At 46.6% G+C, this 70695-nt stretch overlaps 1 protein-coding gene across 1 annotated transcript; it reads left to right on the top strand.

Annotated features, from left to right (window-relative positions):
• Positions 1 to 13971: 13971 nt before the first annotated feature.
• P3H2 (prolyl 3-hydroxylase 2) lies at positions 13972 to 68643 on the top strand. Its single transcript, XM_042878493.1, has 15 exons — positions 13972 to 14415; positions 55474 to 55620; positions 56454 to 56643; positions 59058 to 59189; positions 60066 to 60208; positions 61400 to 61489; positions 61710 to 61750; positions 62143 to 62237; positions 64449 to 64576; positions 64893 to 64988; positions 65066 to 65216; positions 65692 to 65809; positions 66268 to 66343; positions 66535 to 66675; positions 67386 to 68643. The coding sequence occupies exons 1-15, from the start codon at positions 13972 to 13974 to the stop codon at positions 67476 to 67478; spliced, it is 2085 nt and encodes a 694-aa protein (XP_042734427.1). The 3' UTR covers positions 67479 to 68643.
• The last annotated feature ends 2052 nt before the right edge of the window (positions 68644 to 70695 follow it).

Genomic DNA, 70695 nt, shown 5'->3' with positions numbered 1-70695 from the left:
TTCTCTTGCCCTAGGCTCTGTTTGAAGGAAGGGAGGGAAGACACTGTTGCTTCCTGTGGGATAGGGATAGCTGCTAGAGGTGTTGGGGGTGCAGTTCTGCAAGGAGCACCTGTGTCTCCATTTGGAAGATGCTTTTCATACATGGACCACACAAAACCAGCATCTCCCAAAGGGCCTGATCCAGAAATCTTGTGCTCTGCCTGTGGGGGAAAAAAAAACACAACACAAAACACTCAGTTAAACTACAAGCTGAAGCTGAGACTCCCAGGAGAGCCAGGAAAAATAGGCAGAAATAATGAGACTAATTCATTTATCATCTTGCACTGGGAACCATCCATATGGCAGTAAACCAGCTAAGAGCTTTTCCTCTTTTTTTGCTCCAGTGCATGCTGCTCCTTCAGCTCCACAGCTGCCACCGTTTGCAGCACCAAGCTCTAGAAGAGTAAGATGCTCATAAATTACAAATACTTCCTCTGAAGGTGCACTTTGCAGCTGCAGTTTGCAAAGTGCCATGACTTTTTTTTTTTCCCTGCACCCATTGTAGCCACGAGGCTGAGAACAAGGTGAGTGGGAAGCATTCAAACTCTGGGTGGTTGTAGAAATAAGAGTAATAGGAGTGTATTATTCAATGCTCCAAGCTGAGCTTTGCTCCATGTGCATGCAGCAAGCAAAAGTTGGCCTTAGCTTTCATCACACTTGAGGCCAAATCCTGATTTACTTATGGCAGTTCTCCAATCAACTGGAGTAGACCAGGACAGACACACAATCTCACTAATGTTTCACATAGCCATACTTATTATTGCAACATGATGGTCTTATTAGCGGTTGGAAGGCTTCAGAAACATGCAGAACGCATGCAGGTAATTTGGGGTTTCCAGTCTTGGGAATATTTGCACCCATTGATGTCAGTGGGATAGCTACCACTGCTTCCAGCGGGTGCTGGAATGCCTCTGCATCTTTTGGCTGAACAAATCCAACTGACTTAAGTAGAAGGAGGTATAGGTTTTCTGTTGGGGAAAATAATAAGCAGCAGTGAGTTCTGAAACTGGTTGTATTTATCACCTAGGTGTCTTTTATGCAAAAAAAAAAAAAAAAAAAAAAAAAAAAAAAAAAATCTTGCATAGGAGGAAAAAACATTTTTTTTTAATTGTTAAAGTTCTGGGCATTTGCGGAGCTATGGGTCACCTTGAAGTGGTGATTTGTTGGGAATCAGGGTGCTGCTTTACTCCATCCTGGATCAGACAAGCTGGTACTTCTATTCTGAGCCAAGACTTGAAATCAAAGAATTGATAATGTTGGAAAGGACCTCTAAGATCATCAAGTCTGACTGTCAACCCATCACCACCACTGTATTCCTAATTATTCAGCAAAGGAGCCAAAAGCTCCATTCTCTTCTGGGTCAGAGGTGAGTTTCTGTTTGCAATGTCATCTTCTCAGTCCCAGCTTAGTGAAGTAAGTACAATTTTGAGAGGTGCCTGGCTTCCTTTTTTCCCTTTTTTTTAACCAAGGAAAGTTGCTCTTGCAAGGTATGAGGCTGATTCGCTGCCTCTTGTGACATTGAGAGGCAAGTCATTACAAGGGGGTCGTCTGTGTGGTGGGGTGAGATGTTTCCAGGAGAGCTTGGGAATCTTAGACAAGATACAAAATATCTTGATAAGGAAATGTTTATTTATTAGATATAAGCAGTTCTTTAAAGTCATGAAAGAAACTGCCTTTCGAGATTTTTTTTCTCAGGGAACTTCACATTTTTCTAGTAGGTGATAGAGAGAACCCTTTCCATTATCAAATCCTTGCAGCTGCCCCCAGACAGAGGATTGTTTTCCCTATAGCGTGTTTTCCTTTTTTTATTATTATTTCATCACTTTAATATTCCTTGCTTGTATTTCTTCAGCTCATAGCTACAGAAAGTAGCTTCAGCTGTTGCTGTCCTGCAGCCAAACTGATGTGTTCTGTGTAGGAGGCAGTATCCCGTGAGTGACCTTACAGTGACTTCACTTGGTGCCTCACAGTAACCTAGAGATACCGATGCTGTAAAAAGTAGGTTTAGTGAGAGGTGTAAATACAAATGTCATGAGATCACATATTCCAAACGATAACTGCTGCAAACTCTTGGCAGAAAATCTACTCAAAGTCCTCCTGGAAAAAGCTGTCAAGCACTTCATAAATTTTTCCACAACCCCAAATATGCCATGCATCAAACAGGCTTCTTTTAGAAAGTGGTGCTGTGACCCCATGAGGTCTGGACATCAGATTGCTTGTAATCCTTCCAGGATGGAGAATGGGAAGGGCTATCTTGAGTCTATGAATAAAGCTAAGGATACCATGATCTCATGGTATTCTTAGATGCCTGTCCTCAGGATCCATCAGGGATGTCATGCAAGACCATCAGGAAGAAGACATCTAAGTTATCGCTCCACAATGTGAGCCTGTTGTGCCACGCAGCAACTTCCTTTGCCTAGGGAACGGTACCCAACCTGGCTACTTGCCTGCAGTCCCAGCAGAAATGCTGGGTCTTGGGGTGGATCATGAAATTGTGCCATTCAGCCCAGCACAGGTCCTGGGTAATGAAGAGGCATACTGGCAAGAGAAGTCTTTGCTGGAAACTGCGTTGAACTTCTGCCTTTCTGGGCTCAGGTGCCATCAGTGGATCTGGGGCTCATATGCATACATACCCGCTTGTTTAATCTTGCTTTCTTTCCCTTATAGACTTGTAGACTCATTAAGGTTGGAAAAGTCCTCTGTAGTGGGAATATTAAGTCATGGCTTGAAATAGTGGTTGAGTATCTGGTGGAAGGCAGGGCCAACCTGGGGGAGCTCAGGTGCATCCAATGTACCTAAGTGATCGGAAGGGGTGAAGCCAGGATCCACCCCTTCCCAGTCCTCATTTAAGTGTTGGCAGGGGGAACAAGGGTATCTCACCTGGAGATCCTTGCCTGCTTGAAGTCTTCCAAATGTAAGCAAATTTTCTTCCTTCGTTTCTGCATCCCTGGCTGCTGCATTTGGGTTTGTCCTCGTTTGCTGCAGCCAAAGACTTTGTCACCTCACTATTATTGCTGTACTTTCCATCACATTAGTGTTACAACCTCTAAGATCATAAAATTCAACTATAAAACCATCACCACTGTGCTCACTAAATAATCATTGCATCCACTAAACCATCAGCATTGGGATGGAGCCTGGTCTGGAAATGCTTGGCCCTGTTAGGATGGCATCAATGCGGTCCCACGTTCACCCAGCTGAGCCCTTTTGTTAGAAGAAATCAAACCAGAGGGAGGATAGTTAAAGCAGGACTCCCAGCACCTCAGTGCCCTTGTTCTGAAGCTATCATCCTTCAATGGAGATAAACCACCCTGGCAGATGCACCTGCTTGCATTCAGAATAGCCAACATCTGCTGTGCAAATGCTTTAGTGGCAGTTAACCCAGCTGTAAAAGGGACGCATGCGATGACAATTGCAGGATGGCCATAGGAGGGTCAGTGCACTTTACAGCCTACCTCACCCCCCCGGGATCTCTTAGGGTTTTGTTAATGTCTGGTGATGTTGCAGGCAATCAAAAAGAATTATGAGTTTAATTAAAAACCACCATCATCATTTAACTGGGCATAATGATGCTACCCAACCTGGAATTTGCACAGCATTTAAACAGTCACTGTTTCAAATGAGAAGAATGGTTGGGAACTGTTTTACAATTTAGGGGAAAGCAGCATGTCCACTCCTCCAGCTCTTCTCCTTCCAGCATGAAGGATGGACATCTCCTGCATGAATGGGCAGCACCTCCCAGCAGAAGATCTCTCTGTATCTCTGTTGAGCACTTTGAGCTAAAGGTTTCCGTGTTGGCTGTCTGCCTCAGGCATTTCTGCGTTTTAGGAAAGTTTCAGCTGTAATCATCCTATTTTCTGTGGCTAAGATTTGGGATAGATATCTGGTTTTGAGCATTCTTCTCTCTGATCTGTTGAGGAAACAAAATGCTGCCTAAGCCTGGAGGTTTGGCAGGATGTGATCACCTTGAGAATGAAATTTGCTGCTTTCTCCAGCTTTGGCTGAGTTATAGATGCTTGAAAACTTTTTGGTAGCACTTGCTCAGGAGGTCAGCATTGCCTGTGGATGCTGAGGACTCACTGATGCAGCTGACATTAATAGAATTTGTCTTAGATCTGTTCAGTACATTTTCATTTTTTATGTAGTGATCTTATTTATTTTCTTTTATTTAGCAGCCATCCATACACCATCTTGTCTCAGTCACCTCTGGTAGTCTGGAATGGGGCTTTCTCACACAGCAACCACCTTTGCACAACATTAAGCTTATTTTCAAAGTATATGATTCTGAGGCTTCTCAGGCATGACTCACAAATTCCTGGTGACAAATGTGCTGAGGTTTGTCTGAGATGAGGTCAGCTTTCATAAAGGACAAATGCCACAGAGGGGGTTAGCTGTTAACTGGGTTGCCATTCCTTGTGTGTAGGAAGAGGCACGCCAGGTCCAGCACAGGCATGGTGGCAAGGGCAAACACAAGAAACTGCCACCTTCTCCTTTCACCACCTATCCCTACTGAGTTTATATCTGGAAGCAAAAATATCAGCAGTTCCTTGGAATTTGGTCAGTGCTGACAACCAACTATGTGGCACACTAATAGGGATGGAAGCAGACAGAAAAACAGGGAAACGCTGCAGGCAGCACTAATGTCAGACCTGCTTTTGTTTTAGCTTTCAAGGTGTTTTTTTCAAATTTTGTTATGTTCAGCAGTTAAAAACCGCATTCATTTATTCATAACAGCGTATTGGACGTCCCTGTTCTTGTTTTGATTTCTAGGCATTTGTGAGTTTTAATAAGATTTTGTGTTTGTTTAGGCAATTATTGCCCACCCAATTGAAAGATAATGGGACGCTGTAGCCTTGCCAAGAGTTTTTATACTTCGATAAAACAACGAGCAATTTACACAAGGCAGTAAAACAGTACCCCGCATCCCCAGTGAAGGAAAACAAAGCAGTGTTTGAAACGTCTAGCTTGGAAAATAATCCACCCTTACTCAATGCACTCCATAAAAAAGGGGCACAAAATCCCCCTTGCGCTTCCCTTTTCCCAGAAGCTTGGAGAATTAGCACAAGTTGCTCCTGAAGGTCCTGTAACACGTTGCTGTCTGCAGAACAGCAGACTGACTGCTTGTTCAGACTGCCAAAGGAGCGTAAGTATGATCACACACTGTGTTATCACTGATTTCTCCTCTCTCTGGGTCAGAGTAGCACTCTCATAGTCTGCTGGCGGTGCTCCTTTCAAACACCATCAAACCCAGCATTTCCAAGCATGAATTATTTCAAAAGCTACTAGCTGTGTTCACATGAGGTACCCAAAGATCAGTATCCAGCTGTGGTTTGGGGCTTTTTTTATTTTTTTATTTTTTAAGGGCTTCATCTCCTCCCAGCTGTTAACCCTTTGGGAATGCCACACGCTCTGTTTGGAATTGCTGTGCTGACCTTTCTTTTGGAGCACCCTCTGGTCTTAAGCAGCTGCAGCTCAGTTATCCTTCTGGCTGGTCACAACTGGGGCTGTTCAAAGAAATAAATACACAGTTCAGCCAGCTGCAGAGCTGGGTTCACAGCCATCTTTCTTGACAAAGGATAAGGTCAGAACCTTCTTAAACAGAAACACGCCCTGGCACAAGGATTAAAGCTTTCACGTATCTCTTTTGCCGTTAAAATCCCACTTCTCATGAGAAACCTCCCTCCTCCTTCCATAAAGCTTCCAGCCCTCTTGAGCCACCCGATTGTCAGTGGATGATGGATTAATGCAGCAAAAGCTGCTGAAGCTTTTAGCTCTCCTTCTCTGGGCATCTACTTCAAACGGCACCCTTGGCCTGGCACACTGAGGAAACTTCACTCCTAATCCTGAAGGCTTGGCTCGGGGGGGATGCCTGTGAGACCAGATCACTGTTCTCTACAGAAATTAGAGGGGTCAAAGAAGTAAGCACGGTCTAATTTCTAACAGCTGAAACATTTGATTCAGGGAGCTGATACAAAAGCAGCACTGTCTATAACTTACTTTTCCTTCCCTATATTACAGCAACTGGAAAATGAAGGAAAACAGAGCCCTTGCTACTGTATTCAGAGGTCTTCTACCCCCAGCTGCCATACTGAATCTCTTTTTGGACACGTCCCAGAAGTAATGCAGTCTAGGAGAGAGGGAGAAAATACACTCTGAGCTCTATTTTTAGTGGCTGCATAAGCCTGAGATGTGCTCCACCCTTGCCACCCAACCATCCTCAGCCAAATAAGGTCCTGGAAGAACTCCTGAAGTTGTAGTGAATACCCTGTGCCACGCAGCCCTGAGAGCACCTGGGGTGCTCTCCTTTGGTGTCTGGCTCTGTAAGGGATTTCAGCACGTGAGGTCTCAGGGAAGAGAAGCAGGACAACTAGTCCTGCTGCACAACACCCTGAGTGTTGGGAATCTGTTCCCTTGGAGAAATAGTTGTTAATCCAGTGACATTGCAGCTGGGAACAGAGGTGAATTTTCTTCCTGTTCTTCAGCACTGTTTCTCTTCTGTAATTTCTCTAATTATCGGAAACATTTCAGTGAGACGGGATATTTCATCCTCTTGCTTCATTATCACCATCTGGACTTGCTGCTAATTCCATACACTCCCCAGCTGATGTTAGCCACCCAATGAAGTGTCGCTACCAGTGTGCAGCTGGCATTCCTGGCACTACCAAGGGAAGGAGAAGGTGGACCAGGAAAGATAAAGGCAAGTTCTAATCTCTCAGATCAGAAGAAAACTGGCGTCATTATGCATCCTTACACCATTGCTCCATCATGCATCAGTCCCATGTTTCAATACTCAGCTTTTCTCTAATTGTCCCCAGACCACATAGTTGGCTTTGGTACCTCATCTCCAGAATTACACCCATGTGAGGAGAGACCAGGACCCTGGGAGGTCTGTGGGGTACACCAAATGTTAGCAATTCAACTTCTGCTTCCTTTCCCAGGGGTAATTTCCTTTAAGATGTTTTTTTTTTCTGGGGATGTCCTGGGTTGGTTATTCCCCCCTCACATCTGGATGGGAAGCAGTGGGCCAGCAACTTGTCTGCTGAGCAGCTGCAATGAAGTGAGTTTTATGTCTATAGCATTAGCAGAGCATTTTAGGATTCTCTAGAATGAAAACTACTGCCATATAAATCTAGCACCTTGCAGTAAAAATGATTCTGCCAAATGCACTATGCGCTATTTAGTTTTAACCAGATCTGGGCCTATATCTCTCCTTAGTCTGGAGAAGCGGAGGCTCAGGGGAGACCTTATCGCTCTTTACAGATCCCTGAAAGGAAGTTGTAGTGAAGTGGGGGGTCGGCCTCTTCTCTCAGATAACTGTAATAGGACAAGAGGTAATGGCTGTAAGTTGTGCCAGGGGAGGTTCAGGTTGGATGTTAGGAATCATTTCTTCTCAGAAAGAGTGGTGGTGCACTGGCACAGGGCTGCCCAGGGAGGTGGTGGAGTCACCATCCTTAGAGGAGTTCAAGAGCCTTGCAGACGTGGCACTGTGGGATGTGGTTAGTGGGCATGGTGGGGATGGATTAATGGTTGGACTAGAAGATCTTGAACAAGTGGTCTTTTTCAACCTTTCATGTCAGTGATCTGCCCCAAATCACCCTCATTAAGATTTTTCTACTCCTTTTTTGAGGAGATCAGGGAGCAGGCACAGAGCTAACCAGGCTTGTACACAAGCACATGCCATTTCTCCCAGTTTCTCCTGCATTGTGGAGAATTGGCCAGCGGATGTTGAGTTACGCTTCTTGGTTGGATTAGTCAGAGCTGCATCAGTGCACAAGAAAGATGGACTGTAAAAGGGAAGCCACAGGAAACTCGATCCTAGTGAAATAAATGAGCTCAATGTTGTTTATAGCCTCTCACAACACCCCCACATCCCCTTGCCTACTCGCAGAATCATAAAGATGAAAACAGGGAAGGCCTGGCTGCACGAGAGCTGCACGCGGGCTTCCCGCTCTGCCTGCGCCAAGGGCCGCTTGCTGGGCCTGGCAGTGCTCCTGGATGGGCTTCTTCCAGCAAGTTCCTCTGCAGCACCCGCTGCCACGGCCAAATTCAGGCTTAGTTTCCTTCGTGGATTTTTGCTACTTCTTGAGCTTCCCTCAGAGCTCTCTTCTTTCCTTTGATGTTGTGTCTAGGATGTTGGGTTCCTGCTGCTACGCTTCTCTGCTCACTTGTGTAGAGATGTCATCCTCAGATGCCTCTTCTTCAAGCCTGGCATTTCCTTCATTCTTCCCACACTATACTGGGGTCTGGAGTGTGTGGAGAAAGGAAATATTTACCCCTGGAGACCCAGTTGTTGCTAGACAGCACAGGGGAAATGTCTGTGGATGAAAATCTGTTGCCAGCAATTGCAGTTTGGAGCAGGTTGCAGCATCTGCTGAGCTAGCTTGGCAGCCCAGAGATTTTACATGATTGTTTTTTAGGACATTTTAAAGTGTGGAATGACATTTTGAGGCTGGACCAGAAGCGATAAAGGCAATGACAAAAATAATAAGTGCATTAAGGTGACCAGATTATTCAGTAGTGTGTAGGAAAAATAAGCATAAGGTCATGCAAAAATGTGATTCTCCTGTGTTGCTCAGCAGCTCAGTCCTTACTGCCAGCAGAAGCTGCCCCACTGCAAGCAACACAGCTGCCAGCACAAGGAGACCTGGGAAGCAAAGCCAACAGGTGCTCACTTCAAAGACATTCATGTTCATGAATTGTAATGTGCTGATAAAAAACCTCAAAGCAGGTTTGTTGGGTGTTATGTGTCTCTTCTGTCTCCTTTCACACTGTGGGCACAGTGCACTTGCTGGATGGAAATGCCACCTGTGGCTCTGTCTCTCCTGGATGAAACCTTCACCTGGATGAAACCTTCCTCAAACAGGCCAATAGTCAGTCCACCTGCATCCAGTCCTTTGCATGGGTCCTCCTAAAGCTATGACTGGGCTCCATCTGTGTGCACACGTGCAGCACTTAACCCGTCCTTTGGCAATGTCACTGACATCAGCCCAATTACACCAGTCATGAATTGGACCCTGTTTACACTCTGAAACTGCCATAGCTTACAGCCAAAGTTCAGACTGTTATACAATGAAACCATTCACACGTCTCATTAACTCTGCACTATGCACTGAAAATAACCACGCCACATGATTCTGTGATTTTCTCCATTTATATCATTTACAATGCTTTTTCCTCTTCAGAACAGCGACTCTCAATATTGGAAACATTTTAGGCTGTCAGTGTAGCAGAAGTGCTACGTAGAGCAGAAAATAGTAACTCCTTGGTGTTGTATTAATTGTCTTCGTCTTAAATAATACAGTCCATGAAGGTATTTTAAACCCAAGCTCAAAGACGTAGGCTTGTGGCCAACTTCTCTGAGACACCAGTGCGCCTGTGGTTGTATATTTTATACTTTTTGAACTTTATTTTTATTGGTTTTTAATTTATAATGGCAGTAAAGTACAGTCCAAGTTTCTGAGTAAGCAAAGTGTACAAGCACTTGGAATTTAATAAGGTTATACTGTTGCCTACACATGGGAAGACACAAGAGTCTTCTGCTCATACGATTTATATTATTGTATTTCTCTGCTGAGTGCCAGCAACGAGCCTTGTGTTGTACATGACTGTGCTCTTGTATAAAGGTTTGTATAACAGATCCAGCACGTGAATATCTGGAAATCACAAAGTGCTTGCAAAGTAAAGCACATGTTCCCAGCCTTGAGAGGCACAATAGAGGGTTTGCTGCAGAGATGGCTCTGGGGGTTTGGTTTGTGCGCCAGGAAAGAAGAAATGGTGGATTCTAGAGCTAAAAACCTATTCCAAAAGAGGCAGATGTACAGTAAGTCCCACAAAACAAAGCAGAGAGATGGGCTGGGCCAGGACAAAGAAACAAATGAGCTGCCAAGGCTGGTATTAACAATGGAGTGTAGCACAGAGTGGAAAAGCAAACCTTTCACTGGGTGCTGAAAGGAAGGATATGAGATGGCTATGAGTTTGTGTGAGAAAAGATACACAGGTGGATGATGCATTTAGAGCAATGTAAGTGTAAGCAAAGCTTTGTTGGCAATCATTTCATCCGTATGCAAAAGTAATGTGGGAAGTCATGAAAAAGAGACTGTTGGCAGCTCAATATGAGAGGACATACACTGAAGTAATGTCAGGTCAGAGGCATGTTAGGGCAGAGGGTCTCAGGTGCTTGTGATTTTTGGTAGGTTATGGAAGCAGAGCATATCTTTGATCACAGGTTAGATATGTTTGGGAGAAGAAAAACAAAGAGAGCTGTTCACAGATCCTGAGCCTGGATCAAATAGAAAAATTGCTAGAAATAAGTAAAAGGAGTCTATTTCATATTGCTAGAAGGAAGTAAAAGTGAAAAGGGTTTTGGAGGAAAAATTAAAGACCTCCTGTTCACCCGTGCTGAACTCAAGTCACTGGTGAGCCATCCTGAACAACATGTCAGAGACAGACCAAAAGAAAGAATGGAACAAGAGGCAGGTGGGGAAGCAGATTTGTAAGCTGTCATCAATGAAACAACAGATACAATTCAGAGGAGATGGGGTGGCCATGCACCTTCTATTTTCTCCATCCTTACATTGTTCTGTTGCAATGAGCATTCATCTTGCAATAAATAAGAATAATAACTTAAAGAAAATGTTCTTCCTTTGGTTTCTCATTATTTCACCCCTCCTGAAGCTAAAATATTTTTATTACTGATGATTGATTTTTTTTCCTAGAAAAATGGTCCCAAAATGTAATGCACAACTATTACTACATAAAATCTTCTGATGTTCATTTCCTGTCATCCATTGACATCCACAATCACTCCCACTCCTTGAATAAAGAGAGGAGATGGGCAGATGGAGACATTCGACAGAATTCAGGTCTGTTTTTAGGTCTAAATCATGAAGTACTTCAGTAATGGTTTTGATATATTCAATAAAACCTGTACCTATATATATTATGCAAGGATCAAAGCCCTTCAATGAGGCTACGTTGTACTTTTCCATCTGTTTCAAAATTCCCTCACTAAAGTACATGGCTGAAGAGGTCACCTGTGTTTGATTTGGGAATTATAAAGTTTGTTCATGAATTAACTAGGAAGGCAAGCCTACAAATGAAACAGAGAGGGCTTGAAACATAGGTCTGCTTGTAAAATGCATGTTGAAAAGCCATTTTGAAAGACATCCTAAAATCTGCTCTTATCTTGTTGCCAAGTCATCAGTGGTTTGACCCACATATCAGAACTTTCCTTAAAAAATAATAATTAAAAAAAGCTTCAGATGAATCTATTTACGCAGGAAAAAGTCTTTCAAAACAACTGCACAGGGGCCAGGATCAACATCTGAACACGGGGTGAGTTGTAACATATTTAGAATTATTCCTTTCATTAGAGGCATGAGGGCTATCTCAGGCATCCTCTGGACTGATTTGGAGTTGAAATGTCCTAAAGCAGTGACTGCCTTGTTGGGTCAAATCCTGCCCTTGTACATGCAAAGCTCCTAATTCCAACTCATTTCCACGCTGTTGCTGCCACACAGGACTATACTAAGGTGAACCCACCATTTCCAGTGCCACTCTGGCATGGCTGTAGCAGCTGCATTGCTGAATTGGTATGATTCCGATCTTCTGCAAGGAGATGAAACCCACTCCGAGGACCACCAAACTTTTTTTCCATCTAATGTTTGCCTTTCCATTTGCGCAGTGAATAGACACATGGAAAAAACAGTGATTGCTCCAACAACTGCATTTGAGACGCCTGGGGTTCGGTTCCTTCTGTGTGCCAACTCTTGCTGAGCTCTGAGCAATTAGGTAGCAATGAAGCATCAAGGTGAGGAAAAGCACAAACTATTGTGAACAAAGAAAACATGACCTTAAGCAGAAGGATTGCAGAGCAAGGTTGGGGGAGACTGGTGCCAGAGTGAATGGGAGTCTGCAGAGAAACGCTTTTGAGAGTGTGCAGTGGAATTGCACTACAGGATGTCAGAACTAAGAATTTTTCTTTACTGTTCTGAAAAGGATTTTTTTTTTTTTTTTAATGACAAAAACATCTGGATCAGAAAATGTAGCAGACTGAAATAAAGCGTTTTGTTTTGTTTTGTTCTCTCTCCACTCATTTATGCACTTTCTGCATTCCTTCCTGCGCAGGGCCTCAGTGTTATCACTGCGCACATAGAGATGCTGCTGATGTGGAAACAGCATGGAATTACATACAGTACTTTTGCAGATAGATCATTTCGGCTGCATCTTTCACAAAGCCCAGCCAAGGAGACAGGTGTTTTATCACTGTGTTTTGGAGACAGATGACCCCAATCTAAACTTGCATGCTCACCAATGGTGCGTCTGTCTTGTATCTAGGCAGCAAATCCTCACAGAGACCTTTGAAAAGGTTGAAATAGCCTTCCTATAACCTCATATCCATGCCCCAGGAGTGCTGATTACACTTTCCTTGGGAAGGGCTTTATCTGGACATAAGAACTCATACTAAATGGGCAAGTGCTTGCAGCACATACCTTTCTCAAGGGGACCTCCTTCACTGTGTTTGGTTCCAGAAGGAAGGACACCCAAAACTTTGTGCCAAGGTGCAAGGAAGCAACAAGGAAGAGCACTGTGAAAGCTTTGCTGGATGGGAAAACTCTTCACCAAGAACTTACGTAAATTTTCAGCTGTGTGGGAAGAAAACTTTCCTGATGTGAAGCTATTGTGAACAAGGCTCCATAATGTGCTGCATTGCCCAAAATAAAGAATGCTGAATCCTGCTTCTGATCCTGGACGTAGCAGCAGAGAATGGGAACAATGTGACTGAAGCCACAAGAACAGCAGGGGGAGAAGCTCAGCAGGACCATCAGGAACACCTGGTACTATGCACTAATGAAAACTGGACCAAATGGGTTTGAGACATCTCCCATTTGCTGCTATTTCAGTCTGTGAAGGGATAGCCAGCTGCTATAGAGATGTTCCTGAAATGTCTGCAGCAACTATAGCCACAGTCCCTGGTGAGACACCCTATGGAGCACAGTGCACAGGTCTGCACAGGTTTTAGAGCATTCAAGCACAGAACAGCTTCTAATGAGATGAAGGATTTGCCCATTCAATCTCACTTAGGAAAAGCTGATTTCAGCCAAATTAACCTTGTTAATATTAAAGACATCTTGCTGACAGGTGTTCAACACTGAGCTTATTGAAAATGCCAAGTAAGATGTGTGTGTGTGTCACAGGGCCATGTTGCCAAATGTCTCGTCACAAGAATGCCTTAAAATTCATACAAACATGAGTAACATTTTGGCATGGCAGGGTTTTCCAGCACTGGAAGAGAGAAACCCTGGAGGAAGCGAGACGTACACGCAGCTGGGAGCTGAAAGAGCTGCAGCAGCCATTCGCTGTGACCATCCCCGATGATTTATCTGCAGAATTCCCAGCAGCAGGAGGCTGTCGGGGCAAGAGGGCACAGTGAGAAACGGCTCTAAGCAGAAGCCTTGCAGAAGGGCATCCTGCAAGCAGTGATGCTGGGACGTAGGAGGGGGGCAAGAACGGTAGAGGAGTGAAGAATCATAGAATCATAGAATCGAATCATAGAATCATAGCACTAAGAAGTGCTGCACTGTGGGGGGGAAAGGGAGGGGTTATCAATTTAACGAAGAAGGAAAGGAAAGGAAAAAGGGATTGAAAAAAGAAAAGGGAAAAAGGAAATAAGAAAAAGGGAAAAGGAAAAAAGAAAGGGGAAAGGAAAAAAGGAAGGGAAAAAGGAAAGGAAAACATCAGGGCGATTTGCAGAGCGTGGAGTAGGGATGCTCTGCGCCGCGGTTGCTCCCTCTGCGGGGGGGCCGGGGCGGGGCGGGCCGGCGGCGCGGGGCCCTTTAAGAGGTGCGGGCCGGGGGAGGGCGCGCAGGGAGCCGGGCTGGGATACCGCCGCGTCGCTCCTATCGCCACCGAGCCGGTGCTCGTGCGGCGGGCATGGCGCCGAGGTGCCGGCCTTGGGGGGCTATGCTGCTGCTCGCGGCGGCGCTGCCCGCGGCGTGCGGGAACTGCGGAGAGGAGGGCGGCCCGCTGGAGCCCTTCGACGCGCTGTACGCCAGCGGCGTGGAAGCGTACTACGGCGGCGACTTCGCGGGCGCGGCGCGGTGCCTGGAACGAGCGCTGCGCAGCCGGCGGGAGCTGCGGGCGGAGCGGCTGCGGTGCCGGCGGCGCTGCCGGGGGCAGGTGCGGCTGGCGGCGCTGGGCGCGGGGTCCGCCGGGGAGCTGCCCTTCTTCGAGGCGCTGCTGCGGCGCGCCGGCTGCCTGCGGAGCTGCGAGGAACCGCGCCTGGGAGCCGCTTCCCGGCACCGCGCCGCCGAGGAGGTGCGCGCTGACTTCCAGCGCAGGGTGCCCTACAGCTACCTGCAGCGCGCCTACATCCAGGTAGGCACCCGCTGCCCGCCCCGGGGGATGGCCTCGCCTCCGTCCTCCTGCGTCTCACGTGCTGTCCTCGCCTTCAGCTCCGTCGAGCCCAGGTGTTGTCCCTGTCCCTTCTCACTGTCGTGCACAGGCTGGGGCTTGCAGCTCAGACTCAGTCCTGGTGCTTCTTTTGGTTGGATGTGCTTCGTTTCTCCATCTGAGAGTGCTTTTGTTTGGCTTTAGTGTTGTGTAGTATAATTCTGAAAAGGCTGCCTTTGGCTGCTTGGCAGAGAGAAGCCCCACAGAGCTCCACTCCAACACCCCGATGCCCCGTGCAGGGGAGCTTTGCCTCTGATACAAAGTGAGCTGATGCCGTGCTTGCTCCAAGAGTGAGGAGTGTGCATGGCTGGGCGGTATACAGGCTCTGCTATCCAATGGTCTTCATCCCGCTGTGTGATGCAGAATCCTTTGTGTGATGCCGTGCAGTCAGTATTTAGCAGCCTCTGTCATCTGAAGTATCCTTCCCTAATACTGATCACTTCTGCCTTATAGATGTTGCCTTCTGTCATAAAAATGACATTCTTCATCTACTTTTTTTCCCTTTCTTTTGACGAAGAAACCTCACAGCTGGGTAGTTAAAGGGACTTTTCTAGTTCAGAACCTGTGCTCCATAAGGCAAGTACCTGCAGTAAGTCTTCCTGTCCACGTGGGAATTTTATTTCATGCCAAGCCAAATGTATAAAACATCTCTGGAATATTTCCTCCTCGATTTCTGCTTCATCTAAGCACAGTCATAACCTTTTTGTTGCTAAAGGCAACTTGAGAGGTGAAGACCTGCACAGCTGAGCAAGGGGGGGAGAGGAGGGGTCTGCTGAAATCTGCTTCCACTTGGAGAAGTAAACCTCTGTCTTAGGCAGTGCTAGTGCTGTGACTGACAGCAGTAGAACAAGGAGATGAATCGGCTCCTGCTTTTTAAAACCTTCTGAAATACAACAGCTGTGTTGCTTTAGCTATAGTTCCTTTTTGTCATTGCCTTAATGTCATTTTTGCAAGTCAGAGGATGGAAATGCCTTGGCTTTAACTCTGGTGTGCATGTGCAGAGCTCCTGAAAGAAATCCTGGGAGAGAACTGAAGCTGTAATTTGGCATGCGCTGAGGCCAAGTGAAGCTAGTGGAATTTTCCTGAGGTCCTTACCCTGAAAGATGCTCTGGCTGTGCAGTGTCACTGTGTGTGGGAAGTGACACTAAATTTGTCATGATAAAAATGATTTATTTTTATGAACTCAAAACCTTTCCCAGAGTCACGAAGGTTGGCTCATGCTAAGCTCATCAAACAACTTTCTTTTGATCTAGGGAATGAGATTTCTGAAATAGGAAACAAAATAAGCTAAAATTGGTATACAGAATTCCACACGATTTTGAGTCATGGTCTGTCTTCTACTTCTGGATCTGATGTTTTTATTCTCTCATTTGAAAATGTATTGTAAACTTATCAAAGCAACGTGTTGAGAAGAGCCTTTTTTTCTTGTGTATAAGTCAACTTAATTTGCTTTTGCAGTGTCTGGAGATTTATGTTAATTCTAACACTTGGACCTTCCCCCTCTCTGATGGTGAAAGGGCTGTTATTGCTACCTGCATGGGTGCCCAGGTGTCTGTCAGGTACTGTTTGAATGGAGCCGTTCTGTTTTAGTACCTCTTTTTTAACTCTTTCTGCACACCATCTGCTGTTGGGGTCCTGGCTGGCTTTGTAAGCAGTGCTGGGACCAGCTCTGTCCTTCTGAGGAAGCTGTAACACTTTGTCACACATCACCTGGATTGCTCTTTCCACCTGCCTCAGCAGCTCTGCCTGCAGGAGAAAATGTCCCACGCTGGGTTTGTCTGCGCTTGCACATACATGAGGTCTCACATCCAGCACCAGCGCGTGCTCTGATGCAAACCATCCTCCTGTGCCAAGGCTGAGTGAACACTTTGGCATGTCCCCTGAGGGCTGGGAAGCACCTACAGGGAGACCTTGCTGCAGCATCCACTTGGCTTTCTGGCTGCAAGGGTGTGCTGCAAGAAAGGGCTCGCATAGAGTATGACTGCTGGTGGTGCCTCTCCCTGGCTGTTTGACCCCTATTTTCCTCCTTGAAACCAAAAAGAAAATGAGAGAAGGTTGAACATCCTGCTCTGTGTCCTGTTTGGTCCCTCTACAGGGTGTATGAGAAGCCCTGGCCAGTGGGCATGCACATGAGGTCTGGCTGATGGTGGTATCGATGATGGTATCGGTGTGTTTGAGGAGGAGCAGCCTGCAGTGTGCTTTCCATCTCCCTCTGCCAATGGCTCTGTGTTTGTTTGGTTCTCAGGAGGAGAGAGATGTGTTCCTTTGGGAGGGAATGACACAGCAAGGAATGGATTTAAAAATAAAAAAGGGGAAAAAAGAGTGGAAGGGGAGAGGAAAAAAGGAAAAAGAAAAAAAGGAAGGGTTTGACACTCATGCAGTGCTTTGAAAAATGGTGCTGAATAAATATGAGCTAATCCTTGCAGCACTCCTGTGGGGTATGAAAAGCAAAGGCTTTGATTCCTGCTGGACAGATGCACTGGTCAAGGTCTGGCTTGCAGTGTGTGAGTCTGGGTGCTTTGGGGGTAGCAGAACCATGGCTCTACCAATGCCTCAGCTCCATCACTGCTCTGGACTGGTGAATTGGTGGAGAACTGATGTTAGGATTTTAGATTTGGGGCTTTGCTGCATCCAGGACCAGTGGCAGCCCCGAGCTGTGCTGCTCCTGCTGCTGAGTAGTGCTAGAGATGCTGCTACATGGAGCGCTGCGGAGAAGCAGGGGTGGTATGGTTAGATCAAATGCTTATATTCTTATCTCTATGGATATGACCTATTAGTCATTAAATCTGTGCCATCCTATCAATTCCCTAAAGTATTTCCTGCAGTGAGCTTCTGTCATGTCCAAAAGGCAGAAGGATAGTTTGCCTGATGTGGATGGCTTTCTTTGGTAGTATTCAATGAAATACCCTCTAGACTTGGCAGATGGGTGTGAGGGGGTGTCTCTGCTCTCTGAAATATTTTTATTAATCACATCCTCCTCACTTTGCTGCCTGAGTCATCTTGTTTCTGTTAAAACCTAGCCTGCAGGCTGTGATGTTTCTAGCCACCCCCTTTCTTGAGCTTTTTAGCTTTGAGAGCAAGCAGAAGAGGAAGCCACACACCATGAGAGTGGGGCTGCTGACTCAGCATCCTGTTGCTCTTCTCTGAGTGATGCCAGGTCACTGATGGAGCAAAAGGTGCAAGACTCTGACCCTGTCTTGCTTATTCTTTGTGCCGAGTTCCTCCTTGCCATGTCTGTCTTGTTACTTCAGTTCCTAGACAGTGTTATCATCAGAATTTCACACATTGCAAACATTAAACATTAGCGGTTATATTTTTTTTTGTGTTGGAGAAGAGACTGTTTATTTGTTCTTTAAAGTTGCTTATTTTTTCTGAAAATCTTTCACTGTTCGTATGGATTTCATACAAACAGCTTAATCTTTCTAGTAGCTGTGGGTGGGGAGAACTGCAGTCTTCTCTGCTGGGCTTCCAGTTCATCAGTTCAGCAGTGCTGAAGGCACTGCCCGGTGTGTGTCCTTGGGTTGTACCGTATTTTCTTGCCTGCTTGTACTGCTGTAAGATTTCCAAAATGCAACACAGACACAACAATGACTTGATGAGATCACGGGGGGGGGGGCAAGGTGATAAACGGGAAGAAAGGAGCAGAGTGGGAGTTTGAACTCCTGGAAAGATTTGTAGTACAGGTTATAGCCCTTCTCCAGTTCTGCCTTTTTAAAACTCCGTTTGTGGACATTCAAACTCAAGGCATGGACCTGTACGCATAAAATTAGGCCTCTGACCTCTCCATGCTGACCTCTCAGTCTTTTGCCAGTGCTTATGTGAGATTTGCTATCAGCCACACTTGGGCGGCTGTGTCCAGGCACTTGCAGTGAGCTTGAGGCTCTTTTCAAGACATCTCTACCAAATTCTTTCCATCTCAAGTAGCTCCTTGCTGCCTGCCTCTGAGGTGTTGTGCTGTGCCAGAGTCTTTTGTCTCATTGACAGAAATCTGGAGTATTCACCTAGAAATTGTGGAGTAATCTGGATCAGCACCAGTGTGGTTACTTGCTAATTTGGCTTGTTTCACTCAAGCACCGATGAAACTTTCCATGAAAGTTTGTTCAGTTTTCTGTGTGCTGCAATTCCACGTGGACTTCAAGGGTACTGTCTTGGGATGTGCTGCAGCCTGTGGAAGAAGGGTGGTAATCTCACTTGTGGCGTCTCATGGGTAGTGATGTGGAATAAGGTACAAAATCCCACTGTGTACAGGTCTCTGTATGTAATAAGCTAATTCTCATTCCAGCCACCACCTATGTGCAGTGTCCTCGTTTGGTCAGCCTTGTTTTCACTGGGTTTACATGGCACATCCCAGACAAAGACCTATCATAGAGCTGTCAGATAATCATTATTATTAGGATTATTACTGCTGAAGGTATTTATTTATCTTTAATCTTGAAAGTTGGTGTTACTCAGATACAGGATATATAATAGATCCCAGGAGTAATCTTTCAAAGTTCCCTTTATTTAGTTTCTCTGAAAGAGCATTCCTGGCTCTCACTAGAGGGTAAATGTTAGTGCTCAGGCATTTAAAATTATGTGGACAAAAATAAACTCGGTTTATAGGATGGAAAATTCTTAATGGTGGGGTCAGTGTTCTGGGCTCAGGGCAGGTCTGAATATGCTTGTTCTTGCTGACCTACACCAACCTGCTGTGAAGGGAGCTGCTGACTCCAGTGGGGTTGCCTGTGGTGTGACATACCACATTGCTTTGAGTTTGTGGGAGCTGTAAATAAATTCCCTCTTACTATGAGTTTCGTGGTGAAACTAATAAACCTTAGATGCTCAGAAGGGGATTTCGGCATTCTTCACTTTGATGAAATGGTGGAACCAATTGGAAATTACTTGAGGCTGCCTCATTGTCTTCACAGGAAAGTCAGTCTTCCTTTTTCAGATTATTTCTGCTCTGGCTCCAACAGAAACTAATTGCAGCCAGCCTTCAGGTTGGTGCTGTAGTAAAAGTTAGACGAAGTGATTGTGATGGTTTGCTGCTGGTGGTGGAAGGATGCAACCAGTTAGTGCAAGCTAGTTTTAGGCCCATGAAGCTCACTTTATGCAGCCTGGTAATGAGCCATTTGATGGCCAGAGCTACTTTTTTGTCTTGCCAAGTTCCTCTTTCTCACCTCATTGCTATGCAGCAGTGCCAGGACTCCAAAACAACTGCTGGCGGGACCCAGCCTGCAAAACTTATCTGTCTTTTGGAGAGGAAAAAAGGTAAATCTGGATTCCTCCTTATTTCTTGGCGTTCTCTAGTGCTGGGCCTTGGATGATGGAGAAGACAGTGCTGTGACTTGCACAGTTTCACTGGATCGTTTGGGGCCTTGTCCTGAGAGCATCCCAGCACAGGAGCTGGGCTGCCATCCCACCTCAGACAAAGCAGTGAACCAATAGCACTTATGAACCCTTTGCCTTTAGAGACCAAAGTCCTGCTGTGTGAGGCTTTATGTTGTCATCTGGAAGCAAGCCCTGCCCTGCTGTGCTGTCTCCATGCTTCCCCAGGTTTCCTGCCCCTTGCCCTTCACACATCTCCTGAGAACCTTTTGGCACTGCTTGGCTGCTGAGCTGCTCTATGCACCCTGGAGTTCATTAAATGCCTTTTTGCACTGCCTGTTAATTCTCTTCTGTGTGTCCTAGCGAGTCCTGCTCTGACTTCTGCTGAGCCCTCTTGTTGTCCTTGGCCACAGGAATAACTAATGGCAGCTGATAATGAGCTGCATGTGAATGAGAAATGCTATTTAGCCCTACTGAGCAAATTTGTGCCCAGTACTTACTAGCTGTGCCTGAAGTTTCAACAAGGATTATTCCCATTTCCTCATATGAGTGGTGATTTCATCATGGATAGCGTGGGCAGTAATGAGAAGCCATCATTTCAGTAACTGAGCCGCCTGCTGCCAATGTGCTGAGTGCTGCAGGAGCCCTGCTAGTGGGCCCTGGAGGTGCAGGCAGTGCTTGACATCTGGAGCAAGGGATTTGGGGCTCATTATCCTTGTTTCTTTTTCTTTTTTTTTTTAATTATTTTTTCTTTGAGGTGATTTAAATTGCTCACGGTGATTGGGCTTGTGCCCACAGTGTAGGGACCTTTGCACTTTGCATGGGGCATATTTTTCTGCATGTAGTCCAGACCAGAGGTCATGTTGAGTTTGATTTCATCTACATGAACCTGCAGTGACCCAGCTGGTGCCTATGGAGTTTATCTCCATTTACACAGTGGAAACTGAGGTCAGAATTTGGCCTGTGCTTATTAGCAGTAACTGATGGCAGGAGTGAGGGTGTGAGGTTCTTTGGATGCTTTCATTTCTAGCCAACGTATTGGCAGTAAGGTATTGACGTTTTTACTTCTTGGCCATGGAGGGTGATGGCTGATGACGGCAGGGGCTTTGCTTGTGTGTGGGTTCAGGCAGCAAAGAGCTGCTCCTCATCAGCCTGTACCTCTGAGCCAGCCCTCCTCCTTCCCATGACAACTGGACGGTTGAACAGACTCTCCAGAGCTGACGTCAAGGGTCAGGGGTTTGGCCACTGAATAATTACAGCAACAAAAATAGCATCCCCTCTCCACCCCTTCCTTCCCACACGCTCCTGCTGAATCCCTGTTCATAAATGTCCTTTTTTTTTCCTCCTGTTCTTGGATGGGAAGCAAAACCCACATGTATTAGCTGGAACATATGGCAGAGTTTGGCTGCAGCCCATCAGTTGCGAAGGCCAAATACTTGCTTGTAGCTTCTTGCTCATTAAAAAAGGAGGAAAAAAAAAAAAAAAAGCTGAAGAGTGGGGAGAAAGAGAAAAACACGTTCTTTCAAGATTGGATGAAAGGCTGAGTCTGTGTTCGTGCTGAGATGGGAAGTAGATAGGGTGTGGGACAGCATGCTGCTCCTGCTGCCATGCCAAGGAGCACGTCCATGGCAGCACAGAAGGGACAGGCTGGCCATTGAGGTCAGCTCTGTGCTGGCAGCTGCCACTGTCCCACATGGATGCTGGCTCTCTTGTCACACCTTGTAAAATGTCTGCTTTCAGTGTTTGGTTGCATGTTTTGGAGATGTTGGTTGTAGGGACCAGTGCAAGGCGCTGTGCTGCTTTGTTCAAAAGTGTACTGCACGTGTCTGAGCTTGCTTTAGTGTTGTGAGCACAGTTACTAAACACATCACTGGTGTAACTGGGCTTGGACACAGCGTGGCCATGAGGAAGAGTTGCTGCTATTCCAAGTAGCACTGCTCTTTCCTTTTCATGGAGTTTTGCACCAAAGAGGAGCATGCAACTGCCTTGGATCTTGCATATGCTTCTCACCTATTCAGAACAGGGAGATTTTTGTGATTGAGTAAGAAAAAGATCAGGAAAATAACAACAAAAACACCAATGTGCTGCTTTCCATCCTGGTTTTCTCAGGTCAGCTCTGGTTGTGGCTATGATCTCATACTGTGTCCACACAGAAACAGGAGCCTGTTAAGATTAGGTAGGGCACTGCTTAAACATGTAGCTCTTTGAGGTCTGGACCAGACTCCAATGGGAGTGATGAGGATGTGTGCTGTAGTGCATTGCCCAGGCCAGCAGCAGGACAGGGGATGCAATGTCCTTTGAAGATGGAGCCAACAGTGTCCCTTCCCAGAAAAGATCAGTGTGGTACAGAGAGAAAGAGGTTGGAAAATATGCTTGAAAATATTTGCTGAAGGTGTTGCTATGACTGCACAGGGACTAAGCTGGAGTCTGTTGATTCCCTTGCTTAGAAAGCTATGTTTTTAAAGTGGCTTTTGCCAAGGCACTGCCTGTTCTGAGGCTCATATGTGTGTATAATATATATATATATTTTGGGGCATCCGTGTCCTGAGTTACTCTTTGGAAGCAGATGGGAATCTGTGAAGTTTCAGTGAAAGTCTGAAAGAAAGAGCACTCACTGGCCCTGCATTGCACTACAGTGATGCTGGAGACCAGCCCTGTGCAGGGCTGTTGGTGTCATCCAGGGTCTGTGATAAAGCAAATGCTGGAGAGATGGGCAGGAAAGATCCTGGTGTCTTATCTCCATTTTTTCCTTACAGAACTGTGTAATAAGCTTTTTTTTTTTTTTTTTTTCCTGAATACACTGGTATTCCTGAAATGCCTTATTAAACAGAACATTTCAATTTGTTCTCAGAAGTCTCTCTAGGGATAACAAATGGTGAAAGGACTTTTGGAGTTGTGTGTGATTAAGGATTGCTTAGAGGAGAATCACGTAGCTTTTGGGAAAGGCTTTTTGCTTCCTGGAGCTGTTCCCAAATCTGTGGTCCCTTGTGAAGGCAGGGGATTGGAACAGGGCTTGCTGCAGCCTGTGCAAGTGATGCTGGGGCATCTCAAGCTATGCCTTGCTGTTAGCCACAGAGGCACCTATATGCAAACCATGACCTGCTTTGGCTGTGTTCATGCCCTGTGTCTGCAGTGCGGGTGCAGTGGTGAGGAGTGAGGTGGTTGGGTGTGCTCAGGCAGCCCTCTCACTGCATGCCCAGGCTCCCAGTGCAGCCAGCACAGAGTTGAATCACTCTCATGCTTGGTCACTTCTGTTCCCTTTGCTTTAAATACCAGCGTCTCTTGGAAGCCGCTTGTTTCCCTCTTCCCTTGGTTGGCAGCTTCACTCCATTTCTTTTAACATAAGCATTGCATCCTGGTGTCTGGATTCTGGCAGCACTGCTGCTTCTCTGGAGCTGGCTCTGCGAGGTCAGCCTGCTTGAGGGTGTCTCTTCCTCCAGCCACCTTGGCTTGTATTGTTCCTGCTAATAAAAGCATTATCTCAGTCTGCATCCTTCTACGAGGAAGGCAAACAGCAAATAAAAGAGCAGCGTGTGGTTGTAGGAAGCAGCATTTGTCAACTGTGCATCCCTTCTGTGCGGTGCTGGCTGTGCTGTGAGCTGCTGGGTGCTTACTGCTGCGTGCTCGGCGGGTGTCCAGCTGGAAGCACTCCCTGCAGCTTCTATTTCTGTGCTGGGCTTTTACAGCCATGCTTCCCACTGCTTGGATTTGCTGCCTGCCACCGTGTTTTAATGCTGGACTAGAATCTCATTGCAGTGGCCTGGGTGCAATTAGGACAAAACATGCAGCATCAGTGTCCACCTGAGCCTGGTGATTGTCCAGTTGTTCCCCAGTGCCACACAGTCGAGCCATGGCAATGGTGTGCAATGTGAGTTGCAGAACTGTGGCAGCTGTGGGGATGGGATGTGCCCAGCTCAGGTCTGAGGGTAACCCAAGGGAATTCCCATTGTGGGGGCTTGCTCCAGCCTGGCTGCTGTTTAGATTGTTTTCATTCACATCCAAAACCTCTGGAAAATGACTTTTGCACTGCAGTAAGAGGCTTCCCACAGGAGTGTTTGTAGCTCCAAATCACTGTTATTTTAATCAGTGTGCTTCTGTTTTATAAATGGAATTTTGGATACCAGCTTTGAAATCTCACTAGGTGATAGAATCATAAATATACCATATTTAGACTTTAGTGTTTTCTGAAATCAGGTAGAGAGACCTGAATAACCATGTGTCTGGATTTTGTTCTTAGAAAGTTACAGTGCTTAAAGCTGTCACGGCTCTGCCAGCAGCCAGATCTTCAAAAGTGCAGTGTAGAAGCCATCCTGCCCTTCATGTTTCTTTTGAGAAGTATCAGATAGGAAAGGTTTGCATACTTGGGGCACATTGTTTACATTCCTGTTGCCTTGCTGTTAGAAATGTTAGAGTTCAGCTCCATAGTGGAATAGTCAGCGCAGTCAGATGGCAGAGCTCTCTTTGATGTTGCAGCTAGCCTGTGCTGAACAGCAGAGTCCCACTAAGTGGGGTGAACAATTTTGCTCTTGCACATTTTGGATGTGCATCTGCAGGCTCTTTCCATGTGGGATTTTTCCGTGTGCTCAGACATGCATGGAGCTGGGGTGATGTGCTGTGTAATGGCATAGGTACATCTATTCTTTAATCTCAAGGCACTGAGCTGGATGTTGGTAGTTTAAACGGAAGGGAATGTGACTCAGCTTATGCACAAAGACCTAGCCGAGCTGGTACCTGTATCAGCTGAGGACTTGCATCACTTATAATGGCTTGGGTTGATGCCTGATGATGTGCTGAACCACGACAAATGCACAGTATGTTGAGCTGTGTGTTTCCAGCACTGAATGCTGGGTTTCCATTCTGCATCTTTTACCACCAACATCTCTGCTTGTTCTGGGTTCAGAAAACTTTAGCTGGGTGGAGAGGTTGCTTTGGTCACCTTAGGGTGGCCCTTGCAAAAGAGAGTTGGTCTGACTACGGAATGAAGGATGCTGAGCAGCTGGTTGCAAGCTAAGGGAGATATGAGTGGCTGATTTCCCTTTAGATGTTACGTGTGATGTGATAGCTGGAGGAAGAATCAATGCAAATCAGTCTGTAGTGTTTACTCTGTTTTATGTGGGAGCAGGTGTCCTAGAGGGATGCTGCCGTGACTAGGATGGAAATGGCTGGGACTGATCCCACCCAGCCCAGGTTCATCAGGTGGGGAGGCAGTGCTCCATCCTTCACTTACTCATCAAGTGAAATGATGTGCAGGAATTGTGCACCACACACTTGGCACTGGGAGACATAACCAGTGTCACATGTTTGGAGAGCATTGGTTGTACTGCATGATGTCTGTGTACGCTGTGACTGAACTCCAAGAGGAAGAGCGTGCGTAAGCAGGAGCAGATGAATTTTAAATGTTCTGCTCTTACAGAAACAAGTCCAATTTATGGAAGCAGTTTGCTCCAAGTCAGAAGTTCTCCCTGGTTTATTAGGGAAGTGTGACCTGGCCGTTCTGGTAGAAACAGGTGACTGTTCACACCTTGCAAAGCAGGAGACCTACGTGAGCCACAGGCCAGTTTCAGACACAACCCATTTGGTGGACATCTTACCAAGGAGGTAGACACCTTACAGCCTCTGTGTTTTGGCAGCAATCAGCTAACACTAGTTGTTAGGCAGTCTGATTACCTTTACAGAGATATTTTTGACATTGGCACCTTTTGTTTTATTCCAGATGTTTTGCTCCGAGCTGCTACAGCTCAAAAACTGGCGACATGCAAGTGGCCTAGAGAGGCCTTTGTATCTCTTTTCTTGCTGAACCTCCTCAGCAAAATCCCTGCAGTCAGCACAACCTGCTGCCAACAGGCAGAACCGTACTCCTTTGCTGCAGCTTATCCCATCTGCTTCTGTGCTGTGTGAAAATGGGCACTACAAGGGACTCTCCCTTTACAGCAAAACATACCTATTTTTCATTTATGTTTGTTTTAAAAGAGGGGAAAAAAGAAGCCTCTGCTGGAAAAATACTTATTTCAACATCCAGTGAGTTTTTTGGAAAGTAGATATTCTGCTTCATTTCACATCCGTGGAATAAACTGTAATTTCAGCTGTGGAGCGCGTCTCAGTTTGTCTTTCCCCCATGGGAGAGCAAAAAGAGAAATGTGAGAAAAGTGGAGGAGGGTACAGAAACCGCAGAGAAATCCACGGGGAGAGGAGCTGCTGCACTGAAAGGAGCATACTTCTGAGCCAAACCCAAAAAGGAGATGGTGATTCCCACGGAGGGGCACTCACCTGTTTTGAGGGTTCTGGAGAAAAGTGGTGGTGGATGCAGTTTGTCCTGGAAGGAGAAACTTGCTGAAAAGCTGGGTTTGAAGTTGGTGTAGAGAAACTGGTATAATGGTTCGTTATATAGATGGGAGCGGCCAGGCAGGGCTCTGCTGCAGCTGGGGAAGAGCATCTTAACCTGTTCATTAACACCCTTTCTGCTACAAAAGAAGGTTTCTTTTGTTCTTTTTTACAAAAGAAGGGGCTTCTGGCCTCTGCTTTAGTTAAAAGGATACAGAGTCACAAAGGTTGAAAAAGACTAGTAAGATCATCTAGTCCAGCCTCACATATCCCCACCATGCCCACTAACCTGTGTCCTTTAGAGCCATGCCTATCCTGTTCTTGAACACCTGCAGTGACTCCACCACCTCCCTGGGCACCATGTTCCAATAAGTATATGACTTAGTGTCCTCTGCTTTGCCCTAGCCAGTTACAGATCTGTCAGTATAGTAATCTGCTCTGTAAGGGATTTTGCAGTGCTGGGCTGGGAGTCATGTAGATCTGGGAGATCTTAGAGCTTGCTCATACATAGGAATTCATGTGCACTCGTGGGTAAAGAACTTTAGGAAAGAAAATAACAGTTGTATTCCTTGAATCCTTCAGAGTTCCCTACTGGAGGAAAACTTGGCAAAAATATGGCAATGTGAATTTGTAAATGTTTGCTTCTTTGTTTGCCTTTGCTCATATCCCTGGGGGAATGAAGTCATTTGTTTGATTTGCCCTGCTGCCTCGCGCTCCTACTCGTGAATGGCAGGGAACAAGGCTGTATGAATAGTCTGGCCATGTGTGGTTTTGAAAGACGTGTTCGCTTGCACATTGGTGTCCGGATAGCGTGGCTGGCTCTGAAATCTCATCAGTAAGGCTTTTGAGTAACTTAAAACCTTTCTAGTAGATGCTTGACATTTCTTCCACTCTGACATTGTGTAAGCCCCTGTTGAAGTCTTATTACCTCAGTAACCACAGAAAAGCGGCTGCCTTTTCACTCAAATCTTCACCACAAAGGTCTGGATTCATATTCTTTTTTTTTCCTAGAAGGCAGAACACAGCTTATTGTAGTCTAAGTACAGGGTAGAAGGCCAAGATCACATATGGATCTGGGTGGTGGTCATGCTGAAGATGGAATACGAGTGTGTCTTTTCCTTTGGCTATGTCTGGACAACCTTGCACTAAATATGAAGAAAGCCTGTATAATTTTCAATATAAATAGGATATTTAGCTTTTTTTGGAGTGGCTTATAAAGGCCAGTCCTGACCAGCTGCTGTTTCATGGGTATTTTCCATTCTTTAAATAACCCCAGAGCTTCTTCCTGTGCTCCAATGGGAGTTCTTCCCCATCTTTTCTCTGAAACTTCTTGCAGACCTTCAGAGAGTCAAGTGTTGCTTTAGGGATTCATCTCGGGGTCTGTGTGGGTTGGGCAATCATGCGATTTCCATGAAATCTGAAGGAGCAACATGGAATCATTAAGGTTGGAAAAGACTACTAAAGAACATCTAGTCCAGCTGTCAACCCACCACTACCATGCCCTCTAAGCTTCATTTCCCTGCAGACAGACTTCAGCCCTATGCAGAGCAGTGGTGTCCTTCCTCTTGCTGCTCACCAAGCCCCAGTCAGGTTGTTTCCAACATGACTCATCCTGCTACTGGTACACAGACCAGAAAAGCTACCCAGGAGAAGCTTAGCCTGTTGCTTTAGCCCATTTCATCCCAGGAAACGGTGACAATATGTGGCACTGTTATGTGGAGAGATTGAAATCTCTTTCTGAAAATTTGAGGCAAGCCTCTGCCAGCAGCCGATACACTGAGCTGCTGGGACCTTTCCTTTCACTTGATTCTGCAAGGACTCTTTAGCATCAGGAATGATTTTAATTTTGGCCTTTTGTAGACTTTTTTATTTTATTTATATATATATATATATATATATATACACACGTAGGTTGCCTTCTAGACAACAGAAATCAATGGCAAAATGATCATCAAGTAGAAGGTTTACACCAAAACCCCCAAACTCCCATTTTAAATGTAGTCAAGTTCTACTTCTCTGTGCTAGAGAGAGGAAAAGAAAAAGCCCTTTTTAGACACCAGACAATGCATGATATGTCTCCTCACACACTCTCATTTTCTGTTGTTTTTTTTCCTTCTCTTTTTTTGGTTCAGACACCTATAAAATTAAGGGATTATTATTTTTGGCACAAAATCATTCCTATTTTCAGAAGCATCCAGAGCTGCCTCCAGCACTGCAGTTACTGCTGCTGGGGGAATCAGTGCCAGGCAGCTGCTCTCTATTTTTGGGGAATTTAAGAAAATCTCACAGTGCTTAGCTGGTGCTTTATGTTTATGAAAGCCTTTGTTTTCTCCCTCAGAGACTCATTAATCACATTATTTGTGGCTTAAGCAGCAACTTAGCAATCAGATGGAAATGATTGATGTTATTTGATCATATCTGATACAAAGTTATTGAAGCGTGAAAAGAGAAGAAGGCTGAGAAAGGAAAGGTGCTGTTACTGTATGTGCTGCAGGGGATATAATGCTGAAAGCTTCCTAAACTGAGTGAATAAGCACACAAAGCCCATCTAACAGCTTTCCATTTCATGCTGGTGATGTTTTTTTTTTTGGTGTGGGTTTTTCCCCCCCCCCCCCCCCAGCTAATGATTTTTTCATCTGTCACCTGTGCAGAGCCAATAATGGGCTGACAGACCTCTGGAGTTGGTGGGCTCAGCAGTGCTTGCACAGATGTGGCAGATAAACTGCTGAGAGGTGAAATGAGGAATGGATCTCACTTTGAGACTGGGTGCACAGCCTGCCTGGCATCAGCCACCCACCCCTCAGTAAAGTGAAAATGTCAGAAGAAGTTGAAAGCTTGAGCATATGCTTTGCTATCTGTCACACCATGCTTGTTAGAATTATCCAGTTTAGAATAAAAGACCCTAGGAAACTGCCTTCCATAAAGTATGCAAAGTGGAAATGAGGCATAGCAGGGTAGCAATGGCAGATTGACCCGTGGGGCTGCTCTGTACCCTGCTACAGACAGAATGGTTCTCTTCAAGGACCTGAAGTCCATCTCTCTCTTTTCATGTTTAAACTGATTTCTGTCCTCTTTGTACAGCTGTTCCAGCTCTTGTGCAGGTGGGAGGTTTTGCTTGACACATTTTCATTGCAGGTAACTGTGTAAAGGGAAGGCTTTACCGTGCCCTGGGGATCAGGCTTCACTGTGTGCCGACACAGGCAGACAACAATTATCTCTTCATTAGCAGACTGAGTGTTTGATTTAACCTGGTTGTGGGGCAGCAGGTGTGAACTGCCGCCTGCATTTGTGTTTCTTCTGGCTCTCCTTCCCACGCTGGCCACTCTGGGGTTAATAATGATTCTGTGATTCTGATAAGCACAGCAACCTGTTTCCAGATACCAGTTCTGGTGTGACTGAGCCAAATCCAAACAGGATATAAGGGGGCACAACTCTGTGTCTTTCCTTAATATTTCCAGGATAGAAGTTTGCCACTTCTTTCATTGGCAGTAGATTCAGGAACTTCTTCCCGTAGATCAGCTTTTCAGATTCCCTATGGAGAAAATCTTGCTGTAAGCTACTAGATAGGGAAGATATTTTTATTTCACCTATCTTTCACCTCCTGTTAGACTGCTTGTTAAGAATCTGGTTATGCCACAATTGCACATTTTTGCAAGGAGAGGAGGAGGCTCTTGGTGGCCATAGATGCTGTCATACCCCCTCAATGCTTGCAGAGTCAAACAGATGCAGCCCAGAGATGATGGAGGTTGCATCTTAGACTTGCAGACCTCCCAGTTGGTTGTCGCGGCTTCAGCCAGAAATAGCATTTAAGGGCCTTGATTCATCCCCAGATATTTCCCTCAGGGAAACTGCAGAGGAGGATCCTGGGTTTTTTTGTGTATTTTCTGTGCAGGAAGCATAGAAAGTTGAGGATCAACAGGAGATTGATTCTGTTACTTCAGGAGCTCATCATCTGAAGCTCTGGCAGGCAGCTCTGTGATGTATGGGATCTTGTAACTGCTTCCAGCTCTTAGCCCTGTACTGGGATATGGGCCTTGCTATTACTGGCACTGTGTCAAGGAGGCAGCACTGAATAATAGGTCAGAGTAGAAATACCAGCTTGGCTTTCTCTGGAAAGCTGCAGAATGGACCATACCCTCACTGAGGGCCATTTGTTCACAATGTTTTGAAGCCAGAAACCTGAAGTTTGGCATATCATCCTCTAGGACACCAACTAGGTATGTTTTCAGAAGCTATGAGCTTCCATGAACCTCCTGTTGGTGTTCCACAGGCGAACCCTGGTGATGGCCTCTGTCTTCAGTCTTGGAAAATAACTGTCCGTGACACTGGGAAACCTGGCTGGGCTGGGAACTTAATGCAGTGCTGGAATGGAAGGGTAGATGGGGAAGATGGTGGAAGATGCCTATATCGTGTCTGTTGTCCAAAAGAGATTGTTTTCAGGAAGAGAGGAGCTATACTTTCATGGTTTTGCGTATAGGCAACCAACCTGGAATGGAGCCTGGAAAATATAGTCATTGGCTTTTTCATTTTTGATTAGGTACTACCCCTTCATCTGCTCGTTGGCCCCTTGAGAAAGAGCAGAACTCTGGTTTATTTTTCATGTCCCAGCCAGGGCAGCCTAGTCTCATGGAAACTGGATCCTTACAGAAGAAAAACGGAGAGGGTTTTTTCTTTGCCATTTACCTTGCTGGAAAAGAAGAACTGAAGGGCTGGAAGTGAGGTACATCATCCTCTGCTTAATGTGCATTGTCTAGTGTTCTTTGGGATGAATCCCAGATTCGTTTGGCTATTTTTATCCTGAAAGGTGTGAAGTGCTAATCTGAATTTCATCAGGTAACTTGTTGATGCTGCTCAACAATAGGCACTACTGTGGAGATGTCCCAGCATGACTTGGTGAGGGAACAGATGGAGGCCCCGCAGCAGCTCTGGGGAGAGTAGTGAGTTAGGCTGAAGCTGCAGGTACAAGCTGGGGAGAAGGCTGATGCAGACAGCAATGCCTGTGGCTTCAGTGAGGTCAGGATCCCAGCCACACAATGTATAGATGACCATGTACAATGATAAACCTAGCGTGCAGAGATGTTGCTGCACTAGGACTGAGCTTGAGGCACTGATCTTGCGCTACAGATCAATTTGCCTCTCTTTCAAAGATACCCGTGGCATCAATTAAGCAACTGCTGTTCATCAGCCTCTTTCCCACGCCCATTGCAGTTCGTAGGTTCATAGAGTGCACTGAACAGCACAAAATCAGAGGTCATGAGCTGCCCAGCCACCTCAGGACTCCTTTGCCTTCTGGTTTCAGGAGTCAGAGTTGGAGGAGAATCATTTTCCCACCTGGACTTTCTAGTTTGGATGGCGGGAACCTTCTTAGGGATTCCAATCTTAATTGGGAATTTTCTGTTTCAGTTAAAAGCCCTTTCAGATAAACTTGAGCCACATTCCAGATGTGTCATAAACTCCTCCCTGCTATCCTGCTCCTTTGAAGCTCCTTGCAATAAGCAGACTGTTACCATGCGGTGTAGAAACCACATTCGGATTTTCTGGTGAGAAAACCTTTTTATCCCAGGGCTTTTGTTATTGCTGCTGTTACTCTTAGTAACGTTGTGTGCACTGGAAAACAGATGATTAATGTCATGAAGCGGTGAGGGGAGAGGCTTGTTGTTGTTGTCTTGTTTTTAGGCAACTGACAGAACAGCTGTATGCAGTTAAAGGTCCTTAGGAGTGTCTGGCAGTGGGCATTCAGAGGACTGGAACAGAGAAGTTGTGATGCTTTCCTCAAATTCTCACTGGCCTCTAGAATTTGTGGCTGTGGGTTTTTTCCCCTCTGTGAGTTTGTGTGGCTGGGTTCCAAGTGAGATAATGCTCTGTATGAAGACATGCCACTGTGCCTTTGAAACTGTCACCTCCTCTTGTGTGGTAATGGCTGTAAGTTGTGTCAGGGGAGGTTCAAGTTGGATATTAGGAAATGTTTCTTCTCACAGTGAAGAAAGAAGCAGTGGTGCACTGGCACAGGCTGCCCAGGGTGGTGGTGGAGTCACCATCCTTAGAGGTGTTCAGGAACCACAGAGATGTGGCACTGTGGGACGTGGTCATTGGGCATGTTGGAAATGGGTTGGTAGTTGGATTCAGTGATCTTAGAGGTCTTTCCAATCTCAGGGTTTCTATGGTATTCTTTGATGATATGATTTTGATACTCTAGTGGACTTTCTTTCATTTGTGTTCACTTTTCCCAAAGCACAGACATTACATTTCTGGTCCTGTATCCTGCAGTGGGGTTGCTGGTACCCCAAGATACACTGTTTGCTTGAGCAGCCCACACTGTTCACATTCTTCTCATGTTTACATTTCTGCAGAAAACAGTTTATTTTTTTGCAGGTGCATTAGCTGTGGCTTAAGCTTAAAAACAGGTAGGGCTAAAGAGGTAACATTTCCTGGGGAAGAACACTTGCAGGAAGGGCTCTTCTTACTGAGGGACCTGCTGCAGATGCAGACCAAGGGTTGATGCTGCTTACCTATGAGTGCTGACAATACGTGTGAATGCACAGATGTTTTGGAGGCTACAGGACAAAGGCAGCACTTCCTGCTGGAGATGACTGATTTGCTGAAGAAGTTGTATTCAGGGCCAAAAAAGCAAGACTCCTGCAGGTGCTTCATTGTAGTTTTTGTTTGTGTGTGTTTTTTAGAGATTATACTGATTTAATGCTTTTTATTGTTCAGTGGTACAGCGGGAATTTCCCATTCCTGTGGTGAGAAAGTTGGTTGTGTTCAGCCCCTTTAATGGTGCAATGTTCAATGACTGCTCTGCCAATGGGCACAAGATGTGATGCTGATGCCTGCTCCATCAGGTTGGAAAAAAGCAGAATGCCTAAGGAGGAGTCTAGAGAAGGGGCAGAGCTGTGGGGAACTGCTCTGAAAGCAGACTCTCCTGCCTTGCTGAGCCCTGGTTCGTGGGGTAGGATTGACTGCACAGCACAGATGAGTGCCTTGCTAGTTTGTTGAGTTGCCTGTGGTCACCCTGACAAGCAAATTCCCCTCTGCTGGATAATGAATTATCAGATCCAGACAGAGGAAGTCTCTCATCATTCTCCTCCTCTGAGGTAACTCGGTTACTTTATAAATTAGCTTGTTTTACAAACAAAGAGCACGGGATACAAGAACGGTTGTTAAAAACGTGCTCCAAATAGTACTCAAGTGGATGGAAACTTAATATAGGTCGGATCATTGTGCCAAATTCCAACTGTCCAGATTGGATAGCTGGCTTTATGCTTTCCTAAATCCCTTCTCAGATGTAAGCATCGTTAAGCTGCACAACTCATGCATCTCTTATTTTAATAATTTCTACGGAAAAAGCCACACAGAGTACGTGCTCCTTTAATTTGAACCTCTTAGATGAGCTCTCCTTAAAAATAGATTCTGTTATCTGTGACATCAAGGAGAGCTGATAAACTTTCCTTTTTTCTCTTTTCTTCTTTTTCCTCTCCTCTCCTTGGCATGATGGGGGAGTTAAAGTTCATTTGTTTATGGTGAGCACATTTTGTCAGCCTTCCAGGCAGCAAGTAGTGCTTGGCAGGGTGAAGCCTGCATAAGCCAAAAATTATAAATGCTTTGAAATTAAGGTTGTATGCTCCCAATTTCAGTTTTTATAGGAGGAAAAATGATTGCTTCATGTTACAGAAGGAAAGTGGAAGAAGTGGAGAAAATCCAGTGTTTCAAGCAAGGCTTGATCCAAGAAAGGTTTCCAAATGAGTGCTGTCAGCTTGTGGGCTTCCATAAGAGGACGTGAGCTCTGCAGCATGCTCATGTGGCCGGGCTGCAGCTCTGCTGCTGGCATGATAACCTGACTATGCCATGTTCAAAACTGGGAAGCCCCATCATGAAATCATGAAGGGCTCTTCACGCTGCTTAGACTGTTTAGACAAAGGCTTTGGGAGGAGAGGGATGGGAATGGGTATTTTCCATTGATGTCCCCCAGCAGCTGTGGCAAGGAAGGTGCAGGAGGTCTATCTGAAAGGTGTTTTTCCTGTAAATTCTGGATTGCAGTGAAACCTAGGTGTGAAGAGGGCACTTGTGCATGTAACATTTAAGATGTTCTGTGGTCATGCTGGAATTTAATAGGATCAGAGAATCATTTGAGTTGGAAGGGCCCCTTAAAGGCCATCTGGTCCAACCCACTGCACTGAACAGGGACACCCACAGCTCCATCAGAGCCCCATCCAGCCTGACCTTGGGTGTCAGATAAAAACTTGCATAAATCTCTGGGTTCAAAATAAATTGCTGTAGGGGTTGAAGGGTGATTTAGGGGTGAAGTGATAGGGTTTAATGGAAGAGCTGACTTTGATACGCTTTGTGAATTGAAAAAAGATCCTAGGGGGAAAAAAAAGCCCACACAGTAAATTTCTTTCAGGAGCTGGCCACCAACATTCAAATACCAGCTATAGTTTTACCCTATGGTGTGACGCAGCAACCCCATTTAGCAGTATGTTGCAATTAAGGTGTCAGTTCCTCCTCTGAAACAGAGAGATCAAAGACTTTCAGAAAATGCTTCCTTCCCACATGGAGGGCTATTCCTAGTATTATTTTTGGAACTGGGGTTACCATAAATTTTCCAGGAAGAAAATTGCGAATCTCAGTGCTCCACAGGCCATCTGCTTAATTTCTTCCCTCCTCCTCCCCCCTCCTTTTTTTTTTTTTCTTCTTCCTATTTTTTTTTCTTTTTTTCTTTTTGAGACATTTTGGAGCCTGCGTGTAATCAGACTGTTGTGTTGACTGATTCTGGCATGTTGCAGGACAAACACCTTGTATGCTGGACCAGATGTGGGGCAGCTAATGAGGTGTCTGCAAGCAGAGTGTGAAAACCTGAAGCTGCGGCAAAGGTTTGGAATTTGATACCTCTTGAGGTCATGGAAATTAGTGCGTTAAGCAGAAGAGAACGTGCAGATTTGGGGAAAAGTGCATTAAAGGCAGTACGTGGGTTAGAAATGAGGGGTTACTTTGAAATATTTTATTCAGCTGTTGGTAGGAAGTAAGGTTGTCACTGTGCTGGTGGGAACGAACTGGGAATTGTGAGCCGTGTCACAGCTGTGACCAGAGTCCCTACCAAGGAGCACAGCTGCCAGCAGCCACAGGAAGAAGGCTGATGAGCAGGAGAGTGAGGTCCCTGGAGAAACTCTCATGGTGCTTCTTCACCTTTGTGGTAGCATTCTCCCAGAATAGCGTGCAGTGTTTTGGAAGTACCTCAGGATACCTCAGGAGCTGGATTCAGTGATCTTAATGGTCCTTTCCAATGGGGATACTCTATGATAAGTGGATTTTCCTGTATCTTACTAGCACTAAGTGTTGAAGTGTTGCCATAATCTAGACAGATAGATAACTATTTGAAATGAACTTTCTCATTTCAGGGCTTTTGCGTTTCTTTGGGACAGTGCTCATCATTCATCTTCCTTGGGGAAACTCCGCGTGTTTGTTTTCCTCTTGCCTGTTTGGCACGTTGAAGCAAAATGATGTGGTTGACCTCCAGGGTTATAGATGAATCCTAATTTCCGGCCCCAATTAATTTAGGATAGCTGCAGGAAAATCTCAGGATCGCTGTAGATATAGCAGATAAAAGCAGAAGATGAATAACTTGAAGAGGTTTAGCACTTTGGAAATTTGTAAATATTCAGCTGAGAGAGAAGTGGAGCATGAATGTGTGACAGATTTACTGAGTGTCCTTGGCAATATTCACCCTTACTGAAGCAGAGAAGGAGCAGCCACAATGGTTCGAAAACAAACAAACAAACATGAAATCTCTTTGAATTTTGCTTATGGCTTCCCTGACTGCATAGATCATAGCATGGCTCGGGTCAGAAGGGACCTTAAAGCCCATCTGCTTCCAACCCCCTGCTGTGGGCTGGTTGCCCCCCACCAGATCAGGGTCCCGTCCAGTTCACTAAACTTCCAGTGGTGGTGTTCCTCTTCTATCATCCAGGCTCTGCAGTAATCACTCTTGCTTCTCCCAGCATCCCTGCTTATCCTGCTGTGCAGAAGCAGAGGCTCTAATGGAGTGAAGCTGCAGAAATTCATTTGGAGGCACAGGGTAATTAGTGACCAGGTTGTTTACATATCAAGCTTCCCCTTTCTGACCCAGCATATTTGGCACTCAACCAGAGTCACTGGTTTCATGCTGAAGCCGGCCTTTTCTCAAGGAACAGCAATCTCAGCTGTGAGAGAAGAGCTTAAAAAATGTGTTGCCTAATTGCTATCGTTTAATTGGAAGGAAGAGTGTGCCAGCACTGCCTCTTGGCTATGCTGTGGAAAGGGGAAGCAAAGCTGGGTGCTCAGGAAGCCTGGAGCAACATGGTTTTGTGTGGGTCCGCACAATGTTGTTGAACTTCCTCACTAGGTGTGAAGTTTTCTTTCTCCTGTGCCTTCTATTTTTTTGTCTCTGGTATAGATTGGAAGGGCTCTCCAGGCCTATGTCATAGGACTTTTTAATTTCTTGGTAGGATTTTCCTACCTTGTGCAGTTGGACTTTGAGACCCAGATGCAGGATAGGTTGCATTGCTTTGGGCTTGGCTGCAGGGTCTGCTCCTGGGAACTGGAGGCTGAGCAGCCCTGGCTGTGGCCAGTGGTGGGAAATGCAAGCAGGGAGGTGTTGGACTGCAAATTCCATGGCCACCTACATCCATCCAGTGTGCTGAGCTGCGGTGGGGAGGCTGATTTTGAGCTGAACAGCCACATGTGCCTCTTGGATGGCTGTGGAGTGAGCAAGAGGTATGAATGAGCGGTGTGCTCTTTGTCTTTCTGGAGACAAACATGCAGCCACTAACCTTGCGATCCATCTGCAGAAATACCCTCAGCCTTCGCCGTCATTAAATGGCTGTTCAGACTTGGAAGGACGGATGAAGATATAAGATCAAAGGTAAATGGATGAATGAGGCTGTGGGTCTCTGCCATCTGCTGAATGCATCACAGGTAGTGGGTCTGGCTGTGGTGCAGCTTCAAAATTCCCTATGTCTCTCATTTGGGAGGAATCCCAGTGCCTGCATTACATCACTGCTGGAGTACGCAGGCTGCACTGCAATAGGTTTTATTCTTTTTCCAGATCAGCTTTTAATCCACTTATTTTTCAGTAGGCAGTTTGAATGTAAATGGATGTAATTAAAGGTACGTTTCCCAGCTGGACAAAGGGCAAGGTGGAGGAAGGCAGCTGGCCTGGGGAGAGGTGTGATGGTTTTGAAACAGGCTGCTGGGAGGTGCTCTGCTTCTTGGCTTGGAGTTGGTGAGCATCCAGCAAGGGAGATGACAGGGAAAGTGTGGTTTGTCCTTATGTGAATGGCCTTGATCAGAATCCTCCTGTTCTCTGCAACAGCATGTGGGACTCAGCAGAGGAAGTGGTGAGAAAATGATTGTCTGAGATCCTTGTTACTTTGATTGCATGTGTGTATATGTCATGCTGTTGCTGTAGATGTGTTGCAGTTGTGTGATCTGATGACATGCCATGTAATGAGCTCTTAAGGTCATTGGGTATTGGACTCATTCACCATCTTGCTGGATTAATCCAAATAAGAAAGTTGTTGAGCTGTGTATATGTTATTGCTTTCCCACCCAAGATTCTGGTATACCAGTTGCTTGTGCAGGGTGGTCACCAAATTCCTAAGGGACATTGCCAGCTCACAGAGACTTGGGAAGGTGAAAATACCTTGTCAAAGTCTTAAGTTCTTTTCAATTGTTTCTGGACCTCAGGTTTTGCAATTCCAGTTAAGGAACATCTGAGCCTGCAAATTACAGGGTTCTGTCAGACTTGTGTTCCTCAAGTGGGCTATTTCTTAAATGAAGTCTGCACCTGCATCTGAGCACAAGTAGGAGGCATGGTTCCACCCTGCTCTTTTCCAAGTACCCAACAGTCAGCAAATTTGTAGGAAGGGGGAAAATCTGCCTTGGCCAAAAAATTCTTCCTCTGTGACCGGCCAGGAGTGGTGTCTGGCTGACCTTCACCCTATCGCTGCCATTACTCAGCTTGAAATCTGGACAGTAGAAATACAAAAAAACCATCAAAAACTACCTTCAAAAATGACCAGTGGTGAGGTTATAGATGGGCTCCAGTTCAACTACTGGAAAATTCAGAGATAAGCAAGCTGTTTATACCACTAGAGCTGTTGATCACTGCTGGTGTCTACCCGCTGGTGCATGTGTCTTCAACTCTGCATTTCTTCCCTTTTCCTGCAGCCAAACCTGAAACATTAATGCATGCTGAAGGAGTAGCGTGAGGGTCATGGCTCTAGCTGCTGACAACTGCTTCTGTTGCAGCCACGGGGCCAGGGGCATAAGAGATGGGGGGGCCCCCAGGCTGGAGCAAGCCGAGGTTAGAGCTGTCCTGTTCCCATGCTGGGAGCAGCAGGGAAGAGAGGGGAGTCAGTATTTCCAGCCTTGGCTTTTATGCTTTGTTACTGCTGCTTTCAGCAGCCTTGTTTGGCAGGAGGAGCAGGAGGGGGGCTGCAAACAATGGCTGCTCACATTTTCCAGCTGTCAGATATTTAATGACATTAACTCCCCAGCCCCCATTTCCCCTTTTTGGTAAGATTTTGTCTTTTTCCTCCAGCACAGCCTGCTGAAGCACTGCCAGTTGTGACCCAAGTCCTGGCTCTGATGGCTCCCCTTCCCCTCCTACTCAGCCAGTGTGGGATGGGGGTCCCTGGCCTTTCCCTTCCCCTTGAGGAGCTCTAAGTGTACATTAGGAGGATGTGTGGGAGGGAAGTTTCTCCTTGAAAACAAGGAGATAATTTGTTCTCTGTATGGAAGGGACATCAGTTCTATGTATGGACTACTGAAAGCATCAGAAACCATCCAGTCCTGGCATCTGGGAGCACTGGTCCTGGTCCAGTATCTGAGCATGTTGAGTGAGTAATTGATGGGAGCAGAATCTACAGCAAGTGGATTTACAGCAAGTCTACTGCAACATTGGGACATTCTTAGGGGCTGCAGCTGCCTTGTTTGTTCAGTCATTCCTGCAAATAAACAGGCAATTTCAGTTCAGCCTTTCTTGTGGTAAAGATGGTGGAGGAAGAGACAACACGGAGAAGAAAAGGGAAAAATACTTTGGACTCTGCTTAGCTCTGACTTCTGGAGATGAGATACATTGCAGGATCAGTCACTGAGCTGACTGCTGCCTGACAGTAGTTGGAAGTGTGTTTTAGTGGCCCTCGGAGGTGGAAAGTGGGGCTGTTCTTCCTCCAGTGGAGCAGAGTGGGTGAGAAGCAGCATCTCTGGCTTATGCCTCAAGGGGCTGGTGGTGGCCTGGAGGAGACACCAATTCAACAGCAATGTGGAGGTGGAAGCATGGGAGGATTCCCAGGAGCTGGAGGTAGGAGTTGATAGCCTGTGCTTCGTGGACCTCCCAGTGGTCAAATGAAGGCTTTGAGCACTGAGGACGCTCGGAGATCTGCGTTCCTGGAGACACCACATTATTCCAGCCTGTTTCACGTGGGATTTTTCCTGTTTGCATCATTTTCCGCTTGACTGCCAGTGAAAGCAATATATGGGTTTGATATTAGCAGCAGTAGAAAGACCTAATCAGACCTTTTCTTCCCTTGACAGTATCTGCCCTGCCAGCCTGGGAGATGATCCAGCACTTCTGGCCAGTTGTGCAGGAATGGCCCAAGGGCTGTGGGACAGCATCTTGCTTCTGTTCCCAATGCTTGTCCCACTTCTTTGTTCCAGAAGGGCTGTGTGAAAAAATGGTTCTGGCTTGGTGAGCCTCCTTGCCCTGGATTGACATCAGCCCACATTGCTTCGTGGCTGTCAGGTCTCAGACGTGGGCTGGAACTTGGCAAACATTTTAGGTATAGCTGTGGGTGCAGAGTCTACTGTTCTGTCCTGTGGGAAGCGTCCTGGACCAGGGACATAAACATAGAACAGGGTTCAGGTTTCCTTTTGCTGTAATTGCTCATGAGATGTGCATCTTCTGTCAGCTGTTATCTTGCCAGCTAAAAGCAGTTGATCCTTGTTAGGGTCATTTGTTATGATGCTTAAAGTAAGAGAAATATGGATTTCTACCTGGCACTACGTAAGCTGTGGAGTCAGCCTTTACCCCAGAGGACAGACAATGCATAGGAGCCCCCAGGAGCAGTGCCATCTGCTTTCCCATGGTTGTACCTTTAGACTTACGAGATCTGCTGCTGTCTGGACTGGTTATAAGTATTGATGCTTTCTTGCATCTGTACATGGACTCAAGATCATTCAGCGTTATACTACCATACTGCCTGTCCCGGGGTGACTGCAGTGATGCTCAGCGCTGACACCTCCTGCACCCAGCACATCCATCTCCTCTCCCCTGCCAGAGCCACCTCTCTGCTTGAGAGCAAGACAGGCACCTTCTTGCTCATTGTGCAGGGCTTTCTCTCATTTTATTTCACCAGCTTTCTAATTTAAGTCTCCTTGTTACTGTCTCACTCCAGAACTACTTCTTTGGCAGGGCCAAGCGGGTGAGTCACGGCCATGGGCTGTGATCCTGTCTCCTGCTTTGGATGCAGCACTGCTGCTGGGCTGGGCAACACAACCAGAGAGCTCCAGTGCCTCAGCAGGGACAAGTCCTGGGAGAAGGACAGGTCCCTAGAAGCAGGGGGAGTACACTGAGAACACTGAGAACAGACCACCTATTCTGGCATGTGAGCCCAGAGTTCTTCCTCCTATACTGCCTTCCAACCAGAGGGCTGTGAGCTTGCTGTGTAACCCCAGCAAACTTCTCCCAAAGGAAGGGCCACTCCTAGAAGCAAAACTGTGTGGGAGACACATCTGTGCAGTGGCTCTCTCTAACATGAGAAAGTCCTGGAAAATTAAACCAGATTGTAAACAGAGTTGTTCCTTAGGGGTGGGATGGGTTTGGTAGAATTTGTGCTGATTCGGGGCATCCTTTCAATAAAACCCCTAGGTTTTGTTCATTCTGCTGTTACCAAGTCTTGTACCAAGCCTGATAAGCAGAAACACCCCCTCACCTGTACCGAGTCTCCTTTCTGTGCTCCTGTAGTGCATCCTGCCCTGCCTAGGTGGGAGACAGCATTAGGTTCTAGGTAGTAGCATTGTAGAATAGAACCATTGACTCATTAAAGTTGGAAGAGATTGGTAAGGTCATCTAGTCCAACAGTCAACCCATCCATAGCATGCCCACTAGCCATGTCCCTCAGTGCCACATCTCCATGGTTCTTGAACATCTCCAGGGATAGTGATTCCACCACCTCAATGGGCAGCTCATGCCAATGCTTCCCCACTCTTCCTGAGAAGAAATGTTTCCAGAAATCCAGCCTGAATTTCCCCTGGCACAACTTAAGGCCATCACCTCTCATTCTATTGCCATCACATGGGAGAGGAGGCCAACTCTCACCTCTCCACAATCTCCTTTCAGTTTCAATTTGTAGAGAGCAATAAGGTCTGCCCTGAGCCTCCTCTTCTTCAGACTGAGCAATCCCAGTTCCTTCAGTCATTCCTCATAAGACTTGTGCTTCCCAGTGCCATTCCTCCTCTCTGGACGCACTCCAGGGCCTCAGTGTCTTTCTAGTAGTGAGGGGTCCAGAACTGAAAACTTTATTTGACATGCTGAGTACAGAGGGGCAGTTACCTCCTGCTGGCTGCAGACTGAGAAGTGCCATAGCTTACAATCTTGGAGATTTCCAGGCTAGCATCAAGCATGGCATGTGCTGGACAGACAACATTGTGCCTATTGAGCACATTTTGGGACAGAATACTGTTTTCATGGTGGGAGAAAGGAAAGGGAGGCTGGTGATCTGGTGTTGTATCGGCAGCTATCTGGTAAGCTGGTTCCCTAGGGATGGGGGTCACCCACAGTGACAGGTCCTGTGGGGGGCCATTGCTCAGCAGGGTGGGTAGCGAGCCCTCTCTCCTCGCTGCTGTTTCAAAGAAAGCTTTTCAAGTAACGTGGGAGTCTGAAATTACCCTGCTGCGATGTGTCAGCTGTTGACACAGCAACATGACTGTATGTCATCACTTATTTCCTGCCTGAGGAGTCGTAAAGCCTTTTCACATTATTTGGGCCCATGTGCTTTCCAAAAGCTGAGCTTTATTGTATGCCTCTTGTCCTTGCTGTCCTCTTCCCAACTGGTCTCTGGAACGTTCCCTTTTTTGCATTCTTGAGCTCTGCAGCATGAGGACTCCCTGAAGCCTTCAGTTGGTTTGGCCAGGGAGAAGCCCAGGTTGGACATTAGGAAAAATTTCTTCTCAAAAAGAGTGGTGGGGGATTGACACAGGCTGCCCAAGCAAGTAGTGGAGTCACCATCCCTGGAAGTGTTCAGGAACCATGGAGATGTGGCACTGATGGACATGGTTAGTGGGCATAGTGGTGTTGGTGGTTGAACTGAATGATCTTAATGGTCTTTTCCAACCTTAAGGATTTTGTGATTCTACCTGCTCTCTCTAGGCCACTGTCATAATATAAATAAATAACAGCCTTTCCATGGGGGGGTTAATAAGGACTCCAACTTTCTTGTGCAGCTAGTGGACTTGGAAGTCTGACCACTTTCTGCGTGCAGCCTGAGTCCAGAAGTGCTTGCAAGCTCAGTTGACATGTTGGACACAAAAGAAAAGTGAGCAGTATGACAAACAAGTGAGAGGTGGATGTTGCCTTGAAGCCCTGGTTTGAAGTATCCAGGCATGGTGGAGCAGCCTTAGCATGTGCCTGGAGGGTAGTGTGAATATCAAGCTGCAGAAAGCTGCCCATTGTCCTATCCATGCCCAGGTGATGCCAGGTGTGAAGGCTCAGCTGGAGCCACTGGTTTTTTGTGATGCTTCACACAAAGCATCACTGTTCTTTTGTTGTTTTTTTTTTTCTGCTAGAAGGGTCAAAAGCTTCTGCTACTGTTTTTAGATTGATGTAAAATCCAGCCTAGGCTTCCTGAAGGATTGGAGGTGGATGTTTTTTCTTCTGACACAAGACGGCATTTTTTCTGCTTTGCTGTCCCATATATCATTGCTTTTCACTATGCCAGCGTCAGGACAAGTCCCTCTGTGCAACTGGGAATCAGACATATGGACAGTCTCATGCTAAACGTCTTTGGAGAGCTGCTGAAGAAGGAGCTTGGCTCAGGTCTTATGTCAAGTAGGACGAGGGAAGGAAATGTCTCCAACTTGTTTGTGGTCTGGCAGCTGGAGAGCTTTCTGCTGCTGTCACTGGAAACCATATATTTTCTTTTAATGCTTGCCTCATTCCTGAGATGTTTCTGCAGTGTGCCAGCACTGGAGCTCAGCAGATCAGCTGGGTGCGATCTGCAGACCCACAGGCTCTGACACTGCTCAGCACAGGGCTGGAGAGATGGGCAGTGTGACCGGAGAGCCTCCAAAGGGAACCTGTGTGTTAGAGTGGCGTGACAGTGCTTGAATCCTCACTTTCCATTCACTCTTCATCATGAGGAGCATCCTGCACCCCACAAACACGGCATGAACCCCTGAGGGACACACTTGCACAGCAGTGCCAGGGAGAAGGGAGGAATGTTGCTGTCATTTCAAACATCTGCAGCTAGCAACCCACAGTGCTGAATGCAGAGCTGGTGATAGTTATGACACTTTGCCCACGTATCCATTTGACTGACCAAATCACCATTTAGGTCTTGTGGGCTTTGTTCTGTGGCCCAGATTTACTTTGGATGGAAAGCCGAATGTTTCCAGCATAGTTACACCTGGGATGATTTATGCTTTGAGTCAGCCTCAGCAATGACCAAAACACATTTGTCAACAGTTCTCCATATTTATACTTTCTAAGGCTTTTTTTCTTTTCATTTTTTATAGGAAGTACACTCTTTAAGTAGTCTTTTTTAGTAGTCTAGCAGATGAAAGGTTTTCCATTGGCTTCTTGAAATGAACAGCTGTTGTTCACCGCATTGAACAAAAAGACCTTGTGACAAGAATGTCCAAAGTGATTCTTAAAGAAAAATAATATAGGAAGCAAGAAAAAGAAAACCAGAAGTTAAAGACAACATTACAGTTAGATGCATGTGCCAGGGAGTGAGCCCTGGGGTGAGCCTTGTGGGTGCCATTGGCTCCAAGCTGCCCCGCTGCTTTCTGTTACTTCAGTTCCATCTTGTGCCCCACTCAGTTGCAGCCCTGGTGGTCATCAGTAAGCAAATTATAGGAACTTGGTGAACTCAACAATGATTAGGTTCAGTACATATAATTAGCATTATTTTCTTTCAGAACCCCTGCACTACTGCATCTGTGTCTTTAAGCTAGGGAAAACCCAGACCTGGTACCAGACAGTGAGAGAGGCAGTTCCTATGACTTCATTCACGTCATGTGCTGTCACTGGAGCTGTTTGCAGTGTTTTCATTACTAAAAAAAATAATTTTTTGAGGGTTTCTGGTTTTGCAAAATTGGTTTTCAACAAACGGAAACATTTGCAGAAAGCAGGGGTGAATCAACATCTGGCAATTCCCTCAGCCACCGGATTTTTTTTCTTTTTTTCTTTGTGGATAATTGCAAAAAATTTTAAGCGAAGTATCTGTGCAGATAGAACCCTCACTGTCTGGGCGTGATTGATTAGGGATGCTCGCACTTTTCCTAATTCTCTTACTTAATCCTGGCACCATCTGCCTTTTCAGTCCTGGCCATTTCCACTGGAGATGGAGCAATTCTCTGCTAAGGGCAGGAGTCACCCACCCATGTTGGATGGATGGACAGACAGACTAGGGGGGAGTAGGCAGCTGCCCCTTTCCTGGCCACAGCTCTGGGCAGCAGAACAGTAGTGAACCTCACCCTATTTGACTTCTGTGTAGATCTGTGTCTCTATAAACAGCCTTTTATGGTATTTGCCTTTCAAAGAGAAGCCCGGGTGGGGATGGGAACAGTGACAAAGAGCCACTTATAAGGATTGAGGGAGCTCTTGCAGGAGACCAGTGCGTAATTTTAGATCAACAGAAAAATCTTGCAATGTCTTAAGTCCTGAAATGTCATCTGAGGTATTTAAATGCTGTCATTCAGCCTCCCACCTAAGTCAGGAGGTTTGCGCTGCTGTTGGACAGTGAAACTGAACCATAGAGAAGCTTAGAGACTTCCTGAAGGATTCCCAGTGAGTCAGAAGCCGAGCCAGGAATTAAAAGCAGAAATCCAGGCTGCCCGGCCCCAGTGCTGTGTTCAAACAGTGACTTCTTACAGGATGCTGACTGCAACTGTGTCCTCAGCTGGTCAGGCAGAGAGCTGTCCCACAGCCTCCTTCTCCTGTGTGGGGCAGGCGGAACGGAGTAAGCAGTGATGGAATAAATACCTGCTTCATTCCTGCAGGGCATACACACATCCTTCAGGATGTTGTGGCAATGAGAGCTGGGAAATGAAGAGGCCAGCACTGGGTGGGGAGCCAGTGGGGATAATCAAAGTGTCAAAGGCTTTAATGATGACCATACAGATGACGTCAGTGGCTCTTCCCTTGTCCATTGATGCAGTTAAACCACAGTAGAATAGAGTTGGTCAAGCAGGACTTTTTTCCTTGGTGAAATCATGACTTGGTGACACCACGGTTGTCTGGATTGTGGCTGGTATCCAGCCTGGCTGCATCTATATCTGCCCGTGATGGAAGAATCAGTGCAAAGTGTCTATCCACTCAGCGGCAGATGTCAGGGCATTCTATCTGTTGTTTGTTCCATCAGTGCAGTGTGGGCTTCGAAGGGGCTCAGCGGCCTCTCTGAGCTCCAAGCCCACCGCAGAGACCTGCAGATGCTGTCTGATGGGCTGAGGTGGGCAGGCCCATGCTGCATGGCACTGCAGGGGCTGTGAACAATGCCAGGGGTCTGCCCTGCTCTGTGTGCAGCTTCAGGAAGAGTTTTCCTGCTACTGGATTGCAGATTTGCTTGAAAAATTGGGCTCAAGTAGAGGCACTTGGGAGGGCCACAGCCCCGCTCCCCTGGGCATGTTGGCTGAGAGCTGCTCTTAGCAGGGCAGGCAGCAGCTCACACAGTGAAACCTATGCAGCAGCAGATCTTATAAGTCCATTACTGTGCAATTGTAGGGCTTTTTGTACGCTAATTAACCAGCAGTTTGATTTGAAGGCGATATGTCGTGTTCCATTACAAACAGGCAATTGTAACTCAACATCCTGGCCCTGTGGCTCAACAAGAGGCATGAAAGTGCTGCTCTGTGTGCAGGTCACTTGGCAAAGGCTCTCTCATCCCCCTCTTGGATTAAATGTCATGATGGAAAGATGGAACCTAGAGGGCTGGTTTCATTCCTTCCTGGAATGAATCTGGAGATCAGAGCCGGCAACCCTGTGATCTGGTTGTGATTTGAGGGAGACGTTGGACTCCTTACCTACAAGCTGGGGAAAGTGATACCCCTTCAGGGGCCCTCCAGGTTCAGCTAGGATTAATAAAGGAGGGAGGGAGATGAAGTAGCTGTGACATTTTGTTTTTATTATTAATGATGTAGAGCAAAGCCAGGACATCTCTGTGAATTATCACTCTGCTTTGCCTATGGATTTGGCTGCATTTTTCCCATCCTCTACCCTCTGCTAATCAGAGCAAAGTTTGACTTTGCAGAGGAGGGCTCAGAAAGCACCATTTCTCATTGTCTGAACAAAAACCTGAGCATTTCCTGGAGTAATTAGGTCCAGGCTCTCAGGAAATGAAGCCCGTCTAGTTGATAAGTGTTTAGCAATGATTACCAAGCTACGGCTGGGGAAAGCAAGCAAAGTGTTTTCATTTCAGAAACAGCAAATCCAGCTGAGACTTGTGGTGTGTGTCATGTATGGAGGCAGTTGTCCAAATGGTATGTGGCCCTGCTGGCTGCAGTATGAGCCAGATTTACCCTGGAACAGCTCCACAAGAGATGACAGCAGGGTTGCACCATGAATCTGAGCTGTCTGTGCCCCTGGGTGAGGATGGGGATGTCATTCTGGAGGCTGGTGTTGTTCTCCTCAAAGCCAGAATTTCTCAAATTAGTATTAGTGGTCAGCAGAGCTCGCAGAGCTGGAATAGGGTAAGAGTAACATTTGGAAGAATGGGATTAGGTTGTCTCCAAGTGAAATACCTGCTTCTTCAGCAATGTTGGGTAAGTTGATAGAGAAAGCACAGAAATATGGCTTTATCAGTATGGTTTTGTGCCTAAGTCAACCTCAGCTGCAACAACCCCACATCTTCTGAAAACTCTAATGTGGCCTAGCAGCAAATCTTGCTCAGCCATACATCTGCTCTGCTGGAAATAATACACTGATGTCTTAAAATCTCCCAAATCTCTTCTTTACTGCAGTTTATATAAATGTCTTCCAGAAAGGATTACGCAGCTCAGTGGAGGATAGGTCCAAGGGTGGCTTTAAGCACAGTGGTATAGAGACAACTCCCAGTTCAGGAAACCTATGAGCTGCTGTTTGCAGTGATGATGCTCTGTGTGAAGGTCCCCATGTACTTGCTCCATCCTGGTGCGCTGGTCTCTCCTGGGAGCTTTCAGACTGATCCAGCTTGGCAGCCCATACAGGCAGTGCACTTTGCAAGACCTTTCTCGTATTTTCCAAAACAACCAAGTACTGCAGAACTGTGGATATATTTTCATTTCCCTCTTTATACCTTTTCCCTTTCTCAACAAGCTTTGCTTCCTGCTAAATGCAGTGGAATGCTGGCCCAGTGACTGCTGCGTCTGTCAGATCAGCACAGAAGTTTCTTTGCAAAAAATGACAGTTTTTTTAAAGTCTTTACAAGATGTTCATTTAATTGGAGTGATGATGTGATGTTTTGCTTAATGAGGCCTGCAGTGCTGTATTGTCCAGCACCATCATGATGGTTTCCAAGCATTCAACAATTGGGATTCATAATCCATTGGTTAATAATCCAATCCTGGAGAAGATACTCCAGAAATGTTGTGTCAGGGGAAAAGATAGTCATCAAAAACATTTCCTTAAAGACTTACAAGTCTTTGGGATGTGGTGGAGATATGTATGTATGCTATGAGTCTGTTTTCTCTTTGGGATTTAGTTTGTTTCCTTTTTCCTGTGCTGTCTTGCAGTTGCTTTGTGCAGAGGGAGATAAGAAGCTCTTTCTGGGATACGGCCCAGTGCTGTTTGCAGCCCACCCCCAGGGTTATGCATCCTGCTTTTTGAACGAATACTATGGTACTTGTTTGTTCAATAAAATAATCTGACCTCAGTCACTTTTGGGAGTGGTTGGTGCCTTCTGTAAGAAATAGCCTTTCTATTGCAAAAGAGAAAAGCAGGGAGAGGCAGACTTCAGGCTCAGCACAGGGTTTCGATAAGCTGTTTGACAAAACTCCTGGGCTGCAAGAATGGGCATCATTTTGTCCACCATATCAGCCTGGCTTTCTGACTCTGGGATGGTCGTGAGTAATCCTTGCATGCTCATGTAGAGGCAGGCATTTTCTAGGGGCAAACAGGGCTGCTTGGAGGATCTTGTGTAACAGCAGACAAGTAGATTCATTTTCAAGGAAAGCTTTGGCCTCTGATGGGCATTCAGCAGCTCATCACATCCAAGGCTTTTAGAAGGTGCTGAGCCATTGGTAAAGCCTGGAAAGGGAGAAATTTCTGCTTTAAGAATTCTTTTGTCTCAGATTTTTGTGTTGTGTTTTTCTGAAGTGCTTTCGTTTTTATTTCTATGGAGATATCAGTGGGGAAGCAGCTTTGTCAGGAGTCTGCTGCAGTGCTTGATGTTATCAAGCAGTTGCAGTGTCCCAGGGTGCTGTCAGGGCAGCAGGATGCAAGAGGAAATCCACATCTGAACTGGAAGGCTGCTGCTCTGTGGGCCTCAAAGAAGGAAGACAGAGAAAAACAGGAAAATCGAGAATCTGGAGACAGCCCCTGGACATTCTGCTCATTTTGGATCTGATCTCTGAGTTGCATTGCTGCATGCTTGCATACATAGCAGGGAAGTGCTGTTGGTGCTACACAGGCAGAAGTAGCTGCTGTTGTGCTTTCTTCTTAGCACATGGATGGCATCAGCCTGTCAGGCGCAGCCATCACCTGTGTAGCATTTATTCATCACTTCAATCCCAGGAGCGTAACCCCCATCCTCTTGTTGGGAGGAGGTTGCACACTGCTGGTGTTGTAATGACTTTCTTTCCTGATGGGACGTGCTGCAGTGTGTTCTCGCCTTTGCCTTCACTGTTATAAACACTGCAAGTTTGTTTCCATGCAGATGTGGATCCCTGTGTTGTGGATAACACTTGTATTTGATCCTAGGTACTGAGAGGCTGCCTGCGAAAGCACCATCCTGATCCTCTTCCAAGTGCCTCCTGTCCCATCCCTGTGTCGTCGCATCTGTTCAGTTCTCTCATCACAGATGAGCTGGCTTTGTTTCTGGTCCACATCAAACGCTTTTGGGTTGCTAAGGCTGGAAGACTTTGTGGAAAGGAAAAAGAATGTGATGTTGTTTTAAAGGTTGCGCCCAACCTTGAAAACTCTGTTGTAGAGATTTTCATTTTTTTCTTCTTTTTGCCAGGAGAGTCCACACTGTATTGTAGGAATTTTTCCTCATTAAGAATGCTATTTCTTACACAGCATAGCCATCATCAGAGTGTGTTAAACGTAGCCAAGTGTTTATATAGGACAGAATTTGCCTGGAAGTGTTTTTCACAGTGGGTCAGGCCAAAGTTCAGTAAACACAAGCACGTTTCCCACTGCTTGCTGCATGGATGAGTTCTGCGGTGCATCAGTGTGTTTGGGATTTATGTGGGAAGGGACTTTCCTGCTGGGAAATGGCTTAGCAAGAAGTCACTTGCCATGAGTAATGACCTGCTGCACATGAGGTGTTGGTTGTACCATGGGTGCATTTAAGCATATAATGCAGCAGCACAAACATGCTGAAATCTTTGTTACTAGTGTCTGGGAAGAGTTTTTAAAAGTGTGCTGGAGAGGAAGGGAGGGATGACCGCTCTTCCAAAGAGTGGTGATGCACTGGCACAGGCTGCTCAGGGAGGTGGTGGAGTCACCCTCTCTAGGCATGAAGAGCTGTAGAGATGTGGCACTGAGGGATGTGGTCAGTGGGCATGGTGGGATGAGTTGGTTGTTGGACTGGATGATTTTTGTGGCCTTTTATAACCTTACTAATTCTATGATTCTGCAATGTGTTGGAAAGAAGGGACCAAGGTGCTTTCTGGCTCTGAGCTTCAAAATGAGTTTGTCTTACTATAACTTAAGAGCACTCTAGTGCTAATCTTAACCAAGATCTCTGGCAGAGAAGAGTTCTTGTGTTTCACAGTGCACTCCTGGCACTTGGCGGATGCGGTTTGCCCATTCTGCACATCCATGTGAAGAGTTACGTAAAACAGCACCAGTGTGGCTCAAGTAGGAGGTCTGTTAGAATGTCTGCTTTCTTTCTTGGTTAATTGAAAGAAAAAATTGTTCCATGAAGCCTGTTGGTTTGCTCAGCTCAGTTTTAAGTTTCCAAGTATCTGCCACTTGCTTTAGATTAATCCAGTCAGCTCTTTTGACCATGCACTACCAATCCACATGTTTGTGTGCTGAAAAACTGTCTGCTGGAATAACAAAGAAACCCAAACACTTCCTAGGTTTCCTTTCTCATGAGACGTTCCCCCTGTGCCAGTTCTCCAGACGGGGTCTGCGGGCAGCTCAGGCACCTTTCTGCCAGCATACACGTCCATCAGCAGACGGAAAATTTCCTGATCAGCTCCTCCTCCTCCATTTGCAGTAATAGAACAGTTGAGACGAGGTCACACGTTATTTATAGCCATCTCATGCTACTTGCTTCTACTCGCCCAGGCAGTAATCTTTGCACAGACACAGCAAGATTAATCCTTCACGACACCAAACCCTTTATTCCCCTTGTTATCTGTGCTTACCCGCTCCTGAAAGCAGAGCCCTGTGTGCTAAGCCTTTGATAAAACACGGCAGCAGTGGAACTGTGGAAAAGTTTTTTTAAAGAAACAACATCAGGGGCTGGCCGGAAGGTTTGAGACCTTTCAGGGTCAGGTGAGTGGTTTGAGATTTATTCTCTGCAGTTCCACACCAAACTCACTCACAGAGCTGTTCCCTGAGGTGTTATACAGAAACTGCAGGGTTTTGAGGGATCTGCCCCATTTCCCAGTGTGTAAAGCTTCTTTTACTCCCAGTAAAGAAGTTTAAATTCCAAGTGTCTTGCATGCTGAAGATACCTGGAACAGGTTGAGTTATGACTGTGGTCTTTTAAAAACCGTCTGGATGTGATGCTCAGGGATATGATGCAGAGGTGGTTTGTTAGAGTTAGGGTAGTATGGTTAAGGTTGAGTTGGCCTTGATGATCTTGAAGGTCTTCTCCAACCTGAGCAATTCTGTGATTCTGTGATTGCAATTGTAGCTGTGGATGTCCTTGTTTGTTGCAGGGGAGTTGGACCAGTGACCTTTAATGGTCGCTTCCCACTCAAACAATTCTGTGATTCTAATTGCCGTTGTCTCATAACAGGTTCAGTGGAGTGGGAATTCATTGTCAAAAGTTGAGTTCTTGGTTATATCATGTACCATCACCCTTCTCTCAACTAGGCAGAATTCAAAGGAGGGCAACAAAGCTGGTGAGGGGTCTGGAACACAGGCCATATGAGGAGAGGCTGAAGGAGCTGGGAATGTTCAGCCTGGAGAAGAGGAGGCTCAGGGGAGACCTTATTGCTCTCTATAACTTCCTGAAGGGAGGTTGTAGTGAGCTGGGGGTCGGCCTCTTCTCTCGTGTCATCAGTGATAGGACCAGAGGGAATGGCTTCAAGCTACGGCAGGGGAGATTCAGGCTGAACATCAGGAACTATTACTTTTTGGAAAGGGTGGTCAGGCACTGGAATGGACTGCCAAGGGAGGTGGTGGAGTCACCGAGCCTGGGGTGTTCAAGGAAAGGCTGGATGTCGTGTTGAGGGACATGGTTTAGTGGGATCTATTCGGAATAGGTGAACGGTTGGACTGGATGATCTTTTAGGTCTTTTCCAACCTTGGTGATTCTATGATTCTATGATTCTATGAATCAACTGTGCAGTAGCATTGAGGTACAGCTGAGACACCGATTGTGCTGCCTGGTATGTCCAGGCCAGTGATGTCTCTCATAGGAATGGAATAAGCATCTGCAGTTTGCTCAGTTTCTTTGATCTTAAGTTTTGTTTCTTAAAATCATCTTCAATTTTTCCATGGGAAAAAAAAAAGTTTTTCAGTATCAAAACCCAGAAACACTTAAAAATTATGTTTTCCCCTTCTTGGCTCTGTCTGTTGTCATGGCAAAGTCAACATGGACAGGGTGCTCCAGGTCTGCCTCGTTACTGATGTTCTGACCTGGTGCGTCTCCTTTGGCTGATGTACCCAGGGCTTGGTGCGAAGTTGCAGCAGCATTCCAGAGATCTCATCCCAATAATGTGAACAAGGACATCTTAGAGCACATACCAAGGTTGTGCTTCCACTGTTGTCATTTTTTCCTTGCTGATTTTCCTTCAGCCTTGGTTAGTATGCTGTGTTTTACATTTACATTATGTCCAGAGAGCCCTACAAAGATCAAAATCCGCTTGTGTAACGTGCTTTTCTTACAGTCCCTGGGTTACTTGGCATCTAAATAAACAATATGATTCCCCTGTCGGATAAATACTTTTTTTGTTCTTTTTTTTTCTTTTTTTTTTTTTAATATTGTTACTCATTTAAAACAATGGAAAATCAGGCGCAAGGAAAACAAAGTGATTTTTCCAGTGACTGCACAATGAGATTGCGACAGGGCCAGGAACTGAGTCCAGGTGCCCTGAGTCCCTGCCCAGACCTTTAAACACTAAAATATCCTTCAGTGCCTAGTGAATTTGGCAAAGGCTTCCCCAAAGTGTTTCATAATTAATGTCAGTGCAACTCTCTGAACGTGTCTTACTTACCAGTTAGGAATTTGCTTTTATATACAGACATCCACTTAGTAACTCCCCCAACCTTAGCAGCTGTTGGCTTCTTTGTGTTGCTTGAGTCTTTCTAAGGCAAGTGTGGGACATGATAAATTGGGAAGTGTTGAGTTGGAATGCTCTGCTTTGAGTCCGCTTAGCAAAATCAAAAGGTCATCTCTGCTGTGAGGAGTCAGTGGGACGAGGCATGGGGTGAGCCTTGTTTTGAGGGAAAGGGAGTCCTGTTGTGTCTAGAAATCAGACTTTGCCTATCTCATGGGGATGAGTTTTATCCAGGAAAAGCTAAGCCCGTCCTAGGATCTGTGACAATTTTCAGCAGCTTTCTGGAAAGGATGGTCTATCCCACGACCAGCTGACACCACTTGCCTCTCATGGGAGCCCCCCCTTGCTGAGTGTCTGCTCTCTTTTAAGTCTGCGTGTGCAGGATGCTGCCAGAACAGAAGAGACATCTGTGGTGTGGAAGGATGTAATTACTCTGAGCAACCTCTGAATCAGGTCAGAAGCTCTGTCCAACAAACCTGTTGCTGTGTTACAGCCTCTCTGATTGCAGGCTGCAGTGGCGCTTCTGCATACACTCAGCGTGACCTGAAAATTCCCACTGTGAGATGCTCTGATCAGTACTTTATATGTACCAGACACTATCCAGCTGAGATGTGCTTTTTCCAGGATGGGATTATGTTGAAATGAGTTTTTAGAGGATGGGATATACATTTCTGAATAAGAATTTCTCTCTCTCTTTCTTTTTTTAATTTGTTTTTTATTTCTACATGGAAAGGGTTGGGGTTTTTTCTGTGCTGTCTCTGCTCAGACATTCTTACAGTGATTTTGCCCTCTTGCTGAGAAGTCAAGGCCTTATTCTCCAGAGTGGATCCTGGGGAAACACTCTTAGGCAGAGTCAGTTCTGGAACTAAATGCGGGTGCTTTGCAGCCTGCAATTAAAAGAAACCCCAGAGTCAGAATCTGCATTAAAAGGACTTTCTTAGCATTGGGAAGTCAGAGAATCAAGAGCTTGAGAGAGATCTGGTGCCGAGTCTCTGAATTTGGTTCTCATCTTTGCTCCAGTTTCTGGTTCAACACTGGGAAAATGACTTAAGGTATCTGTGAGACAGAAGAAACAGAATTGCCAGTGGGAAATGCCAAGGGATGAACTGTTACAGATCCTCTCCTGGCAGTAAAAGCTTCTCTGTACCCACTGTCAGCACAGAGCTAATCCTGGAAATCTTCTAAAGTTTGCACAAGGCAAATTTTCTGCATATCTATGGGCTGTGCAGCACAGTGGTGCTTCGGTGTTCAAAGAGCAGCTCTTGGGGGTGGGTGGGAGCCAGGATCTCAGCTCTTTGTCAGAGGTATTCGTGCGTGCATCCTCAGCCAGCCCTGCCCTGGCCTTGCTGGGAATTTGGACTGTGCTTGAGCAGGAAAACAGCAGAGCAGGTGGACTGGTTGTTTCTCCCATAGGTCTTCATGTGTCTGTGAGTCCCTGGGCTGTCCCCTGTGAAAGCCGTGGACTTACGAAGGAACACAAACTGCTCTTCAAGGCAGATGTTGCTGCTAATATTTGTTCCAGTATCTCCAAGTCCCAGGGAGTAATGACTGTGACAGCGATTGCTCGTTCGATATCAGAGAGCTAATTTCACAACCCCTGGTGGATTTGGTGATCCCAAGACTTCCTACTTTATGTTTTAATGCACCTGATGGAGCTGTAGGTATCCCTGTTCAGTGCAGGGAGTTGGACCAGATGGCCTTTAAGGTCCCTTCCAGATCAAACAATCCTACAATTCTATGACTTCATTAGATTTGCTGAGTGATTTGACGTGTACTTGCTGCTTCCAGAGGGACTCCCCCTGCCCAGCTGAACTGAAGCCACGGCTTTGCCATTTTGGATGTCAGCTGGACACATGTGCATGCCTCAAGCAGGATGGGCTTGAGGGAACCTCCTCAGCATGCAGATGTTCTCTGCCCCTGTCTCTGCACCTTGCTGTTGGGCAGAGGCATTGCTTTCCTTCAGGAGCAAGTGTCTCAGCTGTGCGAGTGGCATCTGTCATGATGGGTCATGCAGATGTCCACCTGAACATCTGGCCTGCTCCCTGCGCTCCTGCAGCTGTGGATGTGTGGATGACTGTGTCTGTATTTGTTTAGGAGGTTTTCTCTGTCATGACACTAATGTCTGGTCTCATTCATGAACTTAAAACCCAAAATAACTCTATGCATCAAGGTAAACTCCTTCTTATCTCTCTGTCGTCATCAGCAGAGTTCAGTCTTTTGCAACTGTACACATCTGAGCAAAATAAGTGGTCTCAAGTCCCCAGCCATTTTCTGTAGACTCTGCATTCAGGTTTACCTTGCTTATCCCTTCGCTGCCCAGCCCAGTTGTGTCTAAAAGGTGTCCAGGTACATCTCTCAGCAGATAGCATCATGGAATCAAAGAATGGCTTGGGTTGGAAGGGATCTCAAAGGTCATCTAGTTCTAACTCTCATAAACAGAAGTTTATGTACCAACAAGTTGGTACATCACCAACTTGAATGGTCTTTCTTACCTTGTTACAGCTGAACAAGCTGGAGGAGGCAGCAAACGCAGCTCACACCTTCTTCATGGCAAACCCTGAGCACATGGAGATACAGCAGGACATTGAGAACTACAAAACAACAGCGGGGAAAGTCAGCTTGATCGACCGGGAGGCCAAGCCGCACATGGTGAGTCTGAGCTGAAGAGGTGCCTGGGTTAAGTGTCAGTCTGGACTAAAGAGATTTGGAGGCCAAGAGAGCATCGTCTATGAATGGAGAGATTCTTGCCAAGGTCCATGTTACAATACAGCAAAACAAACTTTCTCTTTCAGAGCTTTTCTTTAAGCCAAGTCAGCTCCTGTTTTTCACAGCGCTGCCTACTGTTTTTGTGATGGCTCTGTCCCCATTTCAGTCCCTCCCTTCAGGGAGCTCCTAGGTCATTTGTGTCAATTACATACCAGAAGCTCTGATGGATGCCCTCTTTTGCACTAATGAACAGACCCTGGCTCATGTATGTTTCCTACAGGCTGGGTTCCCCCACTTGGGCAGGGCACAGTTGTGCTGGTGACAGTGCATGGTGACAGACAAGGGACAGCTTTTTGTGCTTCTCTAAGGTGAAAGGCCAACATGAACACCAGAGCCATCTCCACCTTCTTATTTCACAAGCTACTAGGAAGCTGGAGTGGCAACTTGACTGCCTTTTCCATTGGCATTCATTGTCATTGTTGGGTAAAAGGGTTATAACAGAGAAAAGAGTGCATAATCCAGCAGTGGTTCTCAGGGTGCTCTAAGCAGAGAGGAGTACAGAAGAGCATTTAGGCAGATCTACAAAATACAGGTGGTCCAAAAGTCCACTGATGGCTTAAGTGTGGTTTGGTGCAAGTGCTTACGCCTGGTAGATAACTAAGGAGACAAGTTTTGTCCTTGCCCACTTGTACTTCTTCCAAAAAGCACCCATGGTTCAGGGGCAGGTTGCTGTGGTCTGTATCTGCTTATTGTCCTGTCTCCTGCTGGTATCTCAGGAGGATTACAGTGCTGGGGTCAGGCACTACGACAAGGAGGAGTACGGGTTGGCCATCGCCTACTTGGAGCGTGCACTGGAAGGGTACTATGCTGAGGATGAGGATTGCCAGATCATGTGTGAGGGACCACAGAGGTTTGAGGAACATGAATACCTGGAATATAAGGCTGGCCTCTACGAAGCTATTGCAGGTGAGATCTTTTCACATCTTACTGGTTCTCACCCAATGGACTGTCAGTGTTTTTAACTGTTGAGTTTGGGCTGTGGAGCAGAAATGCTAAGTCACAGCTTGAACTGGTGATTGAGCACCTGGTGGGAAGGTAGGACTAACCCAAGGAATCTCAGGTGCATGCAATGTACCTGAGTGCCCAGAGGGTGTGGAGCCAGGACTCACCCCTTCCCAGACCTCATTTAAGGGTTAGCAGTGGGGGTGAGGGTATCTTGCTGGAGATCCCTGCCTATCTGAGGCTTTCCAAAGGTAAGCAAATTTTCTTCCTTTGTTGTTGCATACATGGCTGCTGTATCTGGACTTGTCCCCATTTGCTGCAGTCTGGGACTTTGCCACCTCTCTATTATTGCCATACTTTCTGTCATGTTTTTACATTACAGGCTGTTGGCTGAGTTTGCTGAAATGTCTTTTCTCCCCTTGCTGCTTTTAGTGAGTAATGCTGCAGGATTAAGACCAGAAAGTGCAAATGTAGAGGATAGGGAACCAGGGCATCTCATTCTGTTCCTGAGTAGAAGAAACTGAACTGGAAGAACAATGCTTTCAGGTGTGTGGGGCATCAGCAGCATTCAGTTAGGACTGAAGTAAAGGTGCTTTAGCATGAACTGCCCTGGTTTCCCCCTGTACATAGTCTCACTGCAATTAATAACTAGACTTCACTGGTTATATTTACTCTGATTTTCAGTGCATATGAAGAGAGCAGCTGAGTTGTCTTGGCCCTGCTCCAGATGGACAGGAAAGTTGCCAAAAAGGCTCAGGACGTAGATTCCTTCCCATCCAAAGGAATGGATTTGTCATTAGTGGAGGCCCACCTAAGTATGATCTTGTCTGAAGTCTCTGGACAGAATTGAACATGGCTATGCAATCTTTGGATTTGCATGTGAGTGAGCCAGAGGGGTTTAAAACTGTTTATTATCACTGGGAATAAGATTACATGTAATTAGTTGTAAGGGGTAGAAGAGCAATAAATTAAGAATTGTTTGCTGGCAGAACTCTTATTTATCTGCTCTTGGTCTTGGAGTTGTATCATATATTGGAGTTTTGCTTCTTTCATGGGAAGTATTTCACTCAGATGCAGATTGTTTTTGGTTTTGCATAGTTCTGCTCGCCTAGCAACAAGAAATCTGATGGAACCTACCAAGATGAGAAACCACTGACATATGAATGTGCTCCCTTTACGTGTTCAGGCCAGGCTGCATGGGGCTTTGGGCAGCCTGATGTAGTGGGAGAAGGACTTAGTTGGAAGGCACCTTTTAAAAGGCCATCTAGTCCAACCTAAACCTATGGATTATTGCTATAGAACAGGATGAGTGTTTACATCTCTCCAAAGCCCCATTCTTTTTTCAGCTAATTTGCTGTGCCACTGCAAGGGGTGAAAACACTCACACCTCCCCACCCAGGGACAGATGCATTTCAGTGCACTGATTCCAGTATATACAGCCTGTTCCTTGGGTACCCTGACAGTGCTGACTGAAAACAGTGCTTGTCAATGATGGATTTTTGCAGGTCTGGGATGCTTAAAGAGGTTAAAATGACAACAAAATTATTTATGTCCCTTGTCTTCTTGCTTTCCTTAATGCAAACCCTGGATGTATATTGTAAATCAGACAGCTGCTCAGGCTACCTGCTTGGAGGAAATGGGGGCTGTTTCGAGTTCGCAATTGATTTCAGCACAAATTCCTCCGGCTGTTTTCTTGGCAGCTCCAAGAAGTGCTTTGGTAGCTGAGCACATGTTTTTTTTCAAGCCTGTGTTTGTTTCTGAAAGTTTTTTAATAGCGTACAGAAACAGAGTGAGCAAAGTAGATTTGTACATACACTGCAGCAAAGGCTCCAAACGGGAATCAGATGTCAGCTTTGGCTTCGGCATCATCCAGCTGGTACAATGCCTGAATTGTGTGCTCCCACCGATCAGAAAACGTGCTGATGGCAGATGTTTACTGCGTGCTTTCATTACCCCAGGAGATATCGTTGAGGAGCAATGAGTGCATGGATTTTGCTGCCAACATGAGCTGATTGGCGCTGTGAAAGCAGCTGCACTGTCCTCACACCTTTCTTGCTTTGTGGCTGTCCTTGGAGTTGGCTCTTGGGGTTGAGCCCCTACCTGTCACCGACCCTGCACTTTCCTGGGCAGTGGTGGCATCTCCTGGGGCGCAGAAGAGATGCTCAGGCTCCCTCTACAGTTGGCAGAAGGAGAACAGCACTTCTCAGGGATGGGCAAAATGTGGTTGTGGCTCTCTGTTGGCTTTGGAAAGGAAGCTGAGCTTGTTCCTCTAGGTGCTCAGTTGCTGCTGGGCCAGGACTGCATGTCCTTCAGCCTGGGATGCATGATGGCTGTCTGTACTGGTGCCAGCATCATCATTTCCCTCTTTCTCCCGTCAGATCACTACATGCAAGTCCTGGCCTGCAAACATGACTGCGTCCGAGAACTCGCCACGCGCTCTGGCCGCATCTCACCCATCGAAAACTTCCTTCCCCTCCACTACGACTACCTCCAGTTTGCCTATTACAGAGGTAAGGCTCATCTTCCTGCTCCTTACAGCTCCTGTGTGTTGCTGGGCTTTGTTCAGGTATGATTTTGTTTCATGGGACGTTGAGATATTTCCCCGTGATGTCCATGCTACCGCAATACAGTGGCGTGGTCTGAAAGAATTAGGAAGCAAAGGGTAGGGGAAGCTCTGTTCAAAGTCCTTTTCCTCTCAGATCAGCTGAAATGCACTGTTACGTATTACACTAAAATACTAAAAGCATTTTAAACCACCAGCCAGGTTTTAAAAGCCCAAGCTTAAACATGATTATTCTAAAATAGGCTGTTCTTTCGGGGGATCCTTTCATTTGGTTTTCAGTATTAAAATTTTGGGGATATATAAGTTTCATAGCTTTCTGAAACCCATAAGGAATTACAAGTTGATTTACATAGATTGCTCCAAAAAGTAGTGCCTCCTATTTATTTCCCTGGAAAGTACAACAAAAAGCACAGTAATGCTATTTGATAGAGCAGGTTCTCAGCTGTGGAACACCACTATTCAACACAGTCACCACCATTAGCTGTGCTTTTTCATCAGTTTTGTGGTCCTGCCTGGTATTTTGTTACATTCTGTTCTAAAAAAGAAAGCCTAGGCAGAATTCTGATTATTACATATGGTGGATGCTTCCCTGAAAAGGGCAGAATGAGTGAGGGTCAACATTTAGGTTCAAATCAAATGCTTCATTCATCAGTGCAGTGGGAAGAGAGCTGGAGGAGTCAGTAGTGTTACACACATAGTATGTAGCCTTTTAAAAAGCTTTATTTTCCAAAATGAGAGGTTTAATGAGTTGGTGGAGAACCCCCAGAGAGCAGCTGCACGTGGGGAAGGCTGTGCCCCTAACACCTGCTGTGTTATCTCCCAGTTGGTGACTATGTGAAAGCCCTGGAGTGTGCCAGGACCTACCTCCTCTTCCACCCAGATGATGAAGATGTCTTGGAGAATGCAGCTTATTATGAGGGCCTCTTGGAAGGCACCCTGGATCCAGCCACTATCAAGCCCAGAAAGGTGAGGTTGAGTATCCCATACAGGTTTTAACAAAACCATCTGCTAGGAATTAGAGCAGCTTGGCAGCTTTCCCACACAGGCATTGCTTTGAAAGCAAGTGTGGAGCTGCTGGGTCAGGTGGAGATATGCTGATGGTAATGATGCAAGTCCAGAGCACGAGGGAGAAACTGGAGAGCAGGATCTTCTGTAAATGGAACCTTCAGCTTAGCAAAGTGTGAGAAAGGACAGTGAGGGCAATGTCCTTGTGCCTCAAGCAGAAGCTTTCCCTTCCTTCTGTTCTGGAGGAAATGTGGAGGAGGAATGCAACGAGGCACTGAGCAGAGGGCAACTTCTGTTAAGAGAGTGCTGGGAAATATTTTCCCAAGGGAAGTTTGGGATGCCAGTGTTAATGCTCGAGTTGCTGCCTTGGAGTTGAGTGCTCAGCCTGTCCTGGGAGCAGGGTGAGGCTGGGGTCAGGCAAACAGGCAGTTTTTTTTCCATCATCCAGAGGGATGGGCTTCAGGGCGTCTTCATCCTCAGGCTCAGGGCTGCTGTTCTCAAGGTGCAATAGAGCAGTTCCTCCTGTCCCATCACAGCCGTGCAGAGGCTCGTTCCCATTGGAGAGGTGGGCAGGAATTGGGTGTTCCATTCCTTAGGGAATTTAGTGAAGTGCTTGGAAAGAGAGAGGTTAAAGAAGAAAACAAGAATAATCATTGTCTCTACTCAGAAAGCAGATCCAGGGAAAAAAAGAGATGCTGAGAAAAGCATTTCAATGTTATCCTTTGGTTTGAAGTTTTCTGTGACAATTGCTTTTACTTTGCGAAGTAGGATAAAGCCCAGTATTTTGTTTATAAGTCTTTCATTTAAAAAAGAAAGCCTTGTCTGGATGATTTCCACCTTTATGATGGCTGTCCAGTATCCCAGGCTGCAATGCTGCTGCCTGTGAGAAGGACAGGGAAACTGAGGCACAGCCCAGCCAAGGCCCTTGCTCCAGCAGCCTAGGCTTTCCTCCTGCTCTGGGTTCCCCTAATCGCTATCTTACTCAGCTATTCAGAGGTTTTCCATGGTGCTATTCATATGTATTTGGGGATGTTATGCTTCCTGAGGTTGCTCTAAGGCATGACCTAAGCATCCCCCAGGTTAGAATCGTGGAATATCCCAAGTTGGAAGAGATTCCACGTGCAACATCCTCTCTTCTCCTGTTCCTTTCAGGAAGCAAAAGCATTACTGCGTCGGCACAAGCTGGAGTCCCACCTCCTGCGGGTGGCTGCAGTTGGTCTGGGGTTCACCTACACGGAGCCGGTAAGTCCTGGGTCTGCTGTTGTGGGGCATTCAGGGGTTCACAGCCATAGGACCATCTTTGACCTCTTCTTACTGTAAAGTGAGTCCCAAGTGGGTGACTGAGGATCTGAGTCTTGGGCTGGTGTGTCCATTACTGGGAAATGGCAAAGCAGGGGAAGCAGCCAGGAGTGAAGGCTGTGTGTGGATGTCAAGTTAAGATCAGCCTTCTTTCTTCCCTCAGAACTACTGGAAGAGGTACGGTGCCCGCCAAGATGAGCACAGGTGAGCCGGCACCTCATTCAGGTCCCTGTGGAATGGCTGTGGTGGAGATAGCCATTCACAGCCACCCCATCACACTGCATGGCCATGACGGGTGTTCCCACAGTTGGGTTCCTCAAAACGAACAGTGGAGCAGAGGGAAGTTGGTGTATAAAGCCAGCACTGCTCTTGAAGGGTTTGTTGGTAGCTCTGCTTTGCTGGTAGAAACTGTTATTCCCATTACTAAAAAAAACCCTTTGGTTTTCCATTGGGTTTCTACTTGTGACATCTGTATGAAGTGTTAATTTGCGTTGTTTTTAACATAGTGGCTTGCGATATATGCAGAGCAACATAACTCCTAGACCTGGAGACCTGTGACCAAAGTCGCAATGTTCCTCTTCTCTCTTGCTTCTCAGTGTCCCGTCAGGTATTAGCAGTGAGCCAGAGGATGGGCCCCGGCTGTCCCTAACAAAGAAACCTGCACCAAAACCAGATCGAGAGCTGAAGGAGGGTAAGTCCAATGCAAATGTGTCAGTAAAATCAGAGAATGCTTTTACTGTTGCTACAGACTGGCAGCTGAGCATGATGGCCAATCCTACCTGAGCAGTAAGCTTTCCGTCAGGTGCTTTTAAAGGATGTTCCCTATTGTGAGGGCTGCAGGAGGATGCTGTCAGCCTTAGCTTTGGGGAACACTGGCTTTGCTAAATGGGCTGGATTGCACTGCATTAACAACCACTTCTGTTTGCAGACTGGCTTGTTACATCATATTTTGGCTTCCCCCAAATGACTTAGTTTTAATTCTCATCGGCAGGGTTTTCAACTGATTTCAGCACACTCTCAGCAGCCACAGAAAATACCATAACATCTTCTGCTAACAGATGAGGTTTCCCTCGTAACAATTTAGAAAAACTAGGTTGTGGCCAAATACCAATACGTGCTCCTCACTGCAAAACAACAGGATCTCAGGCCAGGAGGTGTTCTGTGGGCCAGCTCCACAGCAGCTGGCAGGTGAACCTCTGTGTAATCCAATGGATGGAAGAAATTCACAGCTTTCTGTGGCCCAAGTTCTCTTTTGCTGCTCAGTATCTTGTTCAGAGTCATTTCCCCTTCTTTAGCCACACACATAAAGTAGGAGGACACTGAAGAGCTGCTTAAGCCAAGCAATAAGCTTGCTTATTTATATTTGTTGGTTTGTTTGCCTTTGCAATGAAATAATTTCACTGTGTCTTTCTCTGTGCTGTGCTTTTATTCTTGCTGGTTAATTTACAGAGAAAATGAAACGTTTCAAAGAAAGGAAAGGATTTTTGTCTACCCTGCTGCTTTATTTCTTTCTATTTCCCTTTTTCTCTTGGAAAGAGAAAAGGTCAGAAGAGGAAAAGAAAGGTGTGCTTTAATGTTGTGCCTCACTTTTATACTGAATTGTTTCACCCCTCCCCTCTTCTATTGGTTCCTTTGCTTCAAAAAGCCCAAAGAATTCCACGGTATCTTTGGGGTGATTTTTTATTTTATTTATTTTTTTCCACAGAGCATACATGTGGATCTTTTGATCTCAACCCTGGATCCGCGGCTCTCTTTCCAAAACAAACCTATTGCAATTTTATCCTTAGGAAATGTAAAAGCCCACTAGGTCATAATGCACCACGGATCCTGGAGCGTGCTCTGGCTTCTTGAAAAGCAGCCCAGCTTTTATTAAATAATAAATTTAAATAATCCCTATCCATCCCTCCTATTTTAAATGAACAGTGAGAAAGTGGTTGCCAAGGGCTGATCCATGGGTTAATGTGCTGTGTGCTCTGAACCAGGGCAGAGCAGAATGGAATGTGATTGGAGGAGGGTAGAGGAGCTCTGGTGTTGGTTCTGTGGCTTGTTTGGTGCAGGGCAGTCAGGATTAGGAAATGTTATCATAAAATATTATCATTATCATGTTGTGTTTAAAACTAAAGGGTTAAGTGACATGACACTGAACAATACAAACTAATTATAATATTGGGAAATGAAGAGAGATCTATATATAAAAGCCAGGACACCTTGTTCCCATTTCCAAGGCAGATAATTATTATTATTTGAAGAGCAATTGAGAAAGAGGAGTGATACTACATGTTGGACAAGATGATCTTAGTGGTCTTTTCCAACCTTAATGATTCTATGATCCAAGCAAGAGTGAGGGATTGTTGCATTGAATGGACGACTGTGGCAGTTCCATGGCTGCTGCAGGGAGCAAAGATTGTCCTCAGGGTCCCTTGGCTCTTAAATTCCCCAGTGGGATCAAGCAGAAGTGATGTTTATTGCAAACCACCCACGTATTGGGTTTTCTACATGAGTAAAAGGCAAAAATACCCACTGAGGATAATGGCAGAGAGTGGTTTTGTGTGCCAAGCCGTCAGCAGTCACACAAGGAAATGCAATGGACAGGAGAGCGAGGTTAGCTAGTGTCTCTTATTGTATCCTGTTGGGTTCTGGCATTTTCAGGATGCATTTGCAAGGCACTGCTAACGAGAATGTGGGAAGTGCTGACGCTCTTGCAGCAAATTGTTCTCACCTCTGGGTGTTTCCATTGCTTCTGTTTCTTTTGTTGTTGATGTGAGGCCAAGCTCTTTCTGCTGTAAAGCCATTTCCCTGGAAGCACACCCAATGACTTCAGCTGGCCCTCAGCCATGGTACAAGATGTCAGTAAGGCCGGATCATGTTCAGCAGGGTTGTTTTGTGTCTCTCTTTCCATCAGGGGGTCCGCTTCTCTACAGTGATGTGAAGTTTGTCTACAACTCACAGCAGCTGAATGGCACCCAACGAGTGCTACTGGACAACGTCATCTCAGAGGAGCAGTGCCGGGAGCTTCACAGAGTGGCCAGTGTGAGTGGGTTGTGTCTGTGTGGGATGTGGCTGCCTTGTGGGGTTGGTATTAGATGTCTCACAAATGATTGACTTGTCAAAGGTGGCTTCTGGGCTTGCTCCTTGATCCTGAGCGTTGGTGGGATGCTGGTGGAGGGCATTCAGATGCTTATCCTGATAATATACCCTTAGCTCCAGCAGAGCAGCTGCTGGTCCTCCTTGGGCTGGTCCTGGGGGATTAGGGAAGAGGGTCTTAGTTGATTGCATTGCAAACTTTTCCCCCCCCACTTGTGAGGAACTACTTCACAATCACTCATATTTGTGTCTGTCCTAGCAGGGGATCATGTTGGCTGGAGATGGCTATAGGGGCAAAACCTCTCCCCATACCCCAAATGAGAGATTTGAAGGTGCCACTGTCCTCAAAGCCCTCAAGGTAGAGTTCCCTTATTCTCCTCTCCTTCCCCCTCTAGCTGGCATGGCACTAACTCCTCACCCTTTGTCCCTGCCCAGTATGGCTATGAGGGCCGTGTCCCACTGAAGAGCGCCCGGCTCTTCTATGACATCAGCGAGAAGGCCCGCAGGATCGTCGAGTCCTACTTCATGCTCAACTCCACGCTCTACTTCTCCTACACGCACCTGGTGTGCCGCACCGCTCTCTCTGGTGAGCCCTGGGGTAGCACTGTTGAGTCCCCCATGGGGGGTGGTGGTGTGGCAAGTGGGGATGTGAGTCTGGCATTCTCTCTCTGTTGTTTGGTGGTTGAAGTGATGGCCAACAGCTGGGTGAAGTCACACATCTGTAGTGTTGGCACTGCTGTCGCAAACAAGCTGGGGTTTCTCTTGCTCTTTGTATCTCCAACTCTTCCTCCTTTCTCTTCTCTTCCCTCTGTCTCGCTTTCCCTTCTTTCTGTCTCCCAGCCCTCCATCTCTCTTCCCATCAATCACAAACAAGAAAAGCTGTGCAAATCTGACTCCTCAGGTTTGCCTTTTCTCCCCAACATTTTCTTTGCTCTTTTTGCTTGTCCACACCACCTGGAGCGGGGCCAGGGCATGCTGCCTCCATGACAGATCTCACCCAGCATGGCGTTGCCACTTCATCCACCCCTTCTTCCCCCTTTCCTCCCCATGGCCCTGCCTAGGCCAGCAGGAGAGGAGGAACGACCTGAGCCACCCCATCCATGCTGACAACTGCCTCCTGGACCCTGAGGCCAATGAGTGCTGGAAGGAGCCTCCTGCCTACACCTTTCGGGACTACAGGTAGGAAGGTCAGGGCTGCCCCTGTATTTCTCTCCAGGTCTGAGCACGCTGCTGCAAGTCTGTAAACCCTAAAGCTGGTGCATCCCAGTGATGGCAGAAGTGACATCCAGTGGATCCTTGCTGATAGCAGCAAGCATTATGGCTAAGCTGCAAGCTGGAGTTTAACTGTAATAGCTCTGCAGTATTTTAGGGTAGGGAGGACCCAGTGTGGCCTTCAGGACTGTATGTCTTTAAGGCTTTTTTGGTGCAAAATGGAAGGGTGGAAGCCTGGTGTGACTTGGGACATTCTGAGAATTGTCTCCTGGTCAGGGCTGGTATACTAATTATCAGCTGTGGCTCCAAACCATTGGGCAAGATTGCTCTGGCTGATGTAGGAGGAAGTAGAGACAGCTGTCACCCTTTTATCCTATGATAGACTCAGAGCAGTGATCTCCACTGGGCATTCCTTCTTTCCACAGTGCCCTCCTCTACATGAATGCAGATTTTGAAGGCGGTGAATTCATTTTCACTGAGATGGATGCCAAAACAGTGACGGTGAGTCAGTGCCCTTTCCTGGCTGAGCTGAATGCAGCAGGTAATTGCTGAGATGCCTCCTGGTCAGTTCAGAGACTGCACCGTGCAGGAACCCTACAAGGTCCTGGAGCCAGACACCCAGCAGGGCCCTGAGCCACATGGAATGCAGACATGGCCAGTGCGTGCCACCTTCATTGCCTGTTTTCCTGCAGGCATCCATCAAACCCAAGTGTGGACGAATGGTCAGCTTCTCATCGGGTGGTGAGAATCCACACGGGGTGAAGGCAGTTACCAAAGGCCAGCGGTGTGCTGTGGCGTTGTGGTTTACCTTGGACCCACTTTACAGAGAGCTGGTGAGTCTCTCCATCGCAGCTTGAGGGGGAGATAGCAGGCACCCAGAGCATCCTTAGCCTTTGGTCCCGCTGTGTCTACTTCCATTCCCACGAGGGACACGAGGACACAAGGAGCTCTTAAGGGACCCCAGAGCAGTTTTCTCAGGCTGGGTTCGGATGCTGCATGGGATGATGAGCAGAGTGCTGGAGGGCTGTGTGTGAAGCTGGGGCTGTCCGTTCCTGACACCTAGTGGCCAATAATCCGATGCACGGGAGCAGCCTGGGTGATAAAGGGAGCTTATAAGCAGGAGGGAAGATAACTTTTTACTGGAGTAGATACTGATAAGGCAAGGGGGAAGTACTTTAAACTGAAAGAGGGGAGAGCTAGATTCGATGTTAGGTGGAAATTTTTGACCGAGATGGCAGTGAGGTACTGACATAGGCTGCCTGGAGAGGTTGTGGATGCCCCATTCCTGGAGCTTTTCAAGGCCAGGTGGATGGTGATAAGGGATCTGCAGTATGTCAGCTGTGCTCCATTCACCACAGCACCTTTGGAGGGAGAGAGGAGGGAATTAGGTATTGAGGTGAACAGAGACTTGGATTCATTCTGCCCAGCAAATCCTCATCACAAATGCCCTTCTTGCCCACTGAAGGTCGTGGGAGGAGATGTGTGCTGTGCTGGGTGAGTGCTGAGGCTCTGCTTTGTGGTTTCTCCCCTTCCCTTCTTGCAGGAGCGAATCCAGGCAGATGAAGTGATCGCCATGTTGGACCAGGAGCACCTAGGACCCAGTGAAATGAACATCAACCCAAAGGACGAGCTATGAACTAGGCCAAAGACTTTTTCTATTAAATATTTATTTAATATTGTTAATCTTATTAGAACCTTTTCTATTTTTGTACAGAGATGCTGTATAAATTAACAGGTTAATATGATTGTGGAGTTTTTGGGAGTGCCTTTTCTGCATTTAGCACAGCTCTCAGTGGGACCCCTCATCCCTGTACCAGCATCTCCTGCTCGGACTGTCTTTGCTGCTGGGGTTCCTTGGAGGACCCCTTTTATCTTCCTCAACCAGAAGCAGCTGCTTCTCTTTAGCCTCTGCTAGAGAAATGTCTCAGGTGTGCTGATGGATCTCTCTCCCTCTCTTTGCCAAGCTGTAGCTAGAGACCTAGCAGTGCTGCCACAGAAACCACTGCCAGGGTCTTGGTTGGAGCTTACCTCCCTGAGGAGCTTTATTTTGCTCCCAGCTGCTTTGTCTCCGTGTCTTTTCAGTGCCTTTCTGCTCCCCTCAGCCAGCACTGCCATTAAAACAGGCAGTGGAGACTTGGCTTTGCTCTTCCTTCTTTCAGCTTCTACCCCCCTCCAACCTTCCAGCCTTAACTGTGGTCTTGTTCCCTCGTCTCACTGGCCCCAGTGTCAGGGGCAAGGATGGTCTTTTCAGGGGGGTGTTTTCATCATCATCAAATGGCTTAGGTTGGAAGGAACCTTTAAGCTCCATGCTCCAACCCCCTGCAGTGCCCTCTGGATAAACACTGGGCCAGGCTCGGGAGGAGATGCCATTACCCCATGGAAATCATGGAAGATGGAAGGTTGATGTGCTCCACCTCTTCAGCTGCTGCACCAGCAGGCGAGAACACTGTGAGTGCCCCAGGCTGCTGGTGTGCTTTGGTTCCTGGACCTCACCTCCCATCCCTAGAGCCTGTTCAAGTGCTGCAGCAGGTTGCCTTCCCAAGAAAAGACTCATGGTAATTACTTTCCAGCCCTTTGTGTAACACAGCCCAAGAAGGTACTGGGAAGCAATGGGTGGCAGCTGGAAAGCAGAATCGCAGGGTCTGTTGTCCCTTCTATCCCCTCCCCATCACACCCAGGGCTTGGCTCCTGTGCTGCACCCTGACCCTGGTCTGTGCTGCTCCCAGGAGCTGGTTTGCTGCTGCAGTGTTAACTTGAGCTGTGCCTAAATCCAGGGCAAATAAAACAAATGAGACACCAAATTTGGGCTTGCGTGTCTTTATCAAAGTATGAGGGGAGAGAGCGGGGCTCCTCCTGGGCCTGCTCACCTCAGGGTTTCTTCCCTAGACACACATGGTGCTGCTGGAAAAGCATCATCAGAGAGTTCAGCTTTTTGGGACCTGCCTGCAAACACAGGATTCCTCAGCCCTGAAGACTGAGGAAGGGCTCTGGGCACCCAGGGCTCTATCTTCATGCTGCTCTGTTCCATGAATCAGAGGCACTTTTCCAGCATTTTCTTCTGGTGAAGTCTCTCTTCAGAGGAAAACTTTAACTTCTACAGCAATAGCAGAGGTGGAGGCCAGGCTTCTTAGCGTAAGGCTGGCACATGCACCAAACTGCAGTGCAGGCTTTTGAGTCTCTTGCATCAATGCAACCTGGCACCTGAGATTTTAATTCTGTGAGTGGAGAGGCCTGGAGGCTGCGAGGGAAACAGGTTGCCCCAAGGGCGGCCACGTCTCTGAAAAATGCAAGATAGCAGGAAAACCTGGACTGTGCATGTATTACTCCCTGGGGTGCTCCTGCCCCTGCCAGGCTGCTACCAGCTGCTCCCCAAAGCCCCTACAGGAAGCAGCTCCCTACCAGTGCCTTGCAAATGTGGCTGATGCGTGTTTGAGAGCATTTTTGCTCCTTCAACCCTGACTGAGCCCCCGAAGCTGCACCCACAGCTCCATTTCTCTTCATTAATAGAAGAGTGCCCCTTCTGGCCTTATTCATCAGTGCAGGCTGGATGAGCAGGGCTGATGCATGACAGCTGAGAAAGGAAATATATATATATAATAAAGGAACCAATATAGGAGAATTTAAAAGTATTTGAAAACCAGTGGTTCTGTGCATGCGTGTCTGTGTGTGGCTGTTGCTCTGTGAGGTGCTGTTCAATGCAGATGCTCACTTTGGGGTTGATTTTGACACCTTCTGGTTGGTGTGAGTCAGAGCAGTCACCCCACACCAAGGGCTGTGGCAGCAGAAGGTGGAATGGATGCCTACAAGTGCAATTCTCCAGCAATGAGGCTAAAGCACTGGGAGCTGTCTGTTTACCCGGAGGTAGTGAGACCTGTCCCCTTTATTTCCCAGGAGCCAAAGGAGAGCAGCAGTTTCATTCAGGGCTGAGCCTTGGCCAGGAGATGCTGAAGGAGTTGGGATGAAAAACCATCATTAAGGAGGTGAAAAAAAAAAAGAAATTGTTGCCACCCATCCACACCCTTGTCCTACCTTGGGGAAAAGGGGGCAAAACAGCTGGCCGTGGTAACACTGGCAGTGAGATGAAAATGGGCTTGTCCCACTTTGGAGAAGAATTATGTTAGAAAAGAAAGAAAAAAGCACTCCTCCCTTTGGTTTCCACAACTGGAAGCCCACGTCTCGTCCCCTACCTGCAAGAGAAGTGCTGCACTGTGGGTATGGCCCACACAGCCCTGCTGCCTCACAGCTGCACATTGGTGGAGCTAATGCCCATCATTTCTGCACAACCTGGGTCCCGGAGCCCATGGTTGGCACCCAGAGACATGCCTGCTCCTGGGGAGGCCACAACAGGGGAAAACAAAACTCACCAGCACCTCGAAGGCACCTGGGGTTGTTTGTTCACCTCTCCTTTCGTTTCAACACCTCAGAGCTGGCAGTGTGCTGCAGCAGGGCTGCCAGCACCGAGATTGCTGTATGTGAGCTGCTGGCCAACTGGGGTGGATGGGTGGAGACTGATTTTTCCCTTTATTTGTGTTTCCAAAAATCCCTTCTGGCTCTGGGTGAGGCAGCAGGAGCTGCATGGTTTCATGTCTGTCTCCTGGTGACAGTTACCTGCCTACAGCTCCTCTGAGCAAGGCGCTGGGCAAGGAATGCCCTCAGCCTCTCCCCACTGCACTTTTCTTCTTCCTTTTTCACTGTCTAGCGAGTCCTGAAAACAGCTCCAATGTGAGGCAGTCATTCCAAATGTGTGAAATGACAGAGGAAGCCTTTCCCTGATGCAGCCCATAGAAGCAGGAGGGGATGGGGCAGGCTGAGGTCTGCCATAAACTCTTAACTTGAGCAGAAGTGCCTTACAC

The sequence above is a fragment of the Lagopus leucura genome, unplaced genomic scaffold, assembly GCF_019238085.1.
Source record: "Lagopus leucura isolate 7727_CA_CO unplaced genomic scaffold, USGS_WTPT01 Super-Scaffold_100021, whole genome shotgun sequence".
NCBI classification, from domain to species: domain Eukaryota; kingdom Metazoa; phylum Chordata; class Aves; order Galliformes; family Phasianidae; genus Lagopus; species Lagopus leucura.
Note: the sequence above shows the minus strand (reverse complement) of the source record. Positions and strands in the feature narration are given on the sequence as shown.

Bases quoted from the DNA above. Each gene is read 5' to 3' on its own strand.
- P3H2 (XM_042878493.1), top strand. From the start codon at position 13,972: ATGGCGCCGAGGTGCCGGCCTTGGGGGGCTATGCTGCTGCTCGCGGCG. The intron at 61,751-62,142 runs GTGAGCCGGCAC...CTTGCTTCTCAG, and splicing joins GCCCGCCAAGATGAGCACAG to TGTCCCGTCAGGTATTAGCA. The intron at 64,989-65,065 runs GTAGAGTTCCCT...GTCCCTGCCCAG, and splicing joins CTGTCCTCAAAGCCCTCAAG to TATGGCTATGAGGGCCGTGT.